Below are 72089 nucleotides of genomic sequence, written 5' to 3'. Positions count from 1 at the left end.
TCAACGCCTACACAAATGACTTCGTCTTGGTCTACCTCGATGACATTCTGGTCTTTTCGAAGAACAAGGAAGATCATGCCAAGCACTTGCCTTTGGTGCTCGATAAGCTCAGAGAAGATCAGTTCTACGCCAAGTTCTCAAAGTGCGAGTTTTGGCTCGATGAGGTTCTCTATCTTGGGCATATCATCTCTGCCAAGGGCATAGCGGTGAATCCTGAGAAGGTGTCTGCAATTGTGAATTGGGAACCATCTCAGAACGTGAAGCAACTCCGCAGCTTCCTTGGTCTCGCAAGCTATTGTCGAAGGTTCGTTGAGAACTTCTCAAAGATCTTGAAGCCTCTTTCAAACCTTCTCAAGAAGCACGCCAAGTACGTTTGGTCTCCTGAATGTGACATCGCTTTCAACACCTTGAAAGAGAAATTAGTCACTGCTCCAGTTCTGACTCCTCCTGATGAATCCAAACCGTTCGAGGTCTTCTGCGATGCCTCTCTTCAAGGTCTTGGTGCAGTGTTGATGCAAGAGAAGAAAGTTGTGGCTTATACCTCTCGCCAGTTGAAGCCCAACGAGAAGAACTACCCCACTCATGACCTCGAGTTGGCGGCAGTTGTGCATGCTCTTTTGACTTGGAGACATCTCTTATTGGGAAGAAAAGTGGACATCTTCACTGACCACAAGAGTCTCAAGTACATCTTCACTCAGCCTAATCTCAACCTCAGGCAGACTCGTTGGGTCGAAATGATTCAAGAGTATAATCCGAGTATCGATATACTCCAGGCAAGGCCAATGTGATTGCTGACGCATTGAGCAGGAAGGCTTACTGCAACAGTCTGATTCTCAAGCCCTACCAACCCGAGCTTTGTGAAGCTTTCCGCAAACTCAATTTGCAAGTTGTTCCTCAAGGTTTCCTCGCCAACCTTCAAGTCTCTCCTACTTTGGAAGATCAGATTCGCGAGGCTCAACTTCTTGATGCTATGGTGAAGAAGGTGAAGATTGGGATTGCCAAGAGTCAACCCAAGTACAAGTGCTATCGCCTTGATGACAAGGATACTCTCTTCTTCGAGGATCGCATTGTTGTGCCTAAAGGTGACCTTCGTAAAGCCATTACGAACGAGGCTCACAATTCACTACTCTCCATCCACCCTAGGAGTACGAAGATGTACCAGGACCTCAAGCAGGCTTATTGGTGGACTCGAATGAAGCGCGCGATTGCTCAGTTCGTGAATGAATGTAATGTCTGTAGAAGAGTGAAGGCAGAACACCAACGACCAGCTGGTCTCCTCCAACCACTTGCCATTCCAGAATGGAAGTTTGACCACATTGAGATGGACTTCATGACTGGGTTTCCAAAGTCCAAGGATGGCAATGATGCTATATTCGTTGTCACCGAGAAACTCACTAAAGTGGCTCATTTACTGCCTATCAAAGAGGCTATCACTGCAGCTCAATTGGCAAAGCTTTATACCTCTTGGATTGTCTCTCTACACGGCATTCCACAATTGATCTCTTCAGACCGTGGCAGCATCTTTACCTCCAAGTTTTGGGATTCTTTCCAGAAGGCCATGGGCACCAACATCCGTTTCAGCACAGCTTTTCATCCTCAAACTAGCGGTTAAGTCGAGCGTGTCAATCAGATTCTTGAAGATATGCTCAGGGCTTGCGTTATCTCTTTCGGTATGAAGTGGGAAGATTGTCTTCCATATGCCGAGTTCTCCTACAACAACAGTTTTCAAGCAAGTTCGGGCAAGGCCCCATTTGAAATTCTCTATTGCAGGAAGTGCCGTACTCCTCTTAACTGGTCAGAGAATGGTGAACGTCAACTTCTTGGAAATGACTTGATCACAGAGGCAGAGGAAATGTGCAAAGTCATTCGTGATAACCTCAAAGCAGCGCAATCGCGCCAGAAGAGCTACTATGATAGTAAGCATCATGATTTGGCTTTCGAGATCGGAGACCATCTTTACCTCCACGTCTCTCCAATGAAAGGTACTCGTCGCTTCGGTATCAAAGGGAAGCTTGCCCCTAGATACGTGGGTCCTTTCAAGATCGTCAGCAAGAGAGGCGACCTCGCCTATCAACTCGAGCTTCCCTCCAACTTTGCAAACGTGCACGACGTGTTCCATGTCTCTCAGCTTCGCAAGTGCTTCAAGACCCCTGACCGCACCGTCAACTTCGAAGACATTGATCTCCAAGAAGACCTCTCTTATCGTGAGCACCCAGTTGCTATTCTTGAAGAGATTGAGCGCAAGATTCGCAATAAGTCAATCAAATTCCTCAAAGTCAAGTGGTCACACCATTCCGACCGTGAAGCCACCTGGGAATGCGAGGATCACCTCTGTTCTGAGTACCCGGCGTTTTTCCAGTCCTAGATCTCGGGACAAGATCCTTTTGTAGTGGTGGAGTGTTGTAACACCCCGGATGTAATTTACCTTATATGTACTCCAACTCTTGCCATTTCCAGCGCTAAGTTATTTTATTTTCCTCGGGTTCGGGTTTTGTCTCCGTGTGTCTTTGTCTTTGTCATGCATCTCATATCATGTCATCATGTGCATTGCATTTGCATACGTGTTCGTCTCATGCATCCGAGCATTTTCCCCGTTGTCCGTTTTGCATTCCGACGCTCCTATCTCCTCCGGTGGTCCTTTCTACCTCTTTTCGTGTGTGGGAGTTAAACATTTCCGGATTGGACCGAGACTTGCCATGTGGCCTTGGTTTACTACCGATAGACCGCCTGTCAAGTTTTGTACCATTTGGACTTTGTTTGATACTCCAACGGTTAACCGAGGGACCGAGAAGGCCTCGTTTGTGTTGCAGCCCAACACCCTTCCAATTTGGCCCAAAACCCTCCAAAACCTCTCCCATCGTCTAGAGCGTTCGATCACGATCGCGTGGCCGAAAACCGCACCTCATTCTGAGCTTCCTAGCTCCTCCTACCTATATAAGAGCACCCCTCCCCGAAATTTCGGCTGAAATCCACCCCTAACCATAACTTCTTCCTACTCCTGCCGCCGGACGCGTCCGGATCGGACCGGACACGTCCGCCCACCGTCGGCCGACCAATCGCCGCGTGCCACGTGTCCCGCCGGGGCTCCCCGCCGTGCCAGCCCGCGCGGCCCGGTTCGGGCCCCCGAGCCCACCTCCAAGCGCCGCCGCCCGCGCCCGCTTCTTCCCTCGCCCCGATGCCGCTCCAGCCCCGCCGCCTTCGCACGCCGCGCCGGCCACCGCCGCCATCGCTGCCGACCATCACCGGCCGGTCGCACCTCGCCGCCGCCACCTCGTCCTTGCCGCTCGTCGCCTTCCTCCTCGCCGCTCGCCGCTGCAGAGGCCGGACCTCCTCCGCGCCGCCCCGCTTCGGCCACCGTCCTCTCGGCTCTGGCCACCTCATCCCGCGACTCCGGCGAACCCCGACGACCAGGACGCACTGGTGAACAATGCTCCGGTGAACAGTAGGCGATCTGGATCTCAGATCCAAAAACCCTAGGGCTGACTTTCCCCTCTCCCCTTATTTTTTTGCAAACTTTGACATGTCGTAACTCTTCATCCGTAGCTCCGATTTGCGCGTGTAGCATATCAAAATGTTCATATCAAAGATTACATCATTTCATCTCATTGCATAATTTTTATTTGAGCCCATCTTGATGACCGAAATGCTGTTGGAAGAAGGCTATGTGATAAAATTGTCAATTCTGTTCCATTAAATAGCTATTTATCATTTTTGCCATGATTAATGTGTGCATGATATGCTCCTGATCTCTACATGAGTTTTGTTATATGCCATGCCATCTTTACAGAGGTGCTTACCATGTCTTTTTGTGATATGCGTGGTGACTAGCACAAGCTTGCAAAGTAGCGTAATCGGTAATGCTGATTTCAGGGACTTGGAATTTCTCCCAGTCCTTGTCCTGATTTTGTCGGTATGCCGTATGTTCATGTTGTTTCCTAGTGACCCGTGCCTCTTTTGAGGATGATCAGTAAGGATGATTTGTTAACATTTTGGTTCTCTATCAATACATGTGTTTGTTTGCATTTATGGAGCACCCTATATTGAGTCAATCGCGCTCTACTTTTGCTATTTCGTGAATCCTGGCAGATTGTTGACTTGTTAGCGATTTTGCCGAGGATGTTGCTATTGATCCATGCATGATATGTTGTTGTTCTTGCCAGGTATAGCTTCTATGATATGTATTCTTGATGGGTGTATGCTTAGTTTGTCATATCATGCTCTATAGTGAGTGGATCAAGCTCGTAAACATGCCTACTCGCTAACTGATTTGCGTGCTCCAGTTTTTCACTAAGTCTGAGATCTGTTTATGTTTTTCCATGTTCACATGCTTGCAATTGTATTTTCTGATCCCTTTTGGCTCAAGGTCACTAAGGGACTTTTGTTAAGTGCTTTGAGTAGCTTCATGTAAGGCCTTGCTTTGCCATGTCAAGGTCCTGTAGCATGTAGTTTTCATGCTCTAAAGTGTGCTACCTGATGTTAAATTCCATACTTGTGTTAATTTCACTAAGTCTGAAACCTGTTATCATTTGCAGTTTTTTCATGCTTGTTTGAACATGTTAATGGATGAATTGGCCGTAGCTCAATGTTCATCTTTTGTCAAGCATCATGAGTGGATACCTGCCATGTATTGTGTTGTCATGATTGAGTGCTGTAGCATAATTATCTTGATGATTTTAGATGGCTACTTGCTGATTATCGCAGACCGGTGCCATATTTGTTTTGCTTGCCATTTCCAAACCGTGCATCCGATTCCGGCGATCTTTATATCGATTTCAACTGAAATCACCTCACCTTTCCAGTGGCACTCTTGTATTTCCATGTTGAGGCCAGGTTCAATCATTCTTTGTCAAATCTTGCATATGCATCCCATATCGCATCCCGCATAGCATACCATGTTCGCATCATGTTGTTTGAGCATTGCACGTGGTTGATTGTGTTCCTTTTGCTTGTTTGTCTTGTTTGGGTAGAGCCGGGAGACGAGTTCGCTAATGAGGAGCCCGTTGAGTTCGCTTACGAGGATCAAGTCAACTCTGACAACTTTGCAGGCAAGATGATCATACCCTCGAAATCACTTCTATCTTTGCTTGCTAGATGCTCGCTCTTTTGCTATGCCTATGCTACGATGCCTACCACTTGCTTATCATGCCTCCCAAATTTCCATGTCAAACCTCTAACCCACCATGTCCTAGCAAACCGATGATTGACTATGTTACCGCTTTGCTCAGCTCCTTTTATAGCGTTACTAGTTGCAGGTGAAGATTGGAGATCGTTCCTTGTTGGAACATTGTTTATTGTTGGGATATCACCATATTATCTTGTTTATCTTAATGCACCTATATACATGGTAAATGGTGGAAGGCTCAGCCTTTTGCCTAGTGTTTTGTTCCACTCTTGCGGCCCTAGTTTCCGTCATATCGGTGTTATGTTCCCGGATTTTGTGTTCCTTACGCGGTTGGGTTATAATGGGAACCCCTTGACAGTTTGCCTTGAATAATACTCCTCCAGCAATGCCCAACCTTGGTTTTACCATTTTCCACCTAGCCTCTTTTTCCCTTGGGTTTCTGGAGCCCAAGGTTCATCTTTATTTAAACCCCCCCTTGGCCAGTGCTCCTGTGAGTGTTGGTCCGACCGAATAGACTGGGGCCCAAGGTTAATTTTTCTACTCTGGGGTCATACTCATCCCGAAAGGCTACTTCCAGCTCAATCTTACCAACTGGGTATGCTGATTTACCAGGTACCACACTGTGAAAAACACTGTTGGATTGTTTAAGATTTTTATCTGTCAATCCCATCCGGCGGAACGTCTCATAGTAGAGGATGTTAATGCTGTTGCCTCCTTCCATGAGCACCTTAGTAAACTTGTATCCACCAACCTGAGGTGCCACTACCAAAGCCAAGTGACCCGGATTATCAACCCGGGGCGGGTGATCCACTCTGCTCCACACAATAGGCAACTCCGACCAACGTAGATAACGTGGAATTGTCGGCTCAACGACATTGACGGCCCTCTTGTGAAGTTTCTGGTCCCTCTTACATAAACTGGTAGTAAAGACATGATACTATCCACTACTCAACTGCTTTGGGTTGCTCTGATAACCGGATTGCTGCTACTGATTCCCTTGGTCGTGTTGCTGATTATATCCTCCTTGGTGACCAGGATAACCCTGACCGTGAAAACCTCCTCCGCCTGAATCGGCGCCCGGGCCCTGAAAGCCGCCTCCACCTGAACCGCCACCTGGGCCGTGACCCCCATCAAATGCATTTGAATTTTTAAATGCTTTCATGATCGTGCAATCCTTCCACAAGTGGGTGGCTGGTTTCTCCCGGGTGCCGTGTTTTGGACAAGGTTCATTCAACAACTGCTCAAGGGTGGGGCCTGACCCTCCCGATCGAGGGGGTTGTCTGCCCTTGCGCCGCTGATTACCACCCTGCGCATTAGTATTAACAACAAATTCATCAGCCTTACGTTTATTACATCCCTGATTCGCCGGGTTATGCTGGTGACCCTTGCTGTTGTCGTTCTTCTTTCCCTTCGTTGCCTTTTCTTCGTCAGACACCAGGTCCTTGGTGGTGTCAGAATCAGCATACTTGACAAGAGCCGCCATCAACGTTCCCATGTCATTACAGTCACGTTTAAGCCACCCCAGCTTCTGCTTTAGAGGTTCAAAACAAAATTTTTTCTTCAACATCAAAGCTGCTGAGCCGGCATCCATCTTATCAGATGAATGTATTACCTCCTTGACCCGGCGCACCCAATGGGACGTAGATTCACCATCCTCTTGCTTGCAATTGGTCAGGTCCACAATCGACATTGGCTGCTTACACGTGTCCTTAAAGTTCTGGATGAACCACGCTTTCAACTCTACCCATGAGCCGATGGAATTGGGTGTCAATCCCTTCAACCAGGTCCGAGCTGTTCCATCCAACATCATGGTAAAGGGTGGAAGGCTCGACCTTTTGCCTAGTGTTTTGTTCCACTCTTGCCGCCCTAGTTTCCGTCATATCGGTGTTATGTTCCCGGATTTTGCGTTCCTTACGCGGTTGGGTTATAATGGGAACCCCTTGATAGTTCGCCTTGAATAAAACTCCTCCAGCAATGCCCAACCTTGGTTTTACCATTTTCCACCTAGCCTCTTTTTCCTTTGGGTTTTTGGAGCCCAAGGGTCATCTTTATTTAAACCCCCTGGGCCAGTGCTCCTCTGAGTGTTGGTCCGACTGAGTAGACTGCGGGGCCACCTCGGGGCAACTTGAGGGTTGGTTTTACTCGTAGGATGTCTCATCTGAGTGTGCCCTGAGAACGAGATATGTGCAGCTCCTATCGGGATTTGTCGGCACATTCGGGCGGTGTTGCTGGACTTGTTTTGCCATTGTCGAGGATGTCTTGTAAAACCGAGATGCCGAGTCTAATCGGAATGTCTAGGGAAAAGGAATATCCTTCATTGACCGTGAGAGCTTGTGATGGGTTAAGTTGGGACTCCCCTGCAGGGATTTGAACTTTCGAAAGCCGTGCCCGCGGTTATGGGCAGATGGGAATTTGTTAATGTCCGATTGTAGATAACATGAAACTTAACTTAATTAAAATGAATCAACCGCGTGTGTAACCATGATGGTCTCTTCTCGGCGGAGTCCGGGAAGTGAACACGGTGTTGGAGTAATGCTTGACATAGGTTGTTCTAGGATCACTTCTTGATCATAGTTCTTCGTTCGTGCTTTGCCTTCTCTTCTTGCTCTCTTTTGCGAATAGGTTAGCCACCATATATGCTAGTCGCTTGCTGCAGCTCCACATATTACCTTGCCTTACCTATACGCTTAAATAGTCTTGATCACGAGGGTGCGAGATTGCTGAGTCCCCGTGACTCACAGATTACTTCCAAACCAGTTCTTTTTATTTTGGTACCATAGTCAGACCATGAGTGTATTGGATGATTGTAATGTGATTCATGTATTTGTGTGACGTGGCGAGTGTAAGCCAACTATGTACCTTTACCCCTTTTATCTATTTACATGAGTTGTTGTGAAGATTACCTCTTGCGACATTGCTTTCAATGCGGTTATGCCTCTAAGTCATGCTTCGACACGTAGGAGATATAGCCGCATCGAGGGCGTTACACTTGGTTTTACTGTCAGGACATCTCACCCGTCAACGAGAAGCCACCACCGGGTTACCGCCCCGATCGTCTTGACTCCAAGTTCGCACTGCCAGATAAACTTACCGTTGTTGAACGCAAGAAGCTGCTTCCATCTATCAGAAGAATCAATGCTTTGTTGGGGAACGGTTTAACCGGAGTCGATCTAACCCGCTGCTGGATCTCATGGCGGGTTATTCCATTAAGCCGTCGTTCAAAATTGATGTATGAATATGGTGGAGGCCCGGACGACTCTCTCCGTCATACCCTGGTTCAACTAACCGAGGAAGACATTGTCTCAATGTCAAACCTTCTGGTGAATGGGAAGTATGAAGATTATAGTTTTGTTGGGTTAAATCCCTTCTGTAAACTTAACCCAGTACCAGAAGTAAGGATATTCTGATCTTTTTCCTTTGTATTTTGTCCAGCCGTATTGTTTATCTCTGATCCTTCCTCTTGTCTTTGTAGGCCAATTCTGACTTTTGGAAAGTGAAATATGATCACGAAGCTGCCAAGAAGGCGAAACTCGCCACCATGAACACCAAGAAATCGACCCGGAGATCGAAGAAGAAAAAGAAGACCAATGCTGAAGATTTAATGAAACTTGATGACACGTTTGACTCGGAGGTAGCCCTTGATTCCCTTGGCCAATTTTTTAACAATCTTATTGACAGTGATCCTTACCAGGATGACACTGGGGCCAGTCAGGCCAGGGAAGGAAAGGTAACTATCATTTCCTCCGACTCAGAGCCCTTACCAAGACACAAAGTTCGACGAGTGATCCGTAAAGTAAGGTTTTCTAACCCCTTAGCTCACTTGGATCCCAACTTTCATTTGAAAAAGCAGCAACATGAAAGCCGCCGTGAAGTTGGGATTGAAGATGAACCGGCTGTCGTTCTTCAACAGACCCCTCGGAAATGCCCGAATGAGGTTTACTTATTGTTGTCTTTAACTCGTTTTAATGAATCCTGCTCCTTGTATTTCTTTTAACTCTTTTCTTTTATCCTTTCAGGAGGTGTCTCGTTCTTCAAGTGACTCATCACAAACACAATTTCTGGCTTTCAAGACTTCTCCTGGGTAATCAGAAATCTTCCTTTCTTCCAGGTTGCTCAATTGTATCTTTATGCTGACAATCCTGCAATATTTTTCCTTAGTGGCCAGGATAAATCCAAGAAGACGAAGGAGGCTAAACCGGCGGAAGACCCGCTAGTGCTAGCATCTGAACCGGCTAGGCCGCCTTCTCCATTGGCTAACGCTCCAGAACACCCACCTATTGACAATGAGGTAAACCCTCCTGAGCCGACTTTTGACCAAGCCATTATGAATCCTTCTACAACTGGACCGTCAAGCTCAACCGACCCGCCGTCTCCACCTGCTCAAGATGTTCAAATTACTGGGAGCCGCTTTGTTGAGCCGGGGAATGCAACGGTGCTGGCTCGATGCACAGCAAATCAAGAAGCATTGGAGAGGCAGAAGGTTCGCTTTGATGTTGCCAACTATGACAGTCTCAATGCCAGTGATATCTTATCCGGCTATCTCAGTCATGTACACTCCAGTCGTGAGTCTGAGATCGAGATGGTCAAGCAGCTTCAGTTGAAGTATGTGGTACATTGTTTCCGGTTTACTAATATTCCTTCATCCCCCAAGTCTTCAAATTATGAGAGAAACGGAATAACCCGTAGACTTAAAATATAGGCCGAGACTTTTACCTCTGAATCTTTGCCTGATATTGATAGAACAAAACTTCACCTATAGTCCCCAAGGACCGGTTCATTTTGATCATTAATGAATCGGTACTTTAGAATTTAAAACCATCTTCAAAGTACTTAACTCTCCGGCTTAACCTTGATAAACTTGCTGAACTTCATACATTAACCCCCAAGTGCCAAGTGCTGTTACTTTGTAAGGGACTTGGGACTTTAAATATGTTTGTAGAGTCGTAAAAATTTGATTTGGCATACATTAGCCCCCAAGTGTCAAGTGGTTTATTCGTAAAGTACTTGAGACTTGAATCTTGAATTTGGATATTTGAATTTGAAACCAAGTCTTGACTTATCTAAACGTTTCACAGAATGCCTTGTCTGAATTGAACTCTCAATTGACTGACGCAAAGACCCGGCTTGCGAGTCAGGAGTCAGGAATCAAATCTTCCACCTCCAAACTGCAAATAAGCCTTTCTGCAATGGAAAATTTGAAGACCAGCTTTGCTGCCAAGGAGAAGACTTGGGAAAATGAGAAAACACTTCTGACCCGACGAGCTGAGACAACCGAAATAGCTCTGAAAGAAATTTCAACAGAGCTGAACGGTTTAAAGGGCCGGGTGTCTCAGATGGTCGCTGCTATCTTTGGTAAGCTGCCTGATTTGACCTTTCATATTTTTTTTGCCAAACCGGAGTATAATCCGCCAACTGACTCGGTTAAAAATATATGCAGGTTTGCGAAGTAAGAATCTGAGCCAAGACCCGTTGATTAAGCGGAAGGCAGTATACACTTTAGTTGAACAATTGTATATCGGCGCACAACGGGCTCTGGCTGCCATCTCTCCTGCTAATCAAGGACCTAACCAGCTCAGCGACATCCTGAAGAAGCTATCCATCCTTCCTACCAGGTTCCAAGAAGTAAAACGCTCCTGCGCGCGAGCCGGAGCTTTGACTTCCCTAAGCCGCTCCAAGGCATGCGTGCCAGACCTAGACCCGGCGGACGTAGCAAGGGGCTATCCTACTGTGAAGGAGGACGAGTCTCCTTTTGATCAGGATGACTTCATAGCCTGCGTCCGTGAAGTCCGGCCTCAGGCGACTAGTCTTGGAGATGACACCAATGTGGAGAAGTACCAACCGGGTTTTGATAGTGAGAATAAGAAGATGGCCCCTCCCTCATATAAAGTAACAGACTTGATCCCACCAGTGAGAGAAGATACATTTGCCCCGGAGGTTGACCCGGTCGGCCTGATTGACGACGAAGCTGAATTTGTCGCCATGAACAGCTTTGATTGGTCAAAACCCAACTTCCAGTAGACTCAAGATGGTGAACCGGCGAGGGAGGGACAATGATCATCTTCATGGGCTTATAAAGCCTTGTAATAACTTAGCTATTAAAACACCGCATGTTTGCTTATGCCATCGCGCATAAAATACTTATATGTGAATCTGTGTTTCCAGATGCCAATGTTTAATGCTTGCTTATGCATCGTTTAATGCTTGTCTTTGCAATGTTTGAACTCTGTTCCTGTAAATACAAAGAAAAGACTGGCATGGTGGTTTAGAACCAAACGGGTTTAAACACCTAATGTAGAGCCAATATATTTACCTTGATAAAAACAGAGACAAATATAAATTCGAACTTTTTTAGTTAACGCAGCAGGTAAGCGTGTATAAGTAATGACCATACCTTATCCCTTTTGATCCTTAGATCGCTGGTTTAAATAATCTGGGTGATTGAATTTGATAACTCAATATTTATGAAAAGCTAATGCTTCTTGAATACTCAATGATCATTATACCTTAGTAGCTCATACCTTTTGATCCTTGAACTGCCGGCTTGAATGACCCGGGCGGCTGTGTTGTCCAATAATTGAGCCGGTGAAGAAGACCAGGCTAATTTATTTGTAATATTAAAACAACAACAAAATAAAAGGCAAGCAAGATAACAAGCATAATTTTAATCTTGTTTTCAAAAGGTTGGGGGTATCTGATTCGAATACGACCAGTAAACTGGACCAAAGGGGTTAGGCTAAGGTTCGAATACGACCATATAGCCCAAGTGGCTTTGGCATTGCGCCGATCAAGAGGGTACCGACAGCTATGTTCTCTTTGGTTCGAATACGACCTATGTTTGAAAAGAAAGGCCCCAAATGACCTTGAGAGGTTTTTAATGACCCTGATTCGAATACGATCCAAGTCGGACTCAAAGGGGTTAAGCTATGATTCAGATACGATCAAGAAGCCCCCAGTGAGTTTTGGCCTTGAGCTGATCAAGAGGGTTACGACAACTATGTTCTCTTTGGTTCGAATACGACATATGTTTGAACAGGAAGCCCCCAAGTGACCATGAGATTTGCAGCTAGATTCAGATACGATCATAAGCTGGACCGAAAAGGTTAAACATGATTCAAATATGATCAACTCCTTAATAGTCATTTGTAAATAAGAAATAATAAAGATGCATAGTCTGTGAAAAGAAAAGAGACCGATGGTCTTACTTTATTGCTTATCATAGTATATACAACGTGAACGTATGTACATGATGAGAGCCGATGGCTCAGGTGTAATATGGCCGAAGTTGAGCAATGTTCCATGGCCGGCGGGTCTCCTCTTCTGACTTACGTGAGTCTGCATGCTCTCAAACTCCAATGAGGTAGTATGACCCATTGTTTAAATTTTTACTAACCACAAAGGGTCCTTTCCAAGGTGGGGATAACTTGTGTGCATCTGAAAGATCCTGGATGAGCCAGAGCACCAAGTCGCCTTCCTGAAAAGTCCTGGACTTAACCCGGCGGCTGTGATAATGACGCATGTCCTGTTGATAAATTGCTAACCGGGACGCTGCTAAGTCTCTTTCTTCATCCAACAAGTCAAGTGCATCCTGTCTGGCTTGTTCATTATTAGCTTCAACTTAAGCCACCACACGGGGCGAGTCATGACGGATGTCACTAGGCAATACTGCTTCTGCTCCATAAACCATGAAGAAAGGTGTGTAACCCGTAGACCTATTGGGCGTAGTATTGATACTCCATAATACCGATGGTAATTCCTCTACCCAACAACCCAGCGTTCGTTGTAGAGGAACCATAAGCTGGGGTATGAGCCCTTTCAAAATTTCCTGATTGGCTCTCTCAGCTTGACCATTGGATTGAGGGTGGGCTACAGAAGAAACATCAAGCCGGATGTGTTCTCGTTAACAAAATTCCTCCATAGCTCCTTGGGACAGATTAGTGCCATTGTCAGTGATAATGCTGTGTGGAAACCCGAAATGGAAAATCACTTTTTTCATGAACTGAACCGCCGTGGCTGCGTCACATTTACTCACAGGCTCCGCCTCAACCCACTTGGTGAATTTATCAACTGCCACCAGGAGATGTGTCTTTTTATCCTTAGACCTTTTGAAAGGTCCCACCATGTCAAGCCCCTAGACTGCAAATAGCCAAGTGATTGGAATCATCTGGAGCTCTTGAGCCGGCACATGCGCTCGTCGTGCAAATTTTTGACATCCATCACATCTACTGACCAGATCTTCTGCATCGGCATGAGCCGTCAACCAGTAAAAACCGTGACGAAATGCCTTGGCCACTAAAGATTTTGACCCGGCGTGATGACCACAATCGCCTTCATGGATCTCACGTAGGATTTCTTGACCTTCTTCGGGGGAAACACACCGCTGAAACGCTCCGGAAAAATGGTGATGATATAACTCTCCATCCGAAATCATCATGGACTTAGATCGCCGGGTTATCTGTCGAGCCAGGGTCTCATCCGCTGGTAACTCTCCCTGGGTCATGTAAGCCAAGAACGGCACCGCCCAATCTGGGACGACATGAAGAGCCGCTACCAACTGCGCCTCCGGGTCAGGAACAGCTAAATCTTCTTCTATGGGTAACTTGACAGAGGGGTTATGCAAAACATCCAAAAAGGTGCTAGGTGGCACCGGCTTATGCTGAGACCCCAGCCGGCATAAAGCATCAGCTGCTTCGTTCTTTCGACGGTCAATGTGTTCCACCTGATAACCTTTAAAATATCCTGCAACGGCATCAACCTCTCGGCGATAAGCCGCCATGAGAGGGTCCTTGGAATCCCACTTGCCAGATACCTGTTGAGCCACTAGATCCGAGTCACCAAGACATCCGACACGGCTCAAGCTCATCTCTTTTGCCACTCGAAGACCATGGAGCAAGGCTTCATACTCTGCTGCGTTGTTAGTGCAAGGAAACATCAACCGTAACACATAACAAAATTTGTCACCTTGTGGGGAAGTTAGCACGAATCCAGCCCCCGAGCCTTCCAATTGCCTGGATCCATCAAAATGAATAGTCCAATACGTGTTGTCTGGCTTCTCCTCTGGCATCTGCATCTCTGTCCAGTCATTGATGAAGTCAACCAGGGCTTGAGACTTAATTGCAGTACATGGAACATACTTCAACCCATGAGACCCAAGCTCAATTTCCCACTTGGCGACTTGCCCCATGGCTTCTCTGTTTTGAATAATGTCTCCCAAAGGAGCAGAGCCAACCATAGTGATTGGATGTCCCTGAAAGTAATGCTTAAGCTTCCGGCTCGCCATGAACACCCCATAAACAAGCTTCTGCCAATGTGGATATCGTTGCTTAGACTCAATTAGAACTTCATTGACATAATAAACCGGCCGCTGAACCGGATGCTCTTTGCTAGCCTCCTTGCGCTCTACCACAATAGCCACACTAACAGCCCGTGAGTTGGCAACCACGTATAACAATAGCGGCTCTTTCTCAATTGGAGCAGCCAGGACGGGCGGCTCAGCCAGCTGTGCCTTCAGATCCTCAAAAGCAGCGCTCGCAGCATCGCTCCAAACAAAAACATCCGTTTTCTTCATCAACTGATACAGAGGCATAGCCTTTTCCCCTAACCGGGTTATGAACCGGCTCAAAGCAGCCACATGACCCGCCAGCCGCTGAACATCATTAACGCAGGTTGGTTTGGCTAGGGATGTAATTTCCTTGATTTTCTTCGGGTTAGCTTCAATACCTCGGTTAGACACCAAAAAACCCAAGAGCTTGCCGGCTGGCACTCCAAAAAAACACTTGGCCGGTTTAAGCATCATTTTGTAAACCCGGAGATTACCAAAAGTCTCTTTCAGGTCTGTGACCAAGGTTTCCTCTTCCCTGGATTTCACCACTATATCATCCACATAAGCATGAACATTGCACCCAATTTGGTTGTGAAGACAATTCTACACACACCGCTGGTAAGTCGCCTGGGCACTCTTAAGCCCAAAAGGCATAGACACATAGCAGAAAGCTCCAAAAGGAGTTATAAAAGCTGTCTTCTCTTGATCCTTGACTGCTATCTTAATCTGATGATAACTGGAATAAGCATCCAAGAAACTCAACCGTGCGCAACCCGCTGTAGCATCAATGATCTGATCAATACAGGGGAGAGCAACTTGTTCAGATCTGTGTAATCCACACACATATGCCAGGTGCCATTCTTTTTGAGTACAAGCACCGGGTTAGCAAACCATTCGGTGTGAAAGACCTCCACAATGAACCCGGCTGCCAAGAGCCGGGCCACCTCTTCCCCAATGGCCTTGCACCTTTCTTCATTGAACCGTCGGAGAAACTGTCTGACATGTTTGAACTTTGGATCAATATTAAGAGTGTGCTCAGCGAGTTCCCTCGGGACACCCGGCATGTCTGAAGGTTTCCATGCAAAGATGTCCCGGTTCTCACGGATGAACTCGATGGGTGCGCTTTCCTATTTCGGATACAAGTTTGCGCTGATGATGAACTGTTTGGATGAGTCGCCAGGTACAAAGTCAACCATCTTAGTGTCATCAGCTAATTTGAATTTCAACTCCGGCTCATGCTCTGTTGTTGGTTTCTTTAATGACGTCATGTCTGCCGGGTCAACATGATCCTTGTAAAATTTTAACTCCTCTGTTGCACAAACAGATTCAGCATAGGCAGCATCACCTTTTTCACATTCGAAGGCTATCTTCTGGCTCCCATGTACTGTAATGGTGCCTTTATGACCCGGCATCTTGAGCTACAAATATACGTAACACGACCGAGCCATGAACTTGGCATAAGCCGGCCGCCCAAACAGAGCGTGGTATGGGCTTTTGATCTTAACCACCTCAAAGGTTAATTTTTCTACTCTGGGGTCATACTCATCCCGAAAGGCTACTTCCAGCTCAATCTTACCAACTGGGTATGCTGATTTACCAGGTACCACACTGTGAAAAACACTGTTGGATTGTTTAAGATTTTTATCTGTCAATCCCATCCGGCGGAACGTCTCATAGTAGAGGATGTTAATGCTGTTGCCTCCTTCCATGAGCACCTTAGTAAACTTGTATCCACCAACCTGAGGTGCCACTACCAAAGCCAAGTGACCCGGATTATCAACCCGGGGCGGGTGATCCACTCTGCTCCACACAATAGGCAACTCCGACCAACGTAGATAACGTGGAATTGCCGGCTCAACGACATTGACGGCCCTCTTGTGAAGTTTCTGGTCCCTCTTACATAAACTGGTAGTAAAGACATGATACTATCCACTACTCAACTGCTTTGGGTTGCTCTGATAACCGGATTGCTGCTACTGATTCCCTTGGTCGTGTTGCTGATTATATCCTCCTTGGTGACCAGGATAACCCTGACCGTGAAAACCTCCTCCGCCTGAATCGGCGCCCGGGCCCTGAAAGCCGCCTCCACCTGAACCGCCACCTGGGCCGTGACCCCCATCAAATGCATTTGAATTTTTAAATGCTTTCATGATCGTGCAATCCTTCCACAAGTGGGTGGCTGGTTTCTCCCGGGTGCCGTGTTTTGGACAAGGTTCATTCAACAACTGCTCAAGGGTGGGGCCTGACCCTCCCGATCGAGGGGGTTGTCTGCCCTTGCGCCGCTGATTACCACCCTGCGCATTAGTATTAACAACAAATTCATCAGCCTTACGTTTATTACATCCCTGATTCGCCGGGTTATGCTGGTGACCCTTGCTGTTGTCGTTCTTCTTTCCCTTCGTTGCCTTTTCTTCGTCAGACACCAGGTCCTTGGTGGTGTCAGAATCAGCATACTTGACAAGAGCCGCCATCAACGTTCCCATGTCATTACAGTCACGTTTAAGCCACCCCAGCTTCTGCTTTAGAGGTTCAAAACAAAATTTTTTCTTCAACATCAAAACTGCTGAGCCGGCATCCATCTTATCAGATGAATGTATTACCTCCTTGACCCGGCGCACCCAATGGGACGTAGATTCACCATCCTCTTGCTTGCAATTGGTCAGGTCCACAATCGACATTGGCTGCTTACACGTGTCCTTAAAGTTCTGGATGAACCACGCTTTCAACTCTACCCATGAGCCGATGGAATTGGGTGTCAATCCCTTCAACCAGGTCCGAGCTGTTCCATCCAACATCATGGTAAAGGGTGGAAGGCTCGACCTTTTGCCTAGTGTTTTGTTCCACTCTTGCCGCCCTAGTTTCCGTCATATCGGTGTTATGTTCCCGGATTTTGCGTTCCTTACGCGGTTGGGTTATAATGGGAACCCCTTGATAGTTCGCCTTGAATAAAACTCCTCCAGCAATGCCCAACCTTGGTTTTACCATTTTCCACCTAGCCTCTTTTTCCCTTGGGTTTCCGGAGCCCAAGGGTCATCTTTATTTAAATCCCCCCTGGGCCAGTGCTCCTCTGAGTGTTGGTCCGACCGAGTAGACTGCGGGGCCACCTCGGGGAAACTTGAGGGTTGGTTTTACTCGTAGGATGTCTCATCTAAGTGTGCCCTGAGAACGAGATATGTGCAGCTCCTATCGGGATTTGTCGGCACATTCGGGCGGTGTTGCTGGACTTGTTTTACCATTGTCGAGGATGTCTTGTAAAACCGAGATGCCGAGTCTGATCGGAATGTCTCAGGAGAAGGAATATCCTTCGTTAACCGTGAGAGCTTGTGATGGGTTAAGTTGGGACTCCCCTGCAGGGATTTGAACTTTCGAAAGCCGTGCCCGCAGTTATGGGCAGATGGGAATTTGTTAATGTCCGGTTATAGATAACATGAAACTTAACTTAATTAAAATGAATCAACCGCGTGTGTAACCGTGATGGTCTCTTCTCCGCGGAGTCCGGGAAGTGAACACTGTGTTGGAGTAATGCTTGACGTATGTTGTTCTAGGATCACTTCTTGATCATAGTTCTTCATTCGTGCTTTGCCTTCTCTTCTCGCTCTCTTTTGCGAATAGGTTAGACACCATATATGCTAGTCGCTTGCTGCAGCTCCACATATTACCTTGCCTTACCTATAAGCTTAAATAGTCTTGATCGCGAGGGTGCGAGATTGCTGAGTCCCCGTGACTCACAGATTACTTCCAAACCAGTTGCAGGGACCGATGATACCGTTCCAGATGATGCACTTGAGCTCAAGTGGGAGTTCGATGAAGACTCTCGCCGTTACTATGTGTCTTTCCCAGATGATCAGTAGTGGTGCCCAGTTGGGGCGATCGGGGACCGTGTCACATGTGGGAGTTGTTCTTTTTATTTTGGTACCATAGTCGGACCATGAGTGTATTGGATGATTGTAATGTTATTCATGTATTTGTGTGACGTGGCGAGTGTAAGCCAACTATGTACCTTTACCCCTTTTATCTATTTACATGGGTTGTTGTGAAGATTACCTTACTTGCGACATTGCTTTCAATGCGGTTATGCCTCTAAGTCGTGCTTCGACACATAGAAGATATAGCCGCATCGAGGGCGTTACAAGTTGGTAATCAGAGCCTTCCCCGACCTTAGGAGCCCCCTGCTTGATCGAATCGTTGGTGTTGTTGAGTCTAGAAAAATGTTTTGAGTCATTTAGGATTATATATATCGGAGAGTTTAGGAATTCTTTTTACTCCCCAGTCCCTTCATCGCTCTGGTAAGGCATCCTGACGTAGAGTTTTGACTCTTCTCTTCTCAAATTTCACTAAAAAAATTTAGGATCACGCAGGTATCTTGGAATCGTTCTGATTGATTTGTGACGAGAACATTGTTCTTGGTGCCTCCTGTCATTTAGGGGTTGTGGAAGTGTCCTGGGGAGTTGAGCTCCGAGGTGTTGTCGTCACAATTTTATCGTTGAGATTCTGGAATACCTGAGTTTCGCCGACATCGAAAATCTCTTTTATGCAGTTGTTGGTGAGATAACCTCGACGCCACCCAGTACTGGGGCGGGAGTTCAGGAGTATTTCCATAACTCGTATAACGGATGCTTTTCGAAGGTTGAGGTAGATGATTTCCGAAGTTTTTCTCGGTTATATGTTGAAGGATGGATACAATTGGATGTAGGATTTGCTAGAATTGGGTGAGATATTATGCTTTGTTGGAAATATGCCCTAGAGGCAATAATAAAATGGTTATTATTATATTTCTTTGTTCATGATAATTGTCTATTGTTCATGCTATAATTGTGTTATCCGGAAATCGTAATACATGTGTGAATACATAGACCACAACACGTCCCTAGTGCGCCTCTAGTTGACTAGCTCATTGATCAAAAGATAGTCATGGTTTCCTGACTATGGACATTGGATGTCATTGATAATGGGATCACATCATTAGGAGAATGATGTGATGGACAAGACCCAATCCTAAGCTTAGCTCAAAGATCGTGTAGTTCGTTTGCTGTAGCTTTTCTGAATGTCAAGTATCATTTCCTTAGACCATGAGATTGTGCAACTCCCGGATACCGTAGGAGTGCCTTGGTGTGCCAAACGTCACAACGTAACTGGGTGACTATAAAGGTACATTACAAGTATCTCCGAAAGTGTCTGTTGGGTTGGCACGAATCGAGACTGGGATTTGTCACTCCGTATGACGGAGAGGTATCTCTGGGCCCGCTCGGTAATGCATCATCATAATGAGCTCAATGTGACCAAGTGGTTGATCACGGGATCATGCATTATGACACGAGTAAAGTGACTTGCCGGTAACGAGATTGAACTAGGTATTGGGATAACGACGATCGAGTCTCGGGCAAGTAACGTACCGATTGACAAAGGGAATTGTATACGGATTGATTGAATCCTCGACATCGTGGTTCATCCCGTGAGATCATCGTGGAGCATGTGGGAGACAACATGGGTATCCAAATCCCGCTGTTGGTTATTGACCGGAGAGGCGTCCCGGTCATGTCTGCATGTCTCCCGAACCCGTAGGGTCTACACACTTAAGGTTCGGTGACACTAGGGTTGTAGAGATATTAGCATACGGTAACCCGAAAGTTGTTCGGAGTCCCGGATGAGATCCCGGACGTCACGAGGAGTTCCGGAATGGTCCGGAGGTGAAGATTTATATATAGGAAGTCAAGTTTCGGCCATCGGGAAAGTTTCGGGGGTAATCGGTATTGTACCGGGACCACCGGAAGGGTCCCGGGGGTCCACCGGGTGGGGCCACCTATCCCGGAGGGCCCCATGGGCTGAAGTGGGAGGGGAACCAGCCCCTAGTGGGCTGGTTGTCCCCCCTTGGGCCTCCCCCTGCGCCTAGGGTTGGAAACCCTAGGGGTGGGGGGCGCCACCCTTGCCTTGGGGGGCAAGGCACCCCATGGCCCCCGCCCCCCTAGGCGATTGGATCTCCTAGGGCCGGCGCCCCCCTAGGCACCCTATATATAGTGGGGGGAGGGAGGGCAGCCGCACCCAAGCCCCTGGCCTCTCCCTCTCCCTCCCGTGACACTCCTCCGTCTCCCTGCGCTTGGCGAAGCCCTGCCGAGATCACCGTTGCTTCCACCACCACGCCGTCGTGCTGTTGGATATTCATCAACCTCTCCTTCCCCCTTGCTGGATCAAGTTGGAGGAGACGTCTTCCCAACCGTACGTGTGTTTAACGCGGAGGTGCCGTCCGTTCGGCACTAGGTCATCGGTGATTTGAATCACGTCGAGTACGACTCCATCAACCCCGTTCTCTTGAACGCTTCCGCGCGCGATCTACAAGGGTATGTAGATGCACTCCTCTCTCCCTCGTTGCTAGATGACTCCATAGATTGATCTTGGTGATGCGTAGAAAATTATAAAATTCTGCTACGTTCCCCAACATGCTTCCCCTGTATCCCTAGCACCTGATTGCATAACCGGAAAGGTTCGGGAGTTGCATAGGTGGGAATTCTTGTAGCTCTGGTTCTTCTTCCATGGATATTTGGTTTGGGATTGGGTAATCCTCACCGAGTATTCATTCTTGTTCCGTACCTTGTTGTTTTTTCTTCTACCTCAATTCTAAGTGGCTTCTCAATTTATGGATATGTGACCATTTCAATTGGAATGCATTCGTTCATTTTGTTCGGATGTGAAGACTATATGTTGCAATTTCAACCCGTTTGATTCAGCTTCGATATTTGTCTGTCAATGTGCTAATGGATGTCAACCTCTTCAGGATGGCTCCTCCAACACGCACGACTCCGAATCCTGATCCGCCACCACCACCTCCACCTCCGGAGGCATGGCAAGCTGTGATGGCCGCTACCAATGCAAACAAGCAGCTGATCATGCAACTTCTTCAAGAGCGCAACCAAGGGAACCAGGGTCAAGGAAACAATCAGAATCACTTTGTACACTCAACCAGTTCCTTGCTAACCAGCCAAAGACCTTCAGCAATTGTGTCGAGGCAACAGACGCTGATGATTGGCTCGTGGACATATGCAAGCATTTCAAGTGCAGTAACGTCAGGCCTGAGGACTTTGTCAAGTTTGCTTCCTTCCAAATCAAAGACCAAGCTGCAGAATGGTTTCAGCAGTACAAAGATTTTAGAGGAGGCCGTGTGATTACCTGGGATGAATTCCGTCAAGACTTCAAAGCTCATCATATTCCTCAGAGCGTGGTTGAAAGCAAGCGTGAGGAATTCTGCAACCTGAAGCAAGGCTCTATGTCTGTCTACGAGTACAACAAGATGTTTCAGAAGCTCGCCCGTTTTGCTAAGCAGGACGTCCCTGATGAGAAGAGCATGATATACCAGTTCAGGGGTGGTCTCAGAGAAGAAATCCAGCTAGCTCTCGTTCTCTTTGAGCCCAAGAGGTACGATGAGTTTTACAACATGGCAATGAAGCAAGAGACTGCTCAACTGAAGTGCGATGCTTCCAAGAAGCGAGTCAGAGATGCAACTCCTTCTTCCTCAACTCAAGTGGCTAAGCAGCAGAAGTATTGGCTTCCTCCTCCTCTGTTCCGTCAGCCTTATCAGCAGAAGAGCAAAGGTGGCAGTGGATCTTCCCACCCACCCAACCCTGGCTTTCAGAACAAGACTTCGTCTCAAGCTCCAAGATCAAGTGCTCTGTATCACTGTCCGCTCTCGGAGGTCACGTGCAACAAGTGCCAACAGAAGGGTCACTATGCCAAACAAATGCTTCAATCAGAGGCGTCTCCCTCCTCCTCCTCCTCCTATGAGATCGGCAAGTACAGCTGTGGTCAAGCATAACCCCATGTACGCCAAGGTCAACTTGATGAATGCAGCTCAGGCAGAGGACTCGTCAGATGTCATCATGGGTAACCTTCCTGTTAATGATGTTCCTGCAAAAGTACTTTTTGACACTGGTGCATCGCATTCTTTCTTGTCATTCCCATTTGCATCGAAGCACAATGTTGATACTGAGGTTATGCCCAAAGTCATGCAAGTTGTTTCTCCCGGCAAGCTTTTGACTTCTAGTTTGGTTGCTCCCGATGTCTCTATAACATTGGGCAACTACAAGTTTCTGTCCTCTCCAGTGGTTCTTGGAAACTCGGATATTGATCTTATTCTCGGAATGGATTGGCTTTCTAAGAACAAGGCGCATCTTGATTGTGCTGCCAGGCAGATTCAATTGACTCATTCATCTGAGGATGTAATTGTCTTTGCCGCTCGTGATGATACAATCCGTCTGTTTTCTCTCAATGAGAAGGGTGAACTGGATGCCATCTCTCAAATTCCAGTCGTTTGCGAGTATCAAGATGTCTTTCCAGAAGAGCTTCCAGGAATGCCTCCGCATCGGCCAGTTGAATTCGTCATCGATCTTGAGCCTGGCACGGAACCTGTTTGCAAACGTCCTTACAAGCTTGGACTTGAAGAGTTGAAGGAGCTGAAGAAGCAACTCTATATTCAAGAGTGAATGGGTCTCATCCGACCTAGTTCTTCTCCATGGGGTTGTGGAGTTATTTTTGTGAAGAAGAAGGATGGAACGGACCGACTTTGTGTTGACTACCGTCCATTGAACAAGAAGACTATAAAGAACAAGTACCCACTTCCCAACATCAACGAGCTTTTTGAACAACTCAAAGGTGCTCAAGTACTCTCCAAGCTTGATCTCCGTATGGGCTATCACCAGATTCAAATTTGTGAGCATGATATTCCAAAGACGGTTTTCAGAACAAGCTATGGTTCATATGAATACACTGTCATGTCTTTTGGCCTCGTCAACGCTCTGCCGACTTTCTCTCGCATGATGAACTTCATCTTCAACGCCTACACAAATGACTTTGTCTTGGTCTACCTCGATGACATTCTGGTCTTTTCGAAGAACAAGGAAGACCATGCCAAGCACTTGCGTTTGGTGCTCGATAAGCTCAGAGAACATCAGTTCTACGCCAAGTTCTCAAAGTGCGAGTTTTGGCTCGATGAGGTTCTCTATCTTGGGCATATCATCTCTGCCAAGGACATAGCGGTGAATCCTAAGAAGGTGTCTGCAATTGTGAATTGGGAACCACCTCAGAACGTGAAGCAACTCCGCAGCTTCCTTGGTCTCGCATGCTATTGTCGAAGGTTCGTTGAGAACTTCTCAAAGATCGTGAAGCCTTCTTCAAACCTTCTCCAGAAGCACGTCAAGTTTGTTTCGTCTCCTGAATGTGACATCACTTTCAACACCTTGAAAGAGAAATTAGTCACTGCTCCAGTTCTGACTCCTCCTGATGAATCCAAACTGTTCGAGGTCTTTTGCGATGCCTCTCTTCAAGGTCTTGGTGCAGTGTTGATGCAAGAGAAGAAAGTTGGGGCTTATACCTCTCGCCAGTTGATGCCCAACAGAAGAACTACCCCACTCATGACCTCAAGTTGGAGGCAGTTGTGCATGCTCTTCTGACTTGGAGACATCTCTTATTGGGAAGAAAAGTGGACATCTTCACTGACCACAAGAGTCTCAAGTACATCTTCACTCAGCCTAATCTCAACCTCAGGCAGACTCGTTGGGTCGAAATGATTCAAGAGTATAATCCGAGCATCGAATATACTCCAGGAAAGGCCAATGTGATTGCTGATGCATTGAGCAGGAAGGCTTACTGCAACAGTCTGATTCTCAAGCCCTACCAACCCGAGCTTTGTGAAGCTTTCCGCAAACTCAATTTGCAAGTTGTTCCTCAAAGTTTCCTCGCCAACCTTCAAGTCTCTCCTACTTTGGAAGATTAGATTCTTGAGGCTCAACTTCTTGATGCTATGGTGAAGAAGGTGAAGATTGGGATTGCCAAGAGTCAACCCAAGTACAAGTGCTATCGCCTTGATGACAAGGATACTCTCTTCTTCGAGGATCACATTGTTGTGCCTAAAGGTGACCTTCGTAAAGCCATTACGAACGAGGATCACAATTCACTCCTCTCCATCCACCCTGGGAGTACGAAGATGTACCAGGACCTCGAGCAGGCTTATTGGTGGACTCGAATGAAGCGCGCGATTGCTCAGTTCGTGAATGAATGTAATGTCTATAGAAGAGTGAAGGCAGAACACCAACGACCAGCTGGTCTCCTCCAACCTCTTGCCATTTCAAAATGGAAGTTTGACCACATTGAGATGGACTTCATGACTGGGTTTCCAAAGTCCAAGCATGGCAATGATGCTATATTCATTGTCATCGACAAACTCACTAAAGTGGCTCATTTCCTGCCTATCAAAGAGTCTATCACTGCAGCTCAATTGGCAGAGCTTTATACCTCTCGGATTGTCTCTCTGCACGACATTCCACAGTTGATCTCTTCAGACCGTGGCAGCATCTTTACCTCCAAGTTTTGGGATTCTTTCCAGAAGGCCATGGGCACCAACATCCGTTTCAGCACAGCTTTTCATCCTCAAACTAGCGGTCAAGTCGAGCGTGTCAATCAGATTCTTGAAGATATGCTCAGGGCTTGCGTTATCCCTTTCGGTATGAAGTGGGAAGATTGTCTTCCATATGCCGAGTTCTCCTACAACAACAGTTTTCAAGCAAGTTCGGGCAAGGCCCCATTTGAAATTCTGTATTGCAGGAAGTGCCGTACTCCTCTTAACTGGTCAGAGACCGGTGAACGTCAACTTCTTGGAAATGACTTGATCACAGAGGTAGAGGAAATGTGCAAAGTCATTCGTGATAACCTCAAAGCAGCGTAATCGCAACAGAAGAGCTACTATGATAGTAAGCATCGTGATTTGGCTTTCGAGATCGGAGACCATGTTTACCTCCGCGTCTCTCCAATGAAAGGTACTCGTCGCTTCGGTATCAAAGGGAAGCTTGCCCCTAGATACGTGGGTCCTTTAAAGATCGTCAGCAAGAGAGGCGACCTCGCCTATCAACTCGAGCTTCCCTCCAACTTTGCAAACGTGCATGCCGTGTTCCATGTCTCTCAGCTTCGCAAGTGCTTCACGACCCCTGACCGCACTGTCAACTTCGAAGACATTGATCTCCAAGAAGACGTCTCTTATCGTGAGCACCCAGTTGCTATTCTTGAAGAGATTGAGCGCAAGACTCACAATAAGTCAATCAAATTCCTCAAATTCAAGTGGTCACACCATTCTGACCGTGAAGCCACCTGGGAACGCGAGGATCACCTCTGTTCTGAGTACCCGACGTTTTTCCAGTCCTAGATCTCGGGACGAGATCCTTTCGTAGTGGTGGAGTGTTGTAACACCCCGGATGTAATTTACCTTATATGTACTCCAACTCTTGCCGTTTCCGGTGCTAAGTTATTTTATTTTCCTCGGGTTCGGGTTTTGTCTCCGTGTGTCTTTGTCTTTGTCATGCATCTCATATCATGTCATCATGTGCATTGCATTTGCTTACGAGTTCATCTCATGCATCCGAGCATTTTCCCCGTTGTCCTTTTTGCATTCCGGCGCTCCTATCTCCTCCGGTGGTCCTTTCTACCTCTTTTCGTGTGTGGGAGTTACATTTTCGGATTGGGCCGAGACTTGCCATGCGGCCCTGGTTTACTACCGGTAGAATGCCTGTCAAGTTTGGTACCATTTGGACTTCGTTTGATACTCCAACGGTTAACCGAGGGACCGAGAAGGCCTCGTTTGTGTTGCAGCCCAAAACCTTTCCAATTTGGCCCAAAACCCACCAAAACCTCTCCCATCGTCTAGAGCGTTCGATCACGATCGCGTGGCCAAGAACCGCACCTCATTCTGAGCTTCCTAGCTCCTCCTATCTATATAAGAGCACCCCTCCCCGAAATTTCGGGCAAAATCCACCCCTAACCCTAGCTTCTTCCTCCTCCCGCCGCCGGACGTGTCCGGATCGGACCGGACACGTCCGCCCACCGCCGGCCGACCTATCGCCGCCTGCCACGTGTCCCACCGGGGCTCCCCGCCGCGCCGGCCCGCGCGGCCCGCGTGGCCCGGTTCGGGCCCCCGAGCCCACCTCCAAGCGCCGCCGCCCGCGCCCGCTTCTTCCCTCGCCCCGACGCCGCTCCAGCCCCGCCGCCTTCGCACGGCGCACCGGCCACCGCCGCCATCGCCGCCGACCATCACTGGCCGGTCGCACCTCGCCGCCGCCACCTCGTCCTTGCCGCCCGTCGCCTTCCTCCTCGCCGCTCGCCGCCGCAAAGGCCGGACCTCCTCCGCGCCGCCCCGCTCCGGCCACCGTCCTCTCGGCTCCGGCCACCTCATCCCGCGACTCCGGTGAACCCCGACGACCACGATGCCCCGGTGAACAGTGCTCCGGTGAACAGTAGCCGATCTGGATCTCAGATCCAAAAACCCTAGGGTTGACTTTCCCCTCTCCCCTTATTTTTTTGTAAACTTTGGCATGTCGTAACTCTGCATCCGTAGCTCCGATTTGCGCGTGTAGCATATCAAAGTGTTCATATCAAAGAGTACATCATTTCATCTCATTGCATCATTTTCATTTGAGCTCATCTTGATGCCCGGAATGCTGTTGGAAGAGGGCTATGTGATAAAATTGTCAGATTTGTTCCATCAAATAGCTATTTGTCATTTTTGCCATGATTAATGTGTGCATGATATGCTCCCGAGCTCTACATGAGTTTTGTTATATGCCATGCCATCCTTACAGAGGTGCTTACCATGTATTTTTGTGATATGCGTGGTGACTAGCACAAGCTTGCAAAGTAGCGTAATCGCTAATGCTGATTTCAGGGACTTGGAATTTCTCCAAGTCCTTGTCCTAATTTTGTCGGTATGCCGTATGTTCATGTTATTTCCTGGTGATCCGTGCCTCTTTTGAGGATGATCAGTAAGGATGATTTGTTAACATTGTGGTGCTCTATCCAGCCATGTCTTTGTTTGCATTTATGGAGCGCCCTAGCTTGAGTCAATCGAGCTCTACTTTTGCTATTTCGTGAATCCTGGCAGATTGTTGACTTGTTAGCGATTTTGTCAAGGATGTTGCTATTGATCCGTGCATCATATGTTGTTGTTCTTGCCAGGTATAGCTTCTATGATATGTATTCTTGATGGGTGTATGCCTAGTTTGTCATGCCATGCTCTGTAGTGAGTGCATCGAGCTCGTAAACATGCCTACTCGCTAACTGATTTGCATGCTCCAGTTTTTCACAAAGTCTGAGATCTGTTTATGTTTTTTCCATGTTCACATGCTTGCAATTGTATTTTCTGATCCCTTTTGGCTCAAGGTCACTAAGGGACTTTTGTTAAGTGCTTTGAGTAGCTTCATGTAATGCCTTTCTTTGCCATGTTAAGTTCCTGTAGCATGTAGTTTTCATGCTCTAAAGTGTGCTACCTGATGTTAAATGCCAGACTTGTGTTAATTTCACTAAGTCTGAAACCTGTTATCATTTGCATTTTTGCCATGCTTGTTTGAACGTGTTAATGGATGAATTGGCCGTAGCTCAGTGTTCATCTTTTGTCAAGCATCATGAGTGGATCTCTTCCATGTATTTTGTTGTCATGTTTGAGTGCTGTAGCATAATTATCTTGATGCTTTTAGATGGCTACTTGCTGATTATCGCAGACCGGTGCCATATTTGTTTTGCTTGCCATTTCCAAACCGTGCATCCGATTCCGGCGATCTTTGTATCGATTTCAACCGAAATCACCTCACCTTTCCAGTGGCACTCTTGTATTTCCATGTTGAGGCCAGGTTCAATTATTCTTTGTCAAATCTTGCATATGCATCCCATATCGCATCCCGCATAGCATACCACATTCGCATCATGTTGTTTGAGCATTGCACGTGGTTGATTGTGTTCCTTTTGCTTGTTTGTCTTGTTTGGGTAGAGCCGGGAGATGAGTTCTCTAACGAGGAGCCCGTTGAGTTCGCTTACGAGGATCAAGTCAACTCTGACAACTTTGCAGGCAAGATGATCATACCCTCGAAATCACTTCTGTCTTTGCTTGCTAGATGCTCGCTCTTTTGCTATGCCTATGCTACAATGCCTACCACTTGCTTATCATGCCTCCCAAATTGCCATGTCAAACCGCTAACTCACCATGTCCTAGCAAACCGTTGATTCGCTATGTTACCGCTTTGCTCAGCCCCTTTTATAGCGTTGCTAGTTGCAGGTGAAGATTGGAGATCGTTCCTTGTTGGAACATTGTTTATTGTTGGGATATCACCATATTATCTTGTTTATCTTAATGCACCTATATACATGGTAAATGGTGGAAGGCTCGGCCTTTTGCCTAGTGTTTTGTTCCACTCTTGCCGCCCTAGTTTCCGTCATATCGGTGTTATGTTCCCGGATTTTGTGTTCCTTACGCGGTTGGGTTATAATGGGAACCCCTTGACAGTTTGCCTTGAATAATACTCCTCCAGCAATGCCCAACCTTGGTTTTACCATTTTCCACCTAGCCTCTTTTTCCCTTGGGTTTCTGGAGCCCAAGGTTCATCTTTATTTAAACCCCCCCTTGGCCAGTGCTCCTGTGAGTGTTGGTCCGACCGAATAGACTGGGGCCACCTCGAGGCAACTTGAGGGTTGGTTTTACTCGTAGGATGTCTCATCTGAGTGTGCCCTGAGAACGAGATATGTGCAACTCCTATCGGGATTTGGCAGCACATTCGGGCGGTGTTGCTGGACTTGTTTTACCATTGTCGAGGATGTCTTGTAAAACCGAGATGCTGAGTCTAATCGGAATGTCTCGGGAGAAGGAATATCCTTCATTGATCGTGAGAGCTTGTGATGGGTTAAGTTGGGACTCCCCTGCAGGGATTTGAACTTTCGAAAGCCATGCCCGCGGTTATGGGCAGATGGGAATTTGTTAATGTCCAGTTGTAGATAACATGAAACTTAACTTAATTAAAATGAATCAACCGCGTGTGTAACCGTGATGGTCTCTTCTCGGCGGAGTCCGGGAAGTGAACACGGTGTTGGAGTAATGCTTGACATAGGTTGTTCTAGGATCACTTCTTGATCATAGTTCTTCGTTCGTGCTTTGCCTTCTCTTCTCGCTCTCTTTTGCGAATAGGTTAGCCACCATATATGCTAGTCGCTTGCTGCAGCTCCACATATTACCTTGCCTTACCTATAAGCTTAAATAGTCTTGATCGCGAGGGTGCGAGATTGCTGAGTCCCTGTGACTCACAGATTACTTCCAAACCAGTTGCAGGGACTGATGATACCGTTCCAGATGATGCGCTTGAGCTCAAGTGGGAGTTCGATGAAGACTCTCGCCGTTACTATGTGTCTTTCCCAGATGATCAGTAGTGGTGCCCAGTTGGGGCGATCGGGGACCGTGTCGCATGTGGGGGTTGTTCTTTTTATTTTCGTACCGTAGTAGGACCATGAGTGTATTGGATGATTGTAATGTTATTCATGTATTTGTGTGACAGGGCGAGTGTAAGCCAACTATGTACCTTTACCCCATTTATCTATTTACATGGGTTATTGTGAAGATTACCTTACTTGCGACATTGCTTTCAATGCGGTTATGCCTCTAAGTCATGCTTCGACACGTAGGAGATATAGCCGCATCGAGGGCGTTACACTTGGTTTTACTGTCAGGACATCTCACCCGTCAACGAGAAGCCACCACCGGGTTACCGCCCCGATCGTCTTGACTCCAAGTTCGCACTGCCAGATAAACTTACCGTTGTTGAACGCAAGAAGCTGCTTCCATCTATAAGAAGAATCAACGCTTTGTTGTGGAACGGTTTAACCGGAGTCGATCTAACCCGCTGCTGGATCTCATGGCGGGTTATTCCATTAAGCCGGAGTCTGATCCTTCCTCTTGTCTTTGTAGGCCAATTCTGACTTTTGGAAAGTGAGATATGATCACGAAGCTGCCAAGAAGGCGAAACTCGCCACCATGAACGCCAATAAATCGACCCGGAGATCGAAGAAGAAAAAGAAGACCAATGATGAAGATTTAATGAAACTTGATGACACGTCTGACTCGGAGGTAGCCCTTGATTCCCTTGGCCAATTTTTTAACAATCTTATTGACACTGATCCTTACCAGGATGACACTGGGGCCAGTCAGGCCGGGGAAGCAAAGGTAACTATCATTTCCTCCGACTCAGAGCCCTTACCAAGACACAAAGTTCGACGAGTGATCCGTAAAGTAAGGTTTTCTAACCCCTTAGCTCACTTGGATCCCAACTTTCATTTGAAAAAGCAGCAACATGAATGCCGCCGTGAAGTTGGGATTGAAGATGAACCGGCTGTCATCCTTCAACAGACCCCTCGGAAATGCCCGAACGAGGTTTACTTATTGTTGTCTTTAACTCGTTTTAATGAATCCTGCTCCTTGTATTTCTTTTAACTCTTCTCTTTTATCCTTGCAGGAGGTGTCTCATTCTTGAAGCGACTCATCACAAACACAATTTCCGGCTATCAAGACTGCTCCTGGGTAATCAGAAATCTTCCTTTCTTCCGGGTTGCTTAATTGTATCTTTATGCTGACAATCCTGCAATATTTTTCATTAGTGGCCAGGCTAAATCCAAGAAGACGAAGGCGGCTAAACCAGTGGAAGACCCGCTAGTGCTAGCATCTGAACCAGCTAGGCCGCCTTCTCCATTGGCTAACGCTCTAGAACACCCACCTATTGACAATGAGGCAAACCCTCCTGAGCCGACTTTTGACGAAGCCATTATGAATCCTTCTACAGCTGGACCGTCAACCTCAACCGACCCGCCGTCTCCACCTGCTCAAGATGTTCAAATTACTGGGAGCCGCTTTGTTGAGCCGGGGAACGCAATGGTGTTGGCTCGATGCACAACAAAGCAAGAAGCATTGGAGAGGCAGAAGGTTTGCTTTGATGTTGCCAACTATGACCGTCTCAATGCCAGTGATATCTTATCCGGCTATCTCAGTCATGTACACTCCAGTCGTGAGTCTGAGATCGAGATGGTCAAGCAGCTTCAGTTGAAGTATGAGGTACATTGTTTCCGGTTTACTAATATTCCTTCAGCCCCCAAGTCTTCAAATTATGAGAGAAACGGAATAACCTGTAGACTTAAAATATAGGCCGAGACTTTTACCTCCGAATCTTTGCCTGATATTGATAGAACAAAGCTTCACCTATAGTCCCCAAGGACCAGTTCATTTTGATCATTAATGAATCGGTACTTTAGAATTTAAAACCGTCTTCGAAGTACTTAACACTCCGGCTTAACCTTGATAAACTTGCTGAACTGCATACATTAACCCCCAAGTGCCAAGTGTCGTAGTTCTAAGCCTGACAGTAGAGTGGGGGGTAGGTATGGAGAGGCAAGGTCCTAGCTATGGAGAGGTTGTAAACACAAAGGATGTACGAGTTCAGGCCCTTCTCGGAGGAAGTAAAAGCCCTACGTCTCGGAGCCCGGAGGCGGTCGAGTGGATTATGAGTATATGAGTTACCAGGTGCCGAACCCTTCTGCCTGTGGAGGGGGGTGGCTTATATAGAGTGCGCCAGGACCCCAGCCAGCCCACGTAGGAGAGGGTTTAAGGTGAGTTAAGTCTGGGGTGTTACTGATAACGCCCCACATAAAGTGTCTTTACTATCATAAAGCCTACTTAATTACAGGCCGTTGCAGTGCAGAGTGCCTCTTGACCTCCTGGTGGTCGAGTGAGTCTTCGTGGTCGAGTCCTTCAGTCGGTCGAGTGAGTCCCTCGTTGGTCGACTGGAAGGTGACCTCTTCTAAGGGTGTCCTTGGTTAAGGTACTTAGATCAGGTCCATGACCCCATCATTAGCCCCCGAATGGATTGAGGCTTCGAGTGAGGAAGGAGTTGATGTCGTTTCCGATTAACCTTTGCACACTGGTCGTGCGTTGTTCTGGGCCAAAGAATTTCTTCGTCGATAGTGAGCAACTTGTCTTCGGTCGACTCGATCCATTCTCTTCTTCCGTCGAGTGATTTTTCGGGCTTCGGCGGTCTCCGAGCGACGGATCGCGGGAAACCCCACGTCTGACAGACCGATCTACCGTTCGCGGATTTAGCGGGATGCGAAACTTGGGGACGCGCGCGAAGCGGAGCGGACCGCGGCGTTCGGATGGGACGGGGCGTAGACGCCTCGATCTCCGGGCCGCTTTCTTCGCCACGTATCCCGCCTGCGCAACTGTTCCTGATATGATTAGATCGACCGGGCCCACCTGTCATCCACTCGGAAGGGACCTTATAAATGTGCCCGGCGAGGATTTCTGTGCTGCGCCTTAGCATTCTCTCCCTCTCTCTGCTTCCTTCTTCCCCGCCCAGCGTGCTCGCTCTCGCCCCCGCACCACTTCTCTTCGCGCATCTCGCCGGCGACCATGGCCAAGGAGAAGACGGCGGCGCTGGAGCGTGCAAAGAAGGCGTCGGCGTCAGAGAAGGCAAAGGGGAGATCGACCAGCCGCGGAGGGTCCTCGTCCAGATCCCGCCTGCCGAAGGGCTGGGTCCAAGGAGACTGGATCCAGTCGACCATCACAGAGAATGACCTCCTCGACATGGCCAACGAGGGCTTGATCCCCCACGGAGCTGCGAGGCTTCTGGGAAAGGAGTGGCAGCCCCAGCCAGAAGAGGGTGAGTGTGTGCTTTTGGCCACCCATGTTGATCGTGGGTTTTCCTTGCCGCCGAGTGTTTTCTTCCGTGGCTTCTTGAATTTCTTCGGAGCGCAGCTCCACCACTTTACCCCAAACTCCATTGCCTATCTTGCTGCGTTCGTGTCCATGTGTGAGGGTTTCTTGGGCTGTCGACCGCACTGGGGTTTGTTCAAACATATATTCACGTGTCGCTCTCAGACCGTGAAGAAGGCGAGCCCAGGTGATGAGAGAACCCGAGTCGTCCAAATGTGTGGGGGTCTGGGGATCCAAGTGAGGAATAAGAGCACCTTCCCGCCCATGACCTTTCCCGAGTCAGTCAGAGGCTGGCAGTCGACCTGGTTCTACTGCCGGGACCAGTCGACGCCGGGACAGTCGAGTGGACTCCCACAGTTTACCATGGACCGAGTGAACAAGCCTTCCTCTCTGAAGTTGATCCCGGAGGAGAAAGCTGATGTGAAGATGTTGATGGAGCGCATGGTGCAGTTGGTTCGGGAGGGAGTGACGGGCATGGATCTCCTGGAGGTCTTCCTCAGGCGTCGCATCCAGCCCCTTCAGTTCCGGAGCCACTGCATGTGGTTGTACTGTGGGACCGAAGACGAGACTAGAGTCCATCCAGAAGCAGTCGACGATGTCACTCTGGAAAGATGGATGGTAGCCGTTACCGGAAACAAGGACAACCCACGCGGAGCCAGAAGGATTCCTCCACTCGACCACAACAGCGATCCAAATAAGGTACATTTGCCCTGCTCTCCACTGCATTTTTGTCGCATTCGTTCTTGTTTATCCTGCCGACTGGTCGACGGATCCTTGTCTTGATATGTGCTAGGCTCTCACCGAGCTGTACTCGATGCCCAATGGGGCACAAACTCCGACTGAGGAGGGCGAGGCGAGCGGGGGTGAGAGCCAGGAAGAGGAGGAGTGGGGCTCGGACGTTGCAGGGGATGACGACGACGATGATGATGACGACGGCGATGACGATGACGTTGAAGACGAGGAGGAAGAGGAGGAGGAGGTCGCACCACCGCGCTCGGAAAGGCGGTCGAAGTTTGTCCACGACCCTTCGACCGAACGTGGTAAGGGGGTTGCGACCGCGACCCAGTCGACCAAGCGCCCTCGGACCACCTCTCCGGTGCCGACTGAAAAGGCGCCAAAGCAGCCCAGGGCGGCCCCGTCGAAGACGATCAAGCTCCTACCGAAGATGAAGGTGTCCATCCCTACCATATCAGGGTAATCGTGTTGTTTGAATCTTCTCATTTTGTGTGAACTTTGTCTCTGGTCGACGCTGAAGCTAGTCGACTGATCCTTTGGAGTTGCAGTGCTGCTACTTCTGAAACCTCGGCCCGGGCTGATGACCACGAGATGGAGGACGCAGCAACTTCGAACCCAGGTACTGTATTCTTAACGCCGTTCTTAGTCGACTGACTCGCGATCTCTAATCCTGATTCTTCTCCGCAGCTCCACCCAATACTGTTATTAATCTTCTTGATGATGATGAGGACGAAGAGCCGCTGAAGCGCAGGAGGAGTCGGAAAGCGTCCGCCAGTAAGGTGCCTCAGGATGTGACGGCGCCTGAGATTCTGACTGTGGAGGAAGAGAACACCACTCGACACACGGTGTCCTTCGCAAATCCGCTGATGAGTGCTCAGCAACCCTCCCTCTTCACGACGCACCACGTCCCAGAGGACCAAGCTGGCGCAGCGAAGGAGGCGATACGCCAGGCGGGAATCATGATGGAGCAGCTGAAGACCATCCGGGACGCGAGCCAGGCAGCTTATGATGCCAGTTCTGCCCTCCAAAGCAATGTTCAGGTCAGTCGACCACCGTTTGTTCTGTTGGATATGCTGCCACAAACTTTTCCTTTCCAGGATTTATAGTAGTCACCCACTGGTATTAGCGGGGGCACGCTGAGTGCACCCGCTGGGTGTAGTCCCCAAGGCTAAGGTCGACTGCTGGCAGTCGGCCTTAGGCTTTATAATTTCAGTCTTTCTGTCATTGGACCAAGTCGACTGGATTTCGCAAACCGGTGGGGGCACGCTGAGTGCACCCACTGGGTGTAGTCCCCGAGACTGTGGTCGACTGCTTGCAGTTGATCACAGTCTTAGAGAATGCATCTCGCACTTTTTTTTTGAGGTCGACTGGTCGACTTTGTCTTCAACAGGATTAGTGGGGGCACGCTGAGTGCACCCACTGGGTGTAGTCCCCGAGACTACGGTCGAATGCTTGTATTCGGCTGTAGTCTTAGAAACGTGTGTTTTTCCCTTTTTCACTCGGAAGTGAATTATATTTGACATTTAGTCGATTGGTTCTTCGCAGAACTCTTGTGATCTTGTGGCTCGCTACTCAGAGCTGGAACACAAGCATACTCAAGTCGAGCTGAGCTTGAAGCTGGTTCAGGAGAAGCTGACAAAGGCAAAGGAGGAGACCGAAGGTATGTTTGGTGAGACCCTGACGACTGATTTTCCCCTTGTTTGTTTCAAAATCTGATCTTGCTGTAACTTGCAGGTAAGGTAAGGGAGGCCCAACAGAAGAAAGACCTTGAGCTAGCTGAGAAGATCAAGCTTGCTGACGAGAAGTTAGCTTCAGTCACCAAGCTTGAACAAGACAATACCAATCTGAAAGCTGCTCTTGGGATTGCCAACAAGGAGGTCAGTCGACTAAAAACTGATAAAGCTGCCCTGACCGACCAAGTCAGCAAATTGACTGGGAAGAAAACTGATCTGGAGGCCTTCCTGAGTGGACTTGCCAAGAAGCTGTTTCTTATGCTTGAAGGTAAACCTCTATGCTTGGCAGACATTTCCAATTGTGATTTTTCCATTCGACCATCCCCTTGACTTAGTGATCACCCTTGCAGAATTTTGTCAAAACTTTGAAGAAGAAACTAGCCGGCTGGAGCCAAACCTCGACCCCGTCAATTCTCCGGTGAACGACGAAGTTGCCATGGAAGTTTTCCGACTGGAGTCCCGTGTTGCGGCTGTCGTGGATTATCTCGCAAGGCTGAAGGCCGCCACATCGCGCATCGACTCGATGCTCTGGCCTGAGGAGACACTTCAGAATGACCTTGAGTCGCTGATGGCCCGCTTGGACACGATCCCTGGTCGAGTGCAGGAGTGGAAGAAGTCCTCGGCTCGGTGTGGTGCAGATGTCGCTCTGTGTCTGGCCCGAGTCCACTGCAAAGATGCGCGAGAAGAGAAGCTGGCGGCCCTTCGGGTGGCCAATACCAAGAAGCACGACTTCAGGTCCTTTATGGAAACTTTCCTTGCAGCTGCCACTCGGATCGCCGACGGAATTGACCTTGATGAATTCATTGCACCTTCCAGCCCTCCACAGGAGGGGTAAAAAACTTCTTCTGGCTCGACGCTTTAAATTTGCCTCGGTATGCCGAGTGGAATTGTAACCGACAAACCTTAACGGGCTTGACGCCTGAGCACTTTCGGTTCCTTTAGATATCGATTCAAACTTGAATTTGGTGCTTGAATACGATTGCCTTCGGCTCGAAATGTCTTTTGCAGGTTCAAAGCAAGGCGCCTTTACTGCAATCGACTTATTCTTTAGTCCACTTAGGCGAGCACTGGGCTGCGGCTAAGCCTCCGAGTGGGAGGGTCGCTCTCCACTCGGTAGGATTTTGATAACTTAGGCGAGTGCTTGGACTGCAGCTAAGCCCCCGAGTGAGAGGGTTGCTCTCCACTCGGTAGGATTTTGATAACTTAGGCGAGTGCTTGGACTGCAGCTAAGCCCCCGAGTGAGAGGGTTGCTCTCCACTCGGTAGGATTTGATAACTTAGGCGAGTGCTTGGACTGCAGCTAAGCCCCCGAGTGAGAGGGTTGCTCTCCACTCGGTAGGATTTTGATAACTTAGGCGAGTGCTTGGACTGCAGCTAAGCCCCCGAGTGAGAGGGTTGCTCTCCACTCGGTAGGATTTGATAACTTAGGCGAGTCCTTGGACTGCAGCTAAGCCTCCGAGTGGAAGGCTGGCTTACCACTTGGTAGGATTTTGATAACTTAGGCGAGTGCTTGGACTGCAGCTAAGCCCCCGAGTGAGAGGGTTGCTCTCCACTCGGTAGGATTTTGATAACTTAGGCGAGCACGGAGCTGCAGCTAAGCCCCCGAGTGAGAGGGTTGCTCTCCACTCGGTAGGATTTTGATAACTTAGGCGAGTGCTTGGACTGCAGCTAAGCCCCCGAGTGAGAGGGTTGCTCTCCACTCGGTAGGATTTTGATAACTTAGGCGAGTCCTTGGACTGCAGCTAAGCCTCCGAGTGGAAGGCTGGCTTACCACTCGGTAGGATTTTGATAAACTTAGGCGAAACGGATTCGCGGCTAAGCCTCCGAGTGGGAGTCTGGCTCACCACTCGGTAGGATTTTTACAAACTTAGGCGAAACGGATTCGCAGCTAAGTCACCCACTGAGGGGGAATTTTATGTGGACAAAAATAAAAAGTGACAGAAATTATGGAGGGACTATGACACTATTATTTTGAAGTCCATGGACTACTGAAGTACTTTATTGCAACTCATTCGAGTGATAAAACTTAAGTATAAAATGGGCGGAGTAGCTCCGCGTTCCAAGCTCGGGGCTCGTCGATATTATGCTCGACGTTGTAAAGACGGTACGCCCCGTTGTGGAGAACCTTGGTGACGATGAAGGGACCTTCCCAAGAAGGAGCAAGCTTGTGTGGTTTGTGCTGATCCACTCGGAGAACTAAATCTCCTTCCTGGAAGGCTCGACCTCTCACATTTCTGGCATGAAAACGACGCAAATCTTGTTGGTAGATGGTCGAGCGGATCAGAGCCATCTCCCTTTCTTCCTCTAAAAGGTCGACTGCGTCCTGCCGCGCTTGTTCAGCCTCTGCTTCGTTGTAGATTTCAACTCGAGGAGCATTGTGGAGAAGATCACTCGGTAAGACTGCTTCGGCTCCGTAGACCAAGAAGAATGGAGTTCTTCCGGTCGACCGATTAGGTGTGGTCCGCAGCCCCCAAAGCACTGAGGGAAGTTCGTCGACCCAAGCTCCAGCTGCGTGTTTGAGATCACGCATCAGTCGGGGCTTCAATCCCTTAAGAATCAGTCCATTAGCTCGCTCTGCTTGTCCATTCGACTGCGGATGGGCGACTGAAGCGTAGTCGACCCGTGTGCCTTGGGAATTGCAGAAATCTCTGAATTCCTCCGAGTCAAAGTTCGACCCATTATCCGTAATGATGCTGTGCGGGACTCCATATCTGAATATTAGTTCCCTGATGAAGCTAACGGCAGTACTGGCGTCAAGGTTCTTGATTGGTTTAGCCTCGATCCACTTGGTGAACTTGTCGACTGCCACCAGTACATGCGTGAAGCCACTTCGTCCTGTTCTCAAAGGACCGACCATGTCCAATCCCCATACTGCGCAAGGCCAGACGAGTGGGATGGTCTTCAGAGCCGACGCAGGCTTGTGTGAAATATTCGAGTAGAAATGACATCCCTCGCACTTATCCACTATTTCTTTTGCCATCTCATTCGCCTTTGGCCAGTAAAATCTGGCTCGGTATGCTTTGGCCACGATGGTCCGAGAGGACGCGTGATGACCACAGGTCCCCGAGTGAATATCATTGAGGATGAGTCGACCTTCTTCTGGTGTTATGCACTTCTGACCAACTCCAGTCGCGCTTTCTCTGTATAATTGTCCTTTGATTACGGTAAAGGCCTTAGATCGACGGACGATCTGCCGAGCCTCTTCCTCATCCTCCGGAAGCTCTTTTCTCAGGATATACGCGACATATGGAACTGTCCAGTCGGGAATGACCACCAAGACCTCCATGATTAAGTCGACCACTGCTGGGACTTCGACCACAGTCGGATCTGTGGCACTCTTGGGATGTGGAGTCTCTTCGGTGAAAGGATCTTCTTTGACTGACGGAGTGTGTATATGCTCCAAGAACACACCACTCGGAATGGCTTCCCTCTTGGAACCTATCTTTGCTAGATCATCAGCTGCTTGATTTTTCAGTCGGGGTATGTGATGGAGCTCCAACCCCTCGAACTTCTTTTCCAGCTTCCTCACTGCACTGCAGTATCCAGTCATGGCTGGGCTTCTCACGTCCCACTCTTTCATCACCTGGTTGACCACTAAATCCGAGTCGCCATAGACCATCAGGCGACGGACGCCGAGTGAAATGGCCATGCGCAACCCATATAAGAGGGCCTCATATTCTGTCTCATTGTTGGAGGAATCGAAGTGAATCTAGAGCACATATCTGAGCTTATCTCCTCTGGGGGAAACCAGGACAACCCCAGCACCGGAACCATTCAACATCTTAGAGCCATCAAAGAACATGGTCCAATGCTCCGAGTGAACTTCAGTCGGCTGCTGTTGTTCAATCCACTCGGCGAGGAAATCTGCTATTGCCTGGGACTTAATGGCTTTCTTTGCCTCAAACTTGATATCAAGGGGAAGAAGTTCAATCGCCCATTTGGCCACTCGACCAGTTGCATCTCTGTTGTGCAAAATCTCTGATAGTGGAGCGTCGCTGATGACTGTGATGGAATGATCAGAAAAATAATGAGCAACCTTTTTTGTGGTCATGTATATTCCATACACAAGCTTCTGATAATGAGGATATCTCTGCTTGGATGGAGTCAAGACTTCAGACAAATAATACACTGGGCGCTGAACTTTGAGAGCTTTTCCTTCTTCTTCCCGCTCGACCGTAGCACAGTACTGACGACTTGTCCTGTGGCTGCAATATAGAGCAACAGAGGCTCTTTGCTGATTGGAGCAGCAAGCACCGGCTGGGTGGAGAGCAGAGTTTTGAGCTCGGCAAACGCTGTATCAGCTTCTGGAGTCCACTCGAACTTGTCTGTCTTCTTCATCAGTCGGTAAAGAGGCGATGCCTTTTCACCGAGTCGTGAGATGAATCGACTTAATGCGGCCAAGCATCCAGTAAGCTTCTGGACATCGTGCACTCGCACAGGGCGTTTCATTCGGAGAATAGTGCCAATCTTTTCTGGATTAGCGTCGATTCCCTGTTCGGAAACGAGAAAATCGAGTAACTTGCCACCAGGAACTCCAAATGTGCACTTTGATGGATTGTGCTTGATATCATACCTTCTGAGGTTGGCAAACGTTTCGGCGAGATCAGCGAGCAGGTCGGAACCTTTTCGTGACTTGACAACGATATCATCCATATATGCTTCCACATTCCGACTGATTTGAGTGAGTAGACACTTCTGAATCATTCGCATAAATGTGGCTCCGGCATTCTTGAGGCCGAATGGCATGGTGATATAGCAGAAGCACCCGAATGGAGTGATGAAAGCTGTTTTTACCTCGTCGGGCCCGTACAAACGGATCTAGTGGTACCCGGAGTAAGCATCTAAAAAAGATAACCTCTCGCATCCCGCGGTCGAGTCAACAATTTGATCTATGCGAGGGAGAGGAAAATGATCTTTCGGGCAGGCCCGGTTGATGTGCTTGAAATCAATGCACATTCGGAGCGACTTGTCCTTCTTAGGAACCATGACGACATTAGTGAGCCACTCGGAGTGGTATATCTCTCGGATAAATCCTGCCGCCAACAGTCGAGCCACTTCTTCACCAATGGCTTTTCTCTTTTGGACGGCGGACCGCCGAAGATGCTCTTTGACTGGTTTTGCAGATGAGTCGACTCTTAAGCGATGCTCAGCCAGTCCCCTGGGAACACCTAGCATGTCAGCGGGCTTCCATGCAAAAATGTCCCAGTTCTCACGGAGGAACTGGATGAGCGCTTCTTCCTATTTTGGGTCGAGTGTTGTGGAGATGCGGGTCGGAGCTGCATCGGGGTCGGTCGGGTGAATATGAACAGGCTTCGTCTCCCCAGACGACTGGAATGCAAACTCTGTGGCGGGTTTCTTTGATCGCAGCAAATCACTCGGATCTGCGTTTTGCTTGTATTCCTCGAACTCGACCGCTGTCACTTGGGAATCGGCAATCTTGGAGTCCTTCTGAAAGCACTCTTCTGCCTTTTTCCTATCACCGGCGACAGTGATCACTCCTTTGGGGCCGGGCATCTTCAATTTGAGGTACACATAACATGGTCGAGCCATGAACCGTGCATAAGCTGGTCTCCCCAAAATGGCATGATATGCACTCTGAAAATCCACGACCTCAAACGTCAACTTTTCTTTGCGAAAGTGTTTCGAGTCACGAAACACCACGTCCAAAGCTATTTGGCCGAGTGACTCGGCTTTCTTCCCTGGTATAACTCCATGAAAGCTCATGTTACTAGTGCTTAGTCGGGACATCGGAATGCCCATTCCTTTCAGTGTGTCTGCATATAACAGATTCAGTCCACTTCCACCATCCATCAGCACCTTTGTCAGTCGCGTGCCTTCGACAACTGGATCGACCACCAAAGCTTGCCTCCCAGGGGTGGCAATATGAGTCGGGTGATCAGATTGGTCGAATGTGATGGGTGTTTGAGACCATTTCAGATAATTTGCTTTCGCTGGGGCAACCATGTTCACCTCTCGATTAATGACTTTCAGTCGACTCTTGCTTTCCACATCTGCAAAGATCATCAGAGTGGAGTTGATATGCAGATATCCTTCCTCACTGTCCTCCTTGTCTTCAGCTTTGTCCGACTCCTTCTCCTTGTCCTTAGACTGTTTTCCCTGAAACTGCTGGATCAGGAGTCGACATTGGCGAGTGGTGTGCTTCGGGTAGATGACATTCCCTTCTTCGTCTTTCTTCGTGTGGATGTGACATGGCATATCCATTACGTCGTTCCCTTCTTTATCCTTTACCTTCTTGGGGTTCCAGGATCCTTTTGGTTTCCCCTTAAACTTTCCCTGAGTCACGGCCAGAGCCTCTCCAGGAGCTGCCGGTTCAGCTTTCCGCTTCTGTTTCCGACTGGTGTTTCCTTTTTCCGACTGACTCGGCTTGTGCTTGCCGCTTCGGAGTCGGTCTTCTTCTTCACCGTTGGCGTATTTAGTAGCAATCTCCATCATCCAACTCAAGGTCATGTCACCGGTTCGACCAAACTTCAAACTCAGTTCTCTGTTCTTGACGCCGTCTTTGAAGGCGCAGACTGCCTGATGATCAGACACATTTTCCACAGTGTGGTGCAAAGTGATCCACCTCTGAATATACTCTCTGAGAGTCTCATTAGCCTTCTGCACGCAGACTTGCAACTCTGTTAATCCAGCTGGTCGCTTGCAAGTTCCTTCAAACGTTCCGACGAATACTCGGGACAGATCTTCCCAAGTGTAAATGCTGCTGGGAGGTAATTGAGTCAACCATGCCCTGGCAGAACCTTCCAGCATGAGGGGCAAATGCTTCATGGCCACCTCGTCGTTCCCACCGCCAATCTGAACTGCCACTCGGTAGTCTTCAAGCCAATCTGAGCTTGCTGACTCCTGTTGCCAACCTGAAATTGGGAGGGATAACTGCGGTTCTGATAGCTCTGCTGAAACATTCAGGACCAGAAACATGCACTCGACTGCTTGTGGGTACATCTCTGTCGAGTCCACCTCGATGGGCTCTGTTCCGGTCGACCAACCCTTGCACGATAATGGATCGCGCGTCGAAGCCTGGTTCTCTGGGGTCGACTGGAACCCTACGCCCTGTACTGTACTGATGCCTATCATCTGGCTGCCGAGGAGCATAAGACCCTCCCCTCAGAGGGGAACTGGGCACTCGACGCCTATCATCTCGGTCGAGTCTGTCGCCATATTGATCTCGCCGATTCTCGCGCCCTTCACGCCGCGGAGGCGATCTGGGGCTGTGAGCCGACTGAACCGTATTCACAGTGACGGATCGACTGTGAATTCTGTTGTGCGACTGAGACACGGCTGAATTCTGATCTCCTGCTGCCCGAAGCAGATCCCTGATCTGCAGCAAACCTCTGCCAGCTTCCGACTGCGAAGGCTGGATGGACTCTGCTATACGGGTCGCAGCTGCTAAATTCTGGATTGGGGTTCGATATACCTGAGTCGGCGGGAAGAGTTGACGTCGATTGGTGTCGGGAACTCGTTGCCACGCGCGCTCGTCGAGTGCTCGCTGAAGGTTCTCCAGCCGAGTGCGCTCGGCCAAATTGGCCAGACGCGCCTCCTCCAAGGCACGAGCCTCGGGGGTTTCTCCTGTGATGGGAGTATGCAGGGCATCCACGTTCCTGCGGCGAAGTTCCTCTCTTTGCAGAGAGTCGAGTGGCTCGGGCTGGTACTCTTCGTAGCCTCGTGCGGGGTTGTCTCCGTCACCTGGTCCACCGTCATGGGCGAAGCCAGGGGGACCGCGGGGCCCGTCGACCATCAAGATTTCTGCCGCTGGATCACTGCTACCGCACTCGGATGCAGTCTCTACGGAGCCAGTCGACAGGTCGAACAAGCCGTAGAGATATTCGTCGGGCTCGATTGCCGCGACTTGGGTGGTGGCTGATTGGCGAGCCACCGCGTGCCTCACCCATCGCTGAAGCCTCGACCGGCCCGAGCGCTTGCGCTGGCGGGAGACCGGGAGGGTGGACGATGGAGGAGCCGACCGATACTGGGTCGACGGTTGCCGCAGCAGAACGCCGCGGACACATGCGCGAAAATGCGTCACACCGCGGACGGGGAGCGCATCTACGTCGAGTGGAGCCTCCTGGAGCCATGCGGAGTCGTCGGCGATGAAGGTGAGAGTGCCGAGACGGATCTCTTGACCCTCGACCAAAACTCCAGCAGACACCATGATAAAAGTACTCGGAAGAATCGCAACTTCTCCACAAAATCGCTAAAACACCTGCCCCAAGGTGGGCGCCAACTGTCGTAGTTCTAAGCCTGACAGTAGAGTGGGGGGTAGGTATGGAGAGGCAAGGTCCTAGCTATGGAGAGGTTGTAAACACAAAGGATGTACGAGTTCAGGCCCTTCTCGGAGGAAGTAAAAGCCCTACGTCTCGGAACCCGGAGGCGGTCGAGTGGATTATGAGTATATGAGTTACCAGGTGCCGAACCCTTCTGCCTGTGGAGGGGGGTGGCTTATATAGAGTGCGCCAGGACCCCAGCCAGCCCACGTAGGAGAGGGTTTAAGGTGAGTTAAGTCTGGGGTGTTACTGATAACGCCCCACATAAAGTGTCTTTACTATCATCAAGCCTACTTAATTACAGGCCGTTGCAGTGCAGAGTGCCTCTTGACCTCCTGGTGGTCGAGTGAGTCTTCGTGGTCGAGTCCTTCAGTCGGTCGAGTGAGTCCCTCGTTGGTCGACTGGAAGGTGACCTCTTCTAAGGGTGTCCTTGGGTAAGGTACTTAGATCAGGTCCATGACCCTACCTTAGGTACATGACCCCATCACCAAGTATTGTTACTTTGTAAGGGACTTGGGACTTTAAATATGTTTGTAGAGTCGTAAAAATTTGATTTGGCATACATTAGCCCCCAAGTGTCAAGTGGTTTATTCGTAAAGTACTTGAGACTTGAATCTTGAATTTGGATATTTGAATTTGAAACCAAGTCTTGACTTATCTAAACGTTTCACAGAATGCCTTGTCTGAATTGAACTCTCAATTGACTGACGCAAAGACCCGGCTAGCGAGTCAGGAGTCAGAAATCAAATCTTCCACCTCCAAACTGCAAATAAGCCTTTTTGCAATGGAAAATTTGAATACCAGCTTTGCTGCCAAGGAGAAGACTTGGGAAAATGAGAAAACACTTCTGACCCGACGAGCTGAGACAGCCGAAACAGCTCTGAAAGAAATTTCAACAGAGTTGAATGGTTTAAAGGGCCGGGTGTCTCAGATGGTTGCTGCTATCTTTGGTAAGCTGCCTGATTTGACCTTTCATATATTTTTTTGCCAACCCGGAGTATAATCCGCCAACTGACTCTGTTAAAAATATATGCAGGTTCGCGAAGTAAGAATCTGAGCCAAGACCCGTTGATTAAGCTGAAGGCAGTATACACTTTAGTTGAACAATTGTATATCGGCGCACAACAGGCTCTGGCTGCCATCTTTCCTGCTAATCAAGGACCTAACCGGCTCAGTGACGTCCTGAAGAAGCTATCCATCCTTCCTACCAGGTTCCAAGAAGTAAGACGCTCCTGCGCGTGAGCCGGAGCTTTGACTGCCCTAAGCCGCTCCAAGGCATGCGTGCCAGACCTAGACCCGGCGGACGTAGCAAGGGGCTATCCTACCGTGAAGGAGGATGAGTATCCTTTTGATCAGGATGACTTCATAGCCTGCGTCCGCGAAGTCCGGCCTCAGGCGACTAGTCTTGGAGATGACACCAATGTGGACAAGTACCAGCCGGGTTTTGATAGTGAGAATAAGAAGATGGCCCCTCCCTCATATAAAGTAACAGACTTGATCCCACCAGTGAGAGAAGATACATTTGCCCCGGAGGTTGACCCGGTCAGCCTGATTGACGACGAAGCTGAATTTGTCGCCATGAACGGCTTTGATTGGTCAAAACCCAACTTCCAGTAGACTCAAGATGGTAAACCGGCGAGGGAGGGACAATGATCATCTTCATGGGCTTATAAAGCCTTGTAATAACTTAGCTGTTAAAACACCGCATGTTTGCTTATGCCATCACGCATAAAATACTTATATGTGAATCTGTGTTTCCAGATGCCAATGTTTAATGCTTGCTTATGCATCGTTTAATGCTTGTCTCTGCAATGTTTGAACTCTGTTCCTGTAAATACAAAGAAAAGACTAGCATGGTGGTTTAGAACCAAACGGGTTTAAATCCTAATGTAGAGCCAATATATTTACCTTGAAAAAAACAGAGACAAATATAAATTCAAACTTTTTTAGTTAACGCAGCAGGTAAGCGTGTATAAGTAATGACCATACCTTATCCCTTTTGATCCTTAGATCGCCGGTTTAAATAATCCGGGTGATTGAATTTGATAACTCAATATTTATGAAAAGCTAATGCTTCTTGAATACTCAATGATCATTATACCTTAGTAGCTCATACCTTTTGATCCTTGAACCGCCGACTTGAATGACCCGGGCGGCTGTGTTGTCCAATAATTGAGCCCGTGAAGAAGACCAGGCTAATTTATTTGTAATATTAAAACAACAACAAACTAAAAGGCAAGCAAGATAACAAGCATAATTTTAATCTCGTTTTCAAAAGGTTGGGGGTTTCTGATTTGAATACGACCAGTAAATTGGACCAAAGGGGTTAGGCTAAGGTTTGAATACGACCATATAGCCCCCGGTGGCTTTGGCGTTGCGCCGATCAAGAGGGTACGGACATCTATGTTCTCTATGGTTCGAATACGACCTATGTTTCAAAAGGAAGCCCCCAAATGACCTTGAGAGGTTTTTAACGACCCTGATTCGAATACGATCCAAGTCGGACTCAAAGGGGTTAAGCTATGATTTGGATACGATCAAGAAGCCCCCAATGAGTTTTGGCCTTGAGCCGATCAAGAGGGTTACGACATCTATTTTCTCTTTGGTTCGAATACGACCTATGTTTGAACAGGAAGCCCCCAAGTGACCATGAGATTTGCAGCTAGATTCAGATACGATCATAAGCTGGACCAAAAAGGTTAAACTTGATTCAAATATGATCAGCTCCTTAATAGTCATTTGTAAATAAGAAATAATAAAGATGCATAGTCCGTGAAAAGAAAAGAGACCGATGGTCTTACTTTATTGCTTATCATAGTATATACAATGTGAACGTATGTACATGATGAGAGCCGGTGGCTCAGGTGTAATATGGCCGAAGTTGAGCAATGTTCCATGGCCGGCGGGTCTCGTCTTCCGACTTATGTGAGTCTGCATGCTCTCGAACTCCAATGAGGTAGTATGACCCATTGTTTAAATTTTTACTGACCACAAAGGGTCCTTCCCAAGGTGGGGATAACTTATGTGCATCTGAACGATCCTGGATGAGCCAGAGCACCAAGTCGCCTTCCTGAAAAGTGCTGGACTTAACCCGGCGGCTGTGATAATGACGCATGTCCTGTTGATAAATTACTGACCGGGCCGCTGCTAAGTCTCTTTCTTCATCCAACAAGTCAAGTGCATCTTGTCTGGCTTGTTCATTATTAGCTTCAACATAAGCCACCACACGGGGCGAGTCATGACGGATGTCACTAGGCAATACTGCTTCTGCTCCATAAACCATGAAGAAAGGTGTGTAACCCATAGACCTATTGGGCATAGTATTGATACTCCATAATACCGAGGGTAATTCCTCTACCCAACAACCCAGTGTTCGTTGTAAAGGAACCATAAGCCGGGGTTTGAGCCCTTTCAAAATTTCCTGATTGGCTCTCTCAGCTTGACCATTGGATTGAGGGCGGGCTACAGAAGAAACATCAAGCCGGATGTGTTCTTGTTGACAAAATTCCTCCATAGCTCCTTGGGACAGATTAGTGCCATTGTCAGTGATAATGCTGTGTGGAAACCCGAAATGGAAAATCACTTTTTTCATGAACTGAACCGCCATGGCTACGTCACATTTACTCACAGGCTCCGCCTCAACCCACTTGGTGAATTTATCAACTGCCACCAGGAGATGTGTCTTTTTATCCTTAGACCTTTTGAAAGGTCCCACCATGTCAAGCCCCTAGACTGCAAACGTCCAAGTGATTGGAATCATCCGGAGCTCTTGAGCCGGCACATGCGCTCGTCGTGCAAATTTTTGGCATCCATCACATCTACTGACCAGATCTTCTGCATCGGCGTGAGCCGTCAACCAGTAAACAAGCTTCTGCCAATGTGGATATCGTTGCTTAGAATCAATTAGCACTTCACTGATATAATAAACCGGCCGCTGAACCGGATGCTCTTTGCCAGCCTCCTTGCGCTCTACCACAATAGCCACACTAACAGCCCATGAGTTGGTAGCCACGTATAACAATAGCGGCTCTTTCGCAATTGGAGCAGCCAGGACCGGCGGCTCAGCCAGCTGTGCCTTCAGATCCTCAAAAGCACCGTTCGCAGCATTGCTCCAAACAAAAACATCCATTTTCTTCATCAACTGATACAGAGGCATAGCCTTTTCCCCTAACAGGCTTATGAACCGGCTCAAAGCAGCCACATGACCCGCCAGCCGCTGAACATCATTGACGCAGGTTGGTTTGGCGAGGGATGTAATTGCCTTGATTTTCTTCGGGTTAGCTTCAATACCTCGTTTAGACACCAAAAAACCCAAGAGCTTGCCGGCTGGCACTCCAAAAACACACTTGGCCAGGTTAAGCATCATTTTGTAAACCCGGAGATTATCAAATGTCTCTTTCAGGTCTGTGACCAAGGTTTCCTCTTCCCTAGATTTCACCACTATATCATCCACATAAGCATGAACATTGCGCCCAATTTGGTTGTGAAGACAATTCTGCACACACCACTGGTAAGTCGCCTGGGCACTCTTAAGCCCAAAAGGCATAGACACATAGCAGAAAGCTCCAAAAGGAGTTATAAAAGCTGTCTTCTCTTGATCCTTGACTGCCATCTTAATCTGATGATAACCGGAATAAGCATCCAAGAAACTCAACCGTGCGCAACCCGCTGTAGCATCAATGATCTGATCAATACGGGGGAGAGCAAAAGGATCAGCCGGACAAGCCTTGTTCAGATCTGTGTAATCCACACACATATGCCAGGTGCCATTCTTTTTTAGTACAAGCACCGGGTTAGCAAACCATTCGGTGTGAAAGACCTCCACAATGAACCCGGCTGCCAAGAGTCGGGCCACCTCTTCCCCAATGGCCTTGCGCCTTTCTTCATTGAACCGTCGGAGAAACTGTCTGACATGTTTGAACTTTGGATCGATATTAAGAGTGTGCTCAGCGAGTTCCCTCGGGACACCCGGCATGTCTGAAGGTTTCCATGCAAAGATGTCCCGGTTCTCACGGATGAACTCGATGAGTGGATTTTCCTATTTCGAATACAAGTTTGCGCTGATGATGAACTGTTTGGATGAGTCGCCAGGTACAAAGTCAACCATCTTAGTGTCATCAGCTGATTTGAATTTCAACTCCGGCTCATGCTCTGTTGTTGGTTTCTTTAATGACGTCATGTCTGCCGGGTCAACATGATCCTTGTAAAATTTTAACTCCTCTGTTGCACAAACAGATTCAGCATAGGCAGCATCACCTTTTTCACATTCGAAGGCTATCTTCTGGCTCCCATGTACTGTAATGGTGCCTTTATGACCCGGCATCTTGAGCTACAAATATACGTAACACGACCGATCCATGAACTTGGCATAAGCCGGCCGCCCAAACAGAGCGTGGTATGGGCTTTTGATCTTAACCACCTCAAAGGTTAATTTTTCCGCTCTGGAGTCATACTCATCCCCAAAGGCTACTTCCAGCTCAATCTTACCAACTGGGTATGCCGATTTACCAGGTACCACACCGTGAAAAATAGTGTTGGGTTGTTTAAGATTTTTATCTGTCAATCCCATCCGGCGGAACATCTCATAGTAAAGGATGTTAATGCTGCTGCCTCCATCCATGAGCACCTTAGTAAACTTGTATCCACCAACCTGAGGTGCCAATACCAAAGCCAAGTGACCCGGATTATCAACCCGAGGCGGGTGATCCTCTCTGCTCCACACAATAGGCTTCTCCGACCAACGTAGATAAAGTGGAATTGCCGGCTCAATGGCATTGACGGCCCTCTTGTGAAGTTTCTGGTCCCTATTACATAAACTGGTAGTAAAGACATGATACTGTCCACTACTCAACTGCTTCGGGTTGCTCTGATAACCGGATTGCTGCTGCTGATTCCCTTGGCCGTGTTGCTGATTATATCCTCCTTGGTGACCAGGATAACCCTGACCGTGAAAACCTCCTCCGCCTGAACCGGCGCCCGGGCCCTGAAAGCCGCCTCCACCTGAACCGCCACCTGAGCCGTGACCCCCATCAAATGCATTTGAATTTTTAAATGCTTTCATGATCATGCAATCCTTCCACAAGTGGGTGGCCGGTTTCTCCCAGGTGTCGTGTTTTGGACAAGGTTCATTCAACAACTGCTCAAGGGTGGGGCCTGACCCTCCCGATCGAGGGGGTTGTCTGCCCTTGCGCCGCTGATTACCACCCTGCGCATTAGTATTAACAACAAATTCATCGGCCTTACATTTATTACCTACCTGATTCATCGGGTTATGCTGGTGACCCTTGCCGTTGCCGTTCTTCTTTCGCTTCGTTGCCTTTTCTTCGTCAGACACCAGGTCCTTGGTGGTGTCAGAATCAGCATACTTGACAAGAGCCGCCATCAACGTTCCCATGTCATTACAGTCACGTTTAAGCCACCCCAGCTTCTGCTTTAGAGGTTCCAAACATAAATTTTTCTCCAACATCAAAACTGCTGAGCCAGCATCCATCTTATCAGATGAATGTACTATCTCCTTGACCCGGCGCACCCAATGGGTTGTAGATTCACAATCCTCTTGCTTGCAATTGGTCAGGTCCACAATTGACATTGGCTGCTTACACGTGTCCTTCAAGTTCTGGATGAACCGCACTTTCAACTCTACCCATGAGCCGATGGAATTGGGTGGCAATCCCTTCAACCAGGTCCGAGTTGTTCCATCCAACATCATGGTAAAATACTTGGCCATTGCAGCATCGCTAACCTCCAACAGCTCTATAGCCATCTCATAACTCTCAACCCAAGCCCCCGGCTGTAGGTCAGCCGTGTAATTAGGCACCTTACGAGGCCCCTTGAAATCTTTTGGCAACCGCTCATTGCGTATGGCCGGTACCAAGCAAGGCACGCCTTCGGTTCTTGTAGCCATTCCTGCCTCAACCGAGGTTGCTGGATAAGCCAGAAAGGTTTGATGAGCTGCCTGCTCTGCTACTATTTGAGCCGCTCGTTCCGCCTCTTAATGAATCCTCTCTTGATTTGCCAAGTTAAGGGCTCCAGCCCGCACCGGCTCATGCCTATATGGCCGGTTGTGGCGTTGAGCATTACTTGACATCTCTGCAGACTCCATGTGCCTACTGTAACTCGGCCTCCGGCTTGGGCAAGGAGTTCAATGAATCTTGTCTCGACTGTAGTAGTATGCATCCTGTTGGGCCAGAGCTGTCTGAAGTAGTTCTCTCACCCTCCGGGTTTCAATTGCTGTTGGCGGGTCGCCTTCCATTGGGAGAGCCGCCAAACGAGCCGACGCTGCGATGAGGTTTTCCAGGGGGTTGGAGAAGTGACCCGGAGGTGTTGACACATAACGAGGAGGAGCTATATTTACACAAGGTGGCTCCATGGCGCGTGGCTGAACTGGTGCACCGGGTGTTGTGACCCGGTTTGCCTCCGGTGGGTGGTCCCCCCAGCCCCGGGTGTATGGAACAGGTTCCTCAGATCCAGCGTTTGAGGCAGACGTGACTAAGTTTTTTGATGCCTCCTCCTCATGACCTTGTTTGATGCATTAAGATCCACCAAGAGCCAAAAAGTTTCTGCTTGAAGTTGCTGAGCACGAGCGTCCAGAGCTGCTTGTTCTGCTGCCATCCGGGTTTCCTCCGCGGCTAGATTTTCTTTAGCTTGCACCATCTCCTCCCGCACGCGTGCCACTTCTGCGTCATGCTGGGCTTTATCCGCTGGCTCTACCGCAGCGATTAACAGAGTCGTCAGCCGATCCATGAGGTCCATTAGAATCTGAGCCGGGGGGGGGGGCGTGCGGGGTCTCCTCACCCGGCTGCTGCCGACCCGGTAGTTGTTGCTGCCAATGCGGTAGAATTCTGCCCGGGCTGCGTCCCTGCCATGAAGACTCCGACCCAATTCAGTGGCTCAATCGGGTCTGGAATACTGCTGCCATCGGAACAGCCCCCGAGCATGCCGTCTTGCAGCTGGTACAACGAGTTCGTCTCACCTGTTGATGATACAGTATCAGAGCAGATGGCCGTCTCCCCGCCTTCCATCGATCCTTCGGAGTATTCACCGCCATGGATGCAGCCTACGAAGGCATGTTTCACGACAGATTGAACACGGGCGGTCCTGGCGCGCTGAGCCGTTTCGATGAGGTTGGTGTGGACGTCCGGCTCAGGGCCTGACTCATCGATCCGGCTGATGAAGACATGAATTCCGCCGAAGGGGACCCGGTACCCGTACTCGACTGAGCCGTCCTCAAGGCCCCAGCCTTCGTCGTTGATGTAGAGCTTGCCGCGATGACTCTTGGTCATCCGGCCCACAACGTATCCCTTGAGCCCTTCGAAGTTTCCCTTCAGGAACACAATCCACCATGCGCTGGCCCCACGGTGGGCGCCAACTGTCATGGAGTTGACACGGCAGATGTCCTAGAGCAAGGACTTAGTCGTAGGGCCATCGCACTAGGAAGCTTAAAGGGGTTAATCGGGACAAGGGACACACGAGAGAGTTTTTATACTAGTTCGACCCCTTACGATGAAGGCAAAAGCTTACGTCTAGTTGGGATTGGTATTGCTAAAGTTTCGATCTTCAAGGGGCTCAACTCGCCAGCTTAGTTATCGATTTGCTTGTTTCTTGCCCTAAGCCGCCACTGAGTCGTCCCCTTATATACATGGGTTGACGCCTGGTGGCCTACAGAGTCCCGGCCATCTCATAACTGTGTCCGGCTCGGTGACTTCCTTTACATGCCTTTCTTTACAAGTCTTTCCTTACATACAACGGTTTACAATATCGGGCCTTAAGCCGGCCCCAGGCCTTTGGGCCTTCTATATGTTTAATAAACTATCATCTTGAATGTATATTGGGCTTCTTATGTAACCCGCCATTAGGGTTGACCCGACCCCTCTTGGGCGGGTCATATTGGTAGTAATATCCCCAACAAGTACCAAGACTGGGATGACATGTAGAGTAAGTACTAAGTACCACATTGGATATAGACATGTCCCCAAAGGTAAAGATGTGCAAGAGAATCAGAGATTTCCTCCCCTTAGATGTCTTGCTCCCCCTGAATCTTGAATGGGATATTGGGAGAAGATAGGGAATAGAAAATTAGAGCAAAAGAAAAGACAACAGAGCTAATGCAAGCAATCAAATATGAACATGTCTTTCCCCTCTTAAAGACATGTAACTTCTCTCCTCTTGAACACCAAGCATCTGGGGTTTTCTTACCCCCTAGAGTATTTTCTCCCCGTATAGATATGATTAAGCTTTGATGTGATGATCTCTCTCTCCCCCTTTGACATCAATTTCCAAGAAGGGTTCTTCTGGATTTTTGTCATGATGGATTTGGTCCTTGAGTCATAGAACAAAGCAGCAATTTGAGTAGGATGCTGGTTGAGGACAAGATTCATTGAGTGAAGCTGGATCAAAAAGAATTCAGAAACAAGTGGCAAGATGTTTTTCCTGCAGTGAAATCGGTAGCACCGAGTTTGGTGCTTCGGTGGCACCGAAAGGGTTCGGTTGGACCAAAGTAAACTGTCTGGTGTGAGCGAGTTCATCGTAGAGAAAACACTTGTCACCTCAGCTCACTAGACAAGTAAGATCTCACAAGGATTTGCAAGGAACTTAATGCAGAAAATGCAGAACAGAAAATAAAAGAGAAGAAACTAAAAAGAATCTAAATTAAGTTGAAGAGGGAAACAAATAAGCATGAGACAAATGCAAGAGCATAGAAAAGAACACAAGAGAACTTCATCTAGAATTGGGCGGTGACAAAGTCACCTATGTTAGAGCATATTGACTTAGGAGTCAAGTGAGATCACTTGATCTTTGGTCATACTCATCGTTTAAGCTCAAAATGGGGTTACCATTTTTTGTTAAAGCATCTTGATGTATTCACATCTTGTTGAGTTGCTTTATCCCATGACTTGGAGTAAAGCTTCTCTAAGATGGAATAACATACCTTGGGTGGTGGTGTTGATCATGATCATGTAGTTGAACTTGTGTGGGTTGCTCAAGGTTGATGTAGCTCATCAAGAGTTGGGAGCACCACTTGGAGTTTGAGTTCATCTACCTACATGGGTTAGTTTTTGCAAGGAAGAGCACTTGTGTGTCCAAAATGACAATCATGATAGAATTTGTCAAAGGATATGTTTGAATGGTTGCGTGCTTCCTTATCTTCATCCACCATTGTGTAGCGACTTGGTGATATAGAAATTGCTCAAGATGTGAGTGAGTTGCAATCTCATAGATTTCGATTCATCCAAGTACCTACATGGGTTAGATAGCATGCAAGGTGCAAATATATCCAAGACATAAGATAGTCAACATAAGAGAAATATCAAGGATTAGTCATAAGCTCATGCCTTGCATGTATTAAATGGAGTTCCTACTCCAAGTTTGAAGCATCAATGATGTTCAATTAACCTCTTAAACTGCAAAACACTTTCTCATCAAGTGGTTTGGTAAATATATCCTCCAATTGCTTATCGGTGCGAACATGCTTAAGATTAATGTCCCCTTAGGCAACGTGATCTCGAATGAAATGATGATGAACTTCAATATGCTTAGTTCGAGAATGTTGCACGAGATTGTGAGCAATCTTAATTGCACTTTCATTGTCACAAAGCAATGGAACATGTTTCACATTGATCCCATAATCTTTAAGAGATTGGGTCATCCAAAGTAATTGAGCACAACATGATCCAGCGACAATGTATTCCGCTTCGGTGGTGGATAAGGATACCGAGTTTTGTTTCTTGGAGGACCAAGAGACAAGAGATCAAACAAGAAATTGACAAGTACCCTAAGTTGACTTTCTATCAACCTTGTCACCGGCATAGTCCGAATCGGAGTAGCCAACAAGATCAAAGGAAGCCCTCTTTGGATACCAAATGCCAAAATTTGGTGTATGGATTAAGTATCTCACTATCCTTTTCACGGCCTTAAGATGACATTCTTTAGGAGCAGCTTGATATCGTGCACACATGCACACACTTAGCATAATATCGGGACGTGAAGCACATAGATATAACAATGAACCAATCATAGAGCGATAAACCTTTTGATCAACCGGTTCACCATCTTTGGTTAAATCAAGATGTCCACTAGTAGGCATGGGTGTAGTCATACCTTTGCATTCTTGCATATTGAACTTCTTGAATAAGTCCTTGGTGTACTTTGTTTGAGATACAAAGGTGCCTTCCTTAGTTTGCTTGATTTGCAAACCGAGAAAGAATTTGAGTTCACTCATCATCGACATCTCAAACTTCTCCGACATTAGCTTTCCAAACTTTTCACTAAAATGAGGGTTAGTTGATCCAAATATAATATCATCGACATAAATTTGGCATACAAATAGTTCTCCATTAACCCTTTTAGTAAAAAGAGTAGAATCTATTTTTCCAATTTCAAAGCCTTTTTCAATAAGAAACTTGGTCAAGCATTTATACCATGCTCTAGGAGCTTGTTTAAGACCATAAAGAGCTTTGTGAAGTTTGTAAACATGATTAGGTTTCTTAGGATTGACAAATCCGGGAGGTTGCTTAACATAAACTTCCTCCTCAATTTCACCATTCAGAAAAGCACTTTTAATGTCCATTTGGTATAAGGTGATATCATGATGATTAGCATAGGCAAGTAAGATGCGAATGGACTCAAGTCTAGCAACGGGGGCATATGTCTCACCATAGTCCATACCTTCGACTTGAGTGTAGCCTTGGGCGACTAGGCGTGCTTTGTTGCGGACAACTTGACCATCTTCATCTTGCTTGTTGCGAAACACCCATTTGGTACCAATGATGTTGTGGTTGTTGTCGGGCTTTTCAACCAATGTCCACACTTGATTTCTCTCAAAGTTGTGTAGCTCTTCATGCATAGCGTTTATCCAATCTGGATCTTCCAATGCTTCTTCAACCTTCATAGGTTCAATGCGAGAGATGAATGAGTAATGTTCACAAAAGTTAGCTAAACGAGTTTTTGAGCGAGTGATTCTCCCGGTTTGGATATCATTGTAGATTTGCTCGACGGGATGATCTTTAGCAATTCTTGCTCGAACTCGTGAAAGCTTTTGCTTGGATCTTGGTTGAACATCTTCTTCATCTTGTTCTTCTTCTTGGCCTTCTTCATTGTTGACATTGTCATTCTCTTGTCGTGGTGGAGAAGGAGGTTGTTGGCGTTCCTCTTGATGCACTTCCTCGTTTTCTTCATCTTGATGTGTCCCACTTGTGGATGCTTCCGTATCAACTCTTGGTTCACCTTGTCGTGATGTAGAAGCTTCCACTTGGACGGACGAGGTACTCTCCTTCACCTCCGTTGGACGAATCTTGCCAATAGACAAGTCTTGGATTGCTTCCGAAGGGTCTTTGTCTCCTACATCAATTGGCAATTGCTCTACTTGCGAGCCGTTAGATTCATCAAACTTCACATCTACCGTCTCTTCAACCTTTCGGGTGAAATTATTGTAGACACGGTATGTGTGAGAGTTTGAGCCATAACCAAGTAGAAAACCTTCATGAGACTTAGGAGCAAATTTAGAACGACGATGCTTATCAAGAATGTAGCACTTTGAGCCGAATACTCAAAAGTATCCAACTTGTGGTTTGTTACCCCGGTGAGGAGCTCGTATGCCGTCTTGCCGAGTAGCTTGTGAAGATACAAGCGATTTGTTACATGACAAGCTGTCTCAACCGCTTCCGCCCAAAAGTATTTTGGCATCTTGTACTCATCAAGCATCATTCTTGCCATCTCAATGAGAGTCCGGTTCTTCCTCTCTACTACTCCATTTTGTTGAGGTGTGTACGTAGCCGAGAACTCATGTGAAATCCCTTCTTCGTCAAGAAAGGTATCCGCATTTGTGTTCTTGAACTCCGTTCCGTTGTCGCTTCGAACCTTCTTGATCTTCACGTCAAATTAAATTTGGGCCTTCCTAACAAAGTTTTTGAAGATCTTTTGGACCTGTGATTTGTCATCAAGAAAGAACACCCACGTAAATCTTGAAAAATCACCAACTATGACTAGTCCAAATGAGTTACCACCGAGACTCTTGTAGGCATTTGGACCAAAGAGATCCATGTGAAGTAGCTCGAGTGGTCTTCTCGTGGTCATGATGTTCTTTGCGCGATGATTTCCTCCAACTTGTTTCCCTGCCTGACAAGCACTACAAAGTCTATCCTTGTCAAATATAACATCTTTTACTCCAAGGATATGATCACCTTTAATAAGCTTGTCAAGGTTTCACATACCAACATGACCTAATCCTCTATGCCATAACCAACCTTTAGAAGATTTAGCAATTAAGCAAGTTCTAGGTTGAGCCTTTTTTGTGAAATCAACAATGTAAAGATCACCTCTATGTATACCGGTAAAGACCATTTTACGATTGTCTCTACGAAACACTTGGCAATCTACTTGAATAGAACATTGAAACCGAAATCAGCAAGTCTAGATACTGAAAGTAACTTGTACCCAAGAGATTCAACGAGCATGACATTTTGTATGGAGCTATCATGTGAGATGGCCACCTTACCGAGGCAACCACCTTACCCTTTGAGTTATCACCAAAGGTGACATATTTTCGAGGGCCATCATTTTCAGCAAGCTCACGGAACATATCTTTATCTCCGTTCATATGATCAGTACATCCACTATCGAGAACCCATTCCTTTCCTCCGGCCATGTAGCCGCGAAGATTTGACATAATACCAAAATGTCTCATCGCATCATCAAGGTCATAGTCACTATCATCCTCATCCTCATCAGAGTATCCATGTTCAACATCATCTTGTGATTGATCAATTCCTAGAGAGGGCAATTCATTAGATAAGTGATCATTTCTATAGTTATCTTTATGAATTCTAATAGCTCTGGAAATGATGTTGCTAATGATTCCAACATCTCCTTTGACACTCGTAAGATTAGTGAGCTCAAATAAGTAGTCACCAAAATTGGGATCATTGGAACTCATCTTAATCAAGGCAATGGATTTATGGAGAATTTCATCTAGATCTTTCAAGGAATAATTTGGAAAGAGTTCCTCAAGAAATTTCCATATGGTGTAGGCACACTTAAGAGTAGGCAAATATCCAATCAAGTTTCTAGGCAAGCCTCTAATGATAAGATTAACAGTTCTAAGATTGTGAATCATGTCAATTGACTCATCAAGGGTAGGATGCATGGGATCAACATGAGGTGCACAAGGGCTAGCAATATACTTGCTCAAATGATATTCATTGAAAATCTCAAGCATTTCATTTTTCCACTCATGAAAATATTCTCCATCAAGAATAGGCACTCTACGTCTAAGACTCCCCAAAGTAGACTCATCCATCTTCCTCCAATGGTCTTTAAACCAAAGCAATGGAGACCAACGCTCTGATACCAATTGAAAGCATCGAGAAGAGGTGTCTAGAGGGGGTGATTAGACACTAGGTGCTAAAAGTTGCAGTTTTTAAATTCTTTAGGTTGAAGTGGATTTTGGGCACAAGTTTAACAAACACAATACATATCAAACAAGCATGCAAAGAGTATATGAGCAGCGGAAAGTAAAGCATGCAACTTGCAATAATGTAAAGGGAAGGGTTTGGAAGATTCAAACGCAATTAGAGACACGGACGTTTTTGTCGTGGTTCCGATAGGTGGTGCTATCATACATCCACGTTGATGGAGACTTCAACCCACGAAGGGTAATGGTTGCGCGAGTCCACGGAGGGCTCCATCCATGAAGGGTCCACGAAGAAGCAACCTTGTCTATCCCACCATGGCCATTGCCCACGAAGGACTTGCCTCACTAGCGGTAGATATTCACGAAGTAGGCGATCTCCTTGCCCTTACAAACTCCTTGGTTCAACTCCACAATCTTGTCGGAGGCTCCCAAGTGACACCTAGCCAATCTAGGAGACACCACTCTCCAAGAAGTAACAAATGGTGTGTTGATGATGAACTCCTTGCTCTTGTGCTTCAAATGATAGTCTCCCCAACACTCAACTCTCTCTCACAGGATATGGATTTGGTGGAAAGAAGATTTGAGTGGAAAGCAACTTGGGAAGGATAGAGATCAAGATTCATATGGTAGGAATGGAATATCTTGGTCCCAACACAAGCCTAGGTGGTTTTATCTCAGAAAATTTAGGTTGGAAGTGCAGGTTTGTTCTGATGGCTCTCTCCATGAATGAAGAGGAGGTGGAGGGGTATATATCCTCCACACAAAATCTAACCGTTACACATAACTTTCCAAACTCGGTGGGACTGAATGGTTAAACTCGGTCGGACCGATTCAGCAAAGCTAGTGACCGTTAGGGTTTTCGATGTGACTGACATGCAACTCGGTAGGACCGATATGATTAGGGTTAGGGCATAACGTAATCTCGGTGAGACCGATTACACAAACTCGGTGAGACTGATTTTGGTAATAAGCTAACCAGAGAGTTGGTCAGGTAAACTCAGTGGGACCGATCGCTCATTTCGGTGAGACCGAAATGTTACAAAAGGGAACCAGAGAGTTTGCATTGCAGTTTCGGTGGGACCGATCGCAAGTATCGGTGAGACCGAAAGTATTGCAATAGGAAACAGAGAGTTTGCAATCCCATCTCGCTGAAACCGAGATCCCTATCGGTGAGACCGATTTGCCTAGGGTTTGTGGCAGTGGATATGACATTTGAAAATCGGTGGCGCCGGATAAAAAGAATCGGTGGGGCCGAGTTTAACTTTTGGTTTAGGTCATATGTGGATGTGAGAAGGTTGTTGAGGGTTTTGGATCATATCACTAAGCATTTTGAGCAAGAACCTCATTAAGAAACACCTCATCCCTCCTTGATAGTATTGGCTTTTCCTATAGACTCAATGTGATCTTGGATCACTAAAATGGAAAATGTAGAGTCTTGAGCTTTGAGCTTGAGCCAATCCTTTTTCCTTAGCATCTTGAAGGGGTTTCACGTCCTCTAGTCCATGCCACTTCATTGTTGAACTTATCTGAAACATACTAGATAAAATGTTAGTCCAACAAGAGATATGCTGACATTAATTACCAAAACCACCTAGGGAGCACTTGTGCTTTCACATACGCAACAACCCCCTTACTCGGGTTTGTGTTTCAGTCACTCACGCAACCCACTATAAGCGAATCATGAACGTATTGCAACAACCTACAGCGGGGATCCCTCACGCTTGCATGACACGGAGAGCACCATAGGACAACACCAATAATAATACATGCAACTCAAACCAATCTTGATCATCAAATAGCCCATAGGACAAAACAGATCTACTCAAACATCATAGGATAGCCATACATCATTGGGAAATAATATATAGTGTTGAGAACCATGTTCAAGTAGAGATTACAACGAGTAAGAGAGAGGTTACACCGCTGCATAGAGGGGGGAAGAGTTGGTGATGATGGCGGTGAAGTTGTTGGTGAAGATTGTTGTCACAGCCCTAGATTAGTCTTGCCTATCCTTGCATAACCTCCATGCATCATGTTTACTTTTGCTCAGAAACATGAAATGGGGATGTTCAAACCCTAGCACCACATGGATTTCAAATAGGCTCAACTAAAGTCATTTTCAATGAACCCAAAAATGCCCTTTGAAAATGTTCATGATTTCTGATAAGGGTGAAAACCTCTGCCAAAAATGATGAACATATTTCTAGGTCATTCCTGGATTTTTGAATTAATTCATATTGTATTTGACTTTGGGCTTTTAAATACTACAAATAAATTAAATGCTCAGATAATGCTGAAATTAAATGTGGGCCACTAGAATAATCTAGAGAGTGTCCACAAATTATTCCAGCATTTTACAAAATGCTTTAGAATTTTTACTAAAGCCAAAATAGTAGCAGAAAAAAAGAAAACAGAAGAAAAATAGAATAGGAAGGAAACCCACCTAACTTACCTGGCAGCCCATCCACAGCCCAACACTGTGCAGCCCAGCAGCAGCCCAGCCCATCGCAGCCGCCACCGTCTTCAACCTCCTGCCAGTAGGCAGGAGGGCATGTGCCCGACGCGCGCGCGCACGCACCGGCCACCTCCTGCTTGCCTGCATGCCGCTGGATCCACCCAAGGGCGCCACGCAACCTCCCTCGACCCTCTGCACCTCCTCCCTCCTCGTAGCTCTCTCCCCTCCCCTCGCTCTCCCAAGGCCGAGCGGAGCTCGTCGCCGCCGTATGCCGTAGACGCAGCCTCCGTGCTCCCCTCGCCTCCCCGACGTGTCCACGAGCATCGCCACGCCTCCCTCGTCCTCTCCGTCCGGCCACGCCTCGCCGGAGGCCTTGCATCGACGCCATCTTCATCGTCTTCGTCGCTGGCCACCGGAGATGCCTCTCGCCGCCCTGCTCGCTCCGGTGCTTCCCCGAGCACGCCGAGGCCACCTTTGCATCCACCGTGAGCCCCTGCCCCTAACCCCCTCCTCTACGCCTTGGTTGCGCCCCCTAGCTGCCATCTCCACCGAGCCCGATCACTCTGCTCCGCAGGCGACGCCGTCGACGTGGCCACAGCCACGCGGGCTCGAAACCGAGCGCGTCACCGTGTTTGCCACACTCCCAGGAGGCTGTAGCCCCTCTCCACGCCCCTGTTGTGCATCCCAGCGCCGAACCCGAGCACACCAGAGCTCCGGCCGCTGCCGCGAGCTCCGTTCCGGCGAGCTCCGGCGGCCCACGGCCACCCACCTACCTCCCTGGATGCGGGCAAGTCCGGGCTACGCCCCGATGCCCTTAGCCACCGCCCCCGTCGCCTTTAGCGCAAGTCCGGCGCGTTGCCGCCGCGGGTTTGGTCGCCGCCGGCCAACTCCGGCGACAGCCGACGTGGCGGGGTCATTAGTGCTAATCCCCGCCAGCTGGACCTCACCTAGTCACTGACAGCGGGCCCCGAAGTGGGTCAAAGCCCAGTTAGCATCGGGTTTGACCCGAGGTTGACCTCTGTTTGACCCTGGAGTCACTGACATGCGGGCCTCGCCCGGCTAACCCAGTTAGTTAGAGCTAAACTTAATTAAGTTAGTTTAGTTAGTCACTGACCAGTGGGCCCAGTGTTGTTTAGTTAGTCTAGTTAACCCAAATAGTTAACTGTGAGACTGACTAGTGGGGCCCAGCCGTCAGGTTTGACCTGGACAGCCCTGTTGACCTGCTGACGCCAGCATGACGCAATGCTGACGCAGTTAATCATTTTCTGGATTTAAAATAATTCAGAAATTCCAGAAAATGCCCAAAACTTCTAAAAATCATAGAAATTCAACCGTAACTCCAAATGAAATAAATTATATATGAAAAATTATCAGAAAAATTCAAGGAATCCATCTGTACCATTTTCATGCATGTTAGAACAACTTAAGGCCACTGTTTAGGACAAATCAAATGAATGGTATTTAAATAACCACATGTGGAGTTTGAATTTGAACTTTGGGTTCAAACCAACTTCATTTAATTGTGTTGCTAGTTGCATTAGCTCAATCAACAACATATTGCCATGTCGTTGTCATGCATCATGTTGTGCATTGCATTGATTGTGTTCCTTCTCTGTTGCCGGTGGTTGTCCCCTCTCGATAGACGTTGTACCGACGCTGTGATCGTTGACACTGATGAAGACCCAATGATATCTTCAGAAGTGCCAGGCAAGCAAAACCCCCTTGTTCATTCCGATACAACCCCACTCTCTCGCTCCTGCTCTCTTTTACTGCATTAGGACAACAACGATTCATCTGTTACTTGTTGCGGTAGTTGAACCCCTTATCCTCTGCATGACCTGTCATTGCCACAGTAAATAGATGAAACCCACTAGCATGAGTAGGAGTTGTTTGAGCCCTGATGTGCCTACTCATTCATGCTTGTTTGTCATGCCTGCTATTGCATAGAGTTGCGTCAGGTCTGATTCATCGGGAATGAATCGGAGGTGTGTGAACATGTCCTACCGTGTGTGAGCTAAGTGTGTGAATACGTTTTTGGTAAAGGTAGCGGTGAGAGGCCATGTAGGAGTACATGGTGGGTTGTCTCATTGCAGCCGTCCTCAGGAACTGAGTTCTGTGTCTGTGATCCATGAACAGCTACTACCACTCATTGGGATCCTTAATTGACCCTCTCGGCTTCTTAATCACCCTAGTACTCTGTCCAGGAGTTGCAACTAGTTTCTGGTGTTTGTAGGTTATGTGTTGGCGGCCGTGCGTAGCGCTGACCCTAGGGGTGGGCTATGTTGCGGTAGATACACCGTGGCACGGTGTACCGGGCGCCCGTTTGGTGTCTCGGGAACCCTGTTCACATCGTTCGGGGCCGTATGTGGAAACCTCGGCCGGACTCCCTGCGGATGGAACCTGGATAGGCGATAAACCTGGACTAGAGACTTAAGTGTTTAGGTAGGCCGTGGCCGACACCCTCGCCAGGCTTCCGCTTGAAGGTTGCCGAGATACATGACGTGTATATGGTGGTAAGTGGTGGGAGCGTGTGTGAAGAAGTACACCCCTGCAGGGTTATCATTATCTATTCGAATAGCCGGATTCCTCGGATATGGAAACTTGGACCCCTTGCATAGTTCATAGACAAGTGAAAGTGGATACTCTAAAACTCGCAAGATAAGTGTGAGTGCTATGGATGGCCTTCTCGTAGGGAGACGGGAGCAGTTCCATAGTGGTGTATTGAATGGTGAATATGTGGACTCGTGTGCGCCACCTCAAAAGAGTTGCTTGCAGTCGTAGTTCAGGTTAGCCACTGAGTCAAAGCTGGCTTGCTGCAGTTAAACTCCACCACCCCCCTTGTTGATACCGATGCATATGTAGCTAGTTCTGATGTAAGTCTTGCTGAGTACCTTTGTACTCACGTTTGCTTAATTTATGTTTTGCAGAGAGAGACTTCAGTCTCGCTAGTAGTTCCGCGTGGACTTCGACGTTAGCTTGATACCTCAGCTACGATCTTGTGCCCTCGGCAGGATCTGGTAGATAGTCAGGCTTCTTAGCCTTTTTCCATTTGTAGATGTCTGTACTCAGACATGTTAAGCTTCCGCATGTGCTTGATTTGTATGCTGTGATTGTTGGGTCATGAGACCCATGTTTGTAATATCTCGCTCCTCGGAGCCTAAGGAATAAATACTTGAGTTGTAGAGTTATGTTGTGATGCCATGTTGTATTTACACATATCGAGCATATTGTGTGTATGATTGAAATGCTTGGTATGTGTGGGATCCGACAATCTAGTTGTTTATCCTTGGCAGCCTCTCTTATGGGGAAATGTAGTCTAGTGCTTCCATGAGCCATAGTAGTCCGCTACAGCCCGGTTCACCGGAGTCCTGCTAGCCCAGCACTACTGCTCAGGACACTTGACTGGCCGGCATGTGTTTCACTTCGTTCCTGTGTCTGTCCCTTCGGGGAAATGTCACGCGGTGACATCCGGAGTCCTGCCTAGCCTGCTACAGCCCGGGTTCCCGGAGTCCTGTTAGCCCAGTGCTACAGCCCGGATTCACACGCTGCTGACCGACATGCTCGATGTGATTCATGTATGCCTGTCCCCATAGGTTAGTGCCGCTTTGGGTTCACGACTAGCCATGTCGGCCCGGGTTCTCTGTCATATGGATGCTAGCGACACTATCATATACGTGAGCCAAAAGGCGCAAACGGTCCCGGGCCATGGTAAGGCGACACCCGTGGGAATACCGTGCGTGAGGCCGCTAAGTGATATGAGGTGTTACTGGCTAGATCGATGTGACTTGGAATCGGGGTCCTGATAGCTTTGGTATTAGAGCCTGACTGCCTGTAGGTTTACCAAGCCAACTGGTCGAAGTTGAGTCTAGAAATGGTTTTGTTATATAAGGGAATTGATTGTGGAAGGGAACGTAAGGCTCTTTTTACTCCTTATATCTTATGCCCTTCTGATCTGAGTCATCCTCTTCTCTTCTACAGGGATTAAGAACTAGGCCTTCTCATCTATCTATCAGGATGACGTGTTACTAATCCATAGACTTATCGGATTGTTGGATTCGAGTTTCAGTTCAGTTTCTACTACTTTTAGTATGTTGTCAGTCAAATCAGACCCTTGATATGATGATGTTAAGTGGTTACGCCACTATTTTGCAGGATGTCTCAAATCTTTTTGAGCATTTATAGCCGTTATGCTGTCCGAGTCATTCCAGGTTTCTAAATAGTCTGATGCATTTGCAAACCCCGTCCTCCTGTTCCTGATGTTCATTTGGGCCAGATTAATCACACTAATCGATGAGTTGAGGTACTCTGTTGTCTCGACATATATGTTGAAGCTATTATTATGACCCTAGGTGTTTTAGGGAGTCACCTAGTAATCTAGCCATGTTTTGTGTTCAGGTGTGATGATTCTGGCCACCATTCTGTGATTCCATGTAGTGGTAGGTATTCTATTCATGGGTTCTTGAACCCGAGATTCACCCTACTTATCTCATGTTGATAGTGTTGCTAGTTCCTTTAGGATATTAGTAACCTTTGCGATAGTCCACGAGGTTCGTGGTACATCCTTCTTCCAATTATCATGGACCATTCTTGGCAGGAGTTCTTTTGAACCAAAAGGTCATGACAGAGTGCTCCTGATGAGTTCTCCATTCTATATTGTGACTCTGCCAGTTCAACATTTCTGCATGGGTTATCCGGAAGAAATAACATGCTAATCCATGCATCCATAACTCAGAAAATTATGTGTTCCTTTGAGTTGTTCCCCTTCCGTTATATTCCGACCTTCATCTATCAATTGATAGTCAAGAGTATGTGAGCATTCATTCATCGGTGCCTATTATTCATGTGATCCATCAAGCCATTCCATTCTGGAATGACTAGGAGAAACAAACTCCAGTACCTCATCCATATCCAGAATTGGGTCAAAGCAGTTGTATTTCGCAGATCAAAGTGCCAATCCAGCTTTTGATTCTGTTCAACCCTTAAGTATTGCCCTCTTTATGCCAGGAATATCATAGGAATTGCACCCTCCCTTATGAATTCTTGACGTAGTGATACTTCTCGCCATCATTATTCATTCCTCGGCGTCGTGCTGTCGCAACCGGAATAACGACAAGGGAATCATGATGTGTGAAATCAATACTCCTAGCAACCCTTTGCTTGGTAGTTAATGGACATTAATATCATTCTTAGTGTGCTGATTATTGAATCATCACCCTAACATTGAACGTGCTACCTAGTCCTTATTTCCTGGTGCACTCTTCGATCAACGGGTTAGGATTTTGCCAAACCCTTGCTCTTTTGATCATATCGTCTTGCCCTGAAAAGCAAGATTTTTCTCGAGCTTAGTAACATATCGGTGGTTCGTGAATTTCCGAAGATCTTCTCGGAAGTATTATTTGGCTGTCACCTGACCGCTATGTTGAGTTCGTGATCAAGTTGGTTTTCTTATAAATCACCCCTTCTCCAAGAATCTGTGTTGGATATCTCTGAGCTAGTTGGTTGAGCTAAACAACAACTTGGAGAGTTGGAAGATGGAGCTTGTCTAACTTAGTTCATGTTAAGGGATATCCTGGTGGTGTGTGTGTGTGTGTGTGTGTTGAAGATAGATGATATCTTCATCGACTGATCCCCGTGATTAGTTGTTGAACCTATTGTCTTGTCCAAACCCTGATTTGAGTATGGGCTATCGTCAAATCAAGTTAAAACCAACGATATTCGTATTGTTGTCTTACTCGTGGTTGATTCCTCGAGCATACATCATTACATCTTTTGGTCTGACCAATGCTATCACCGTGTTCACATGATGGTGGAAGTTCGGTGATATAGAAATTCTGATGAGTTGTTGTTGAGCCCATCAGCAACATTTTCTCTCCCCCATGATTCATGTTGAACATCAACCTAGTGTTGAAAACTTGTAAGCAATGCCTTCGTGTCCCATTCATGAAGCATATGTTTGATGGAAGAAGTGACTTCCTCGAATTCATGTGCACTTGGTGCAAGTTGCCGCCGTGAGTTTGAGAAAGATTGTTTTGTTTTCCCTTGGAATCATCTCAAATCAGTCATGCATACGTGCGAAGTATTCTATGGTTTGGTAGATTGATTACCTCCACTCCATATGTGTCCATCACACCAAGCCACTGATTGACTTGTTCAAGGAAAAGGAGTCTATGCTTGGGATCTAATCCATGGACTTGCGTAAAGACTTCGAAATCCTTGATGATGGTTCCCCACCTGAACTCGATAGCGTTTTACTATAAGACTACTACATGGTCATGCTCGTCTTGGATAGCGTGTTCACAGGTTTGTAGCAGAACCAGCTCATGTTTTGGAGCTTGCTATCGCAGTTCATTCCCCGAGAATCTCGCAACGTCATCTCGTCAAACTGTGTTGCAAACTCTCATTTTCTTTCTAGACTGGATGGGTCTGGAATATCCTAACACCAACCAGATCTGAATCTCAGGCAGATATGATGGTTGGAACGTACTCCAAGAACTATAATGTTGGTCTCTCTGTAACCAGTAACGTGGATGTCGTGGCCAACACACCTAGCCGGAAGGCCTATTATGGTAGTATCTTGGTTGAAGAAGTTGGTCACCTCCCCATAAGGATCTCGCAGGATCTGCCTCCGTAGTTATTCCTTATGGGTTCTTGAGCTTCCTAAGTCCGACCTTTTACTTGATGTTCTAGATATCAAACCATATCTCTAAATGAATTATGCTAGCACATCAAGGAGAACATTAGAAGCGGAGTGTTAAATGTCTCTCGGTCGATCGTCTAGATTCTGTTCCCTTAGCCTCGCTAAGGGAAGATCTGAGAAGGTGTTATCTTCCTTTGTATCCGCATCATCCATCACTAGTCATCATGGTGGTATGTCGTGTTGCCAGGATCCTTGCCACGGATGTTGGTAGAACCTTGATGAATATGGAAATGCTCAAGTTCTTGAGAGCACGCGTAAGCAAAATCATCCCTTGCGTTGTCTTTAACAAGGTAGTCCACATCATCCATCCTAGTCTGAGTATGCCGTCTCTTCGAGCTATCTCAAACGATCAATTGTAAATTGCCTTAAGCTGGTATGAAGAGTTTCAATGATTTATGGATCAAAAGTAATTCTTTTTGCCACTTAAGGGAACAGTTCAACGAGTCACCTTCTCCAAGGTGCCCTGTTATGGGTTCATGACAATTATCTCCTCGCAACCTTGAAACCTTGCACCACCTTACTCAAGTGTGGAATTACTACCTACCAACTTGAATCCTCGTCGTCTGATTTCCATCACCCTGATGTGAACTTTGTGTCCCAATTGGAGAGATGTTCCTATGTCTCACTCCATGAGTTGATCCTGAGTTTCTCGATCTTCGAGAAGATCGATCCTTCTAGAGTTTCTTTCCCTCTCGTTGTCATGTCGGTAGGAGTTCTTGGAGCAATACTTCGAGACAATGATGGTGATCAAATCAACAATCTTATGAAGTGCAACCTGGATCGTGAAGATTGTGTTGGTTGTGTGTCCCCTCTGTCTTCTTACCTCACAACCTGAATATCGGGACGAGATTCTTGTTTAGTGGGGGTGAGCTATCACAGCCCTAGCTTAGTCTTGCCTATCCTTGCATAACCTCCATGCACCATGTTTACTTTTTCTCAGAAACATGAAATGGGGATGTTCAAACCCTAGCACCACATGGATTTCAAATAGGCTCAACTAAAGTCATTTTCAATGAACCCAAAAATGCCCTTTGGAAATGATAATGATTTTTGATAAGGTGAAAACCTCTGCCAAAAATGATGAACATATTTCTAGGTCATTCCTGGATTTTTGAATTAATTCATATTGTATTTGACTTTGGGAATTTAAATACTATAAATAAATTAAATGCTCAGATAATGCTGAAATTAAATGTGGGCCACTAGAATAATCTAGAGAGTGTCCACAAATTATTCCAGCATTTTACAAAATGCTTTAGTATTTTTACTAAAGCCAAAACAGTAGCAGAAAAATAGAAAACAGAAGAAAAATAGAATAGGAAGGAAACCCACCTAACTTACCTGGCAGCCCATCCGCAGCCCAACACTGTGCAGCCCAGCAGCAGCCCAGCCCACCGCAGCGGCCACCGTCTTCTACCTCCTGCCGGTAGGCAGGAGGGCGTGTGCCCGACGTGCGCGCGCATGCACCGGCCACCTCCCGCTTGCCTACACGCCGCTGGATCCACTCGAGGGCGCCATGCACCCTCCCTCGACCCTCTGCACCTCCTTCCTCCTCGCAGCTCTCTCCCCTCCCCTCGCTCTCCCGAGGCCGAGCGGAGCTCGTCGCTGCCGTACGCCGTAGATGCAGCCTCCGTGCTCCCCTCGCCTCCCCGACATGTCCACGAGCGTCGCCACACCTCCCTCGTCCTCTCCGTCTGGCCACGCCTCACCGGAGGCCTTGCATCGACGCCATCTTCATCGTCTTCGTCGCCGGCCACCGGAGATGCCTCTCGCCGCCCCGCTCGCTCCGGTGCTTCCCCGAGCATGCCGAGGCCACCTCTGCATCCACCATGAGCCCTTGCCCCTAACCCCCTCCTCTACGCCTCGGTTGCGCCCCCTAGCCGCCATCTCCACTGAGCCCGAGCACTCTGCTCTGCCGGCGACGCCGTCGACGTGGCCACAGCCACACGGGCTCGAAATCGAGCGCGTCACCGCGTTTGCCACACTCCCAGGAGGCCGTAGCCCCTCTCCACGCCCCTGTTGTGCATCCCAGCACCAAACCCGAGCACACTCGAGCTCCGGCCGCTGCCGCAAGCTCCGTTCCGGCGAGCTCCGGCGCCCCCACGGCCACCCACCTACCTCCCTGGATGCGGGGAAGTCCGGGCAACGCCCCGATGCCCTTAGCCACCGACCCCGTCGCCTTTAGCGGAAGTCCGGCACGTTGCCGCCGCGGGTTTGGTCGCCGCCGGCCAACTCCGGCGAAAGCCGACGTGGTGGGGTCATTAGTGCTAATCCCCGCCAGCTGGACCTCACCTAGTCACTGACAACGGGCCCCGTAGTGGGTCAAAGCCCAGTTAGCATCGGGTTTGACCCGAGGTTGACCTCTGTTTGACCCTGGGGTCATTGACATGCTGGCCTTGCCCGGCTAACCCAGTTAGTTAGAGCTAAACTTAATTAAGTTAGTTTAGTTAGTCACCGACCAGTGGGCCCAGTGTTGTTTAGTTAGTCTAGTTAACCCAAATAGTTAACTGTGACACTGACTAGTGGGGCCGAGCCGTCAGGTTTGACCTGGACAGCCCTGTTGACCTGCTGATACCAGCATGACGCAATGCCGACGCAGTTAATCATTTTCTGGATTTAAAATAATTCAGAAATTCCAGAAAATGCCCAAAACTTCTAAAAATCATAGAAATTCAACCGTAACTCCAAATGAAATAAATTATATATGAAAAATTATCAGAAAAATTCAAGGAATCCATCTGTACCATTTTCATGCATGTTAGAACAAATTAAGGCCACTGTTTAGGACAAATCAAATGAATGGTATTTAAATAACCACATGTGGAGTTTGAATTTGAACTTTGGGTTCAAACCAACTTCATTTAATTGTGTTGCTAGTTGCATTAGCTCAATCAACAGCATATTTCCATGTCGTTGTCATGCATCATGTTGTGCATTGCATTGATTGTGTTCCTTCTTTGTTGCCGGTGGTTGTCCCCTCTTGATAGACGTTGTACCGACGCTGTGATCGTTGACACTGATGAAGACCCAATGATATCTTCAGAAGTGCCAGGCAAACAAAAACCCCTTGTTCATTCCGATACAACCCCACTCTCTCGCTCCTGCTCTCTTTTACTGCATTAGGACAAAAACGATTCATCTGTTACTTGTTGAAGTAGTTGAACCCCTTATCCTCTGCATGACCTTTCATTGCCACAGTAAATAGATGAAACCCACTAGCATGAGTAGGAGTTGTTTGAGCCCTGATGTGCCTACTCATTCATGCTTGTTTGTCATGCCTGCTATTGCATAGAGTTGCGTCAGGTCTGATTCATCGGGAATGAATCGAAGGTGTGTGAACATGTCCTACCGTGTGTGAGCTAAGTGTGTGAATACGTTTTTGGTAGAGGTAGCGGTGAGAGGCCATGTAGGAGTACATGGTGGGTTGTCTCATTGCAGTCGTCCTCAGGAACTGAGTTCTGTGTCTGTGATCCATGAACAGCTACTACCACTCATTGGGATCCTTAATTGACCCTCTCGGCTTCTTAATCACCCTAGTACTCTGTCCAGGAGTTGCAACTAGTTTCTGGTGTTTGTAGGTTATGTGTTGGCGGCCGTGCGTAGCGCTGACCCTAGGGGTGGGCTATGTTGCGGTAGATACACTGTGGCATGGTGTACCGGGCGCCCGTTGGTGTCTCGGGAACCCTGTTCACATCGTTCGGGGCCGTATGTGGAAACCTCGGCCAGACTCCCTGCGAATGGAACCTAGATATGTGATAAACCTGGACTAGAGACTTAAGTGTTTAGGTAGGCCATGGCCGACACCCTCGCCAGGCTTCCGCTTGAAGGTTGCCGAGATACATGACGTGTATATGGTGGTAAGTGGTGGGAGCGTATGTGAATAAGTACACCCCTGCAGGGTTATCATTATCTATTCGAATAGCCGGATTCCTCGGATATGGAAACTTGGACCCCTTGCATAGTTCATAGACAAGTGAAAGTGGATACTCTAAAACTCGCAAGATAAGTGTGAGTGCTATGGATGGCCTTCTCGTAGGGAGACGGGAGCAGTTCCATAGTTGTGTATTGAATGGTGAATATGTGGACTCGTGTGTGCCACCTCAAAAGAGTTGCTTGCAGTTGTAGTTCAGGTTAGCCACTGAGTCAAAGCTGTCTTGCTGCAGTTAAACTCCACCACCCCCCGTTGTTGATACCGATGCATATGTAGCTAGTTCTGAGTAAGTCTTGCTGAGTACCTTTGTACTCACGTTTGCTTAATTTATGTTTTGCAGAGAGAGACTTCAGTATCGCTAGTAGTTCCGTGTGGACTTCGACGTTAGCTTGATACCTCAGCTACGATCTTGTGCCCTCGGCAGGATCTGGTAGATAGTCAGGCTTCTTAGCCTTTTTTCCATTTGTAGATGTCTATACTCAGACATGTTAAGCTTCCGCATGTGCTTGATTTGTATGCTGTGATTGTTGAGTCATGAGACCCATGTTTGTAATATCTCGCTCCTCGGAGCCTAAGGAATAAATACTTGAGTTGTAGAGTTATGTTGTGATGCCATGTTGTATTTACACATATCGAGCATATTGTGTGTATGATTGAAATGCTTGGTATGTGTGGGATCCGACAATCTAGTTGTTTATCCTTGGCAGCCTCTCTTATGGGGAAATGTAGTCTAGTGATTCCATGAGCCATAGTAGTCCGCTACAGCCCGGTTCACCGGAGTCCTGCTAGGCCAGCACTACTGCTCAAGACACTTGACTGGCCGGCATGTGTTTCACTTTGTTCTTGTGTCTGTTCCTTCGGGGAAATG

The sequence above is a fragment of the Triticum aestivum genome, chromosome 2A (assembly GCF_018294505.1).
Source record: "Triticum aestivum cultivar Chinese Spring chromosome 2A, IWGSC CS RefSeq v2.1, whole genome shotgun sequence".
Taxonomy (NCBI): Eukaryota; Viridiplantae; Streptophyta; class Magnoliopsida; order Poales; family Poaceae; genus Triticum; species Triticum aestivum.
Note: the sequence above shows the minus strand (reverse complement) of the source record.